Source organism: Eptesicus fuscus, chromosome 10, assembly GCF_027574615.1.
Source record: "Eptesicus fuscus isolate TK198812 chromosome 10, DD_ASM_mEF_20220401, whole genome shotgun sequence".
Taxonomy (NCBI): Eukaryota; Metazoa; Chordata; class Mammalia; order Chiroptera; family Vespertilionidae; genus Eptesicus; species Eptesicus fuscus.
In genome coordinates, this window is record NC_072482.1 from 75,829,636 (window position 1) to 75,901,724 (window position 72,089).

The 72,089-nt window shown below is 38.5% G+C and overlaps 1 long non-coding RNA gene across 1 annotated transcript; it reads left to right on the forward strand.

The window, feature by feature from the left end:
- The first annotated feature begins 13,043 nt into the window (after window positions 1-13,043).
- LOC114230446 (uncharacterized) lies at window positions 13,044-49,744 on the forward strand. Its single transcript, XR_003616337.2, has 4 exons — window positions 13,044-13,115; window positions 17,363-17,460; window positions 17,942-18,025; window positions 49,504-49,744. It is a non-coding gene; the product is annotated as an uncharacterized LOC114230446 (long non-coding RNA).
- Window positions 49,745-72,089: the final 22,345 nt, after the last annotated feature.

Consider the following 72,089-nt stretch of genomic DNA (forward strand, 5'->3'; position numbering starts at 1 on the left):
ATTAATTTGTTGCAAGAATTAATTGAGCAAATGCATTTAGAGCACTTAGCATAGTACCTGGAGCAGTAAAAATACTCAGTAAATGCCATCTATTTTTAATCTCTGTTCACTCTATAATTATTTAAACTTTGTATATTTATATAACTTCTGATTATTTTTAAAACTTTTATTCTAACAAACTGGTGATTGTATTTGTGGATGTGTGTGTGCATGCATGTGTGTGCATGTGTGCATTTAATAGATGTTGATAAATCCTTTTTTTTTTTTTAAAAAAAGCAATGCCTATTAAATACATTACATTTGTCAAGAGAGTGCTCATGGTCTATACACTTGCCTTTGCAATAACCTTGTGAAATCTCTTGTTTGGCAGCTAATTTGTTATCTACTTTTTGCATTATGTATTTCTTCTTGCTCCAGTGGGAATCCTATCTTCTATTTCTTTGGATCTTTAAGTGCCAAACACTATGTTTTGTGCTTCAGTAAATAACAGAACAACTATAGCCTTGCTCCCTTGACCTGGAAATATGAGAGAAACGGTTCAATTTCTTTAGTTGTGCTCAAAGAGCCATAGCCTCTGGAGGGAGAGAGAAAGAGGTCAAGGATGATCATTTCCCATCAGCACAGAAAGCTTTGAGAATTCTCTCGGCTATTTCCCTGAAGTTGAAGGAAGTTCTTTTTCCTTCCCAGTGCTCTCTGTGCAGCACCTAAAGTGGGTTCTTGAGGAACTAAGGGAATTGAAGCTGATCTACTATAACCTTTATGGCTACAGATTTTGAGATTAAGCATGTGGGTTCAGAAATCACAAAGCGCTTTAAAGAACCAAATGGTTAAAGGCACTTAGTTCTGTTCCCTATCCTACAAGCCACAGCTTCCTATGAGTACAAATTCTAAAAGGGCAAAGGATGTTCCTTTCCTCCCACTTCTTCCTTCCTTCCTTCCCTCCCTCCCTCCCTCCCTCCCTCCCTCCCTCCCTCCCTCCCTCCCTCCCTCCCTCTCTTCCTTCCTTCCTTCCTTCCTTCCTTCCTTCCTTCCTTCCTTCCTTCCTTCCTTCCTTCTTTCCTTTCCTTCCTTTTTTTCTTTTAAGAAATGTTTTTACTATTTTAAATAATTCATGCTTGTTACAAAAATTTTAAGTAGTGTACTAAAAGTATATTTCATTTCTTTTAGATTGCTTTCCTGAATTTCATTAAGATCATGCTTTCAGGACTAGACGTGATACCTTATGTTTAAGGTTCCTGCATGCAAAAGCAGTGATAGCACTTCCAACAGATGGTGGTTCGGGCTGGTTTTAGAGGCCTCTCCATGCCACAGGTTACCTGTGCAGGATCTTCAAGGTACCCTGTGGAGATCTTCATGGTAAGATTTTATCTCAAGATCTTTCCCTCCCTTTACTGAGAGAAATTCACCCCTATGTGAGATGATGGAACTGTGACATTTATTGACCCGTTGGTCTCATTCTTTTCCCCTCTCAGCTCCACGTGTGTCCCTGAGGCTGTGTGACAGTGAGACATCTTAGAAAAGCACAAGTCATCATTCCAGATTACACGCGTGGATGCAGTGTAAGAGCTCCTTCTAGGAAAACACAAAGAGTTTTATATACCTGCATAAATTGTTTCTCCCTTTCTTTCAAAATCTACATACATACCCTGATTTAAAGAAACAGCTCTCTTAAATGTAATTAAACAAGATACCCACGTGACCCTTAGAATTTGGATCTCAAAGTATTGTTTATCTTTTCTTAGTATGGATTATGTTGCCATGTTTGTTCACAAAAAGTATCATAGGAACCTCTTCTTTCAGCTAGCGGAGGAGACCTGTACTTTGTAGAGAAGTATTATTGGGCATGTGCAGTGTAGGATGACAGTTACTTGAGTTTTCAGGAAAAGGTCATGCTGCTCTAAAAGTACAGATATTATTGTAGAGGTTTGAATGTTCAGTGAATATTAATATTAATAAAATTATTACAGGATTAATTTAGGGGTATTAAGTTATTAAACTCTCAGATATTCATTTTATACATTTTATTGATACAGTCCCATTGTTATTAGGAAATCAAACTTATAATAAGCCTGTCACAGAACTTGGTTTATGGTATAAACTGGCTAATTTGATAAGTAAGTGATTGAATATATTGGAACCACCCATATCTCTTAAGATAATTTCAACTTATTACAAGATTTTATACATATTTTTCTGTGATTCCTTTAGTTTTAAAATTTAGATTAAAATGTGTGTGCTTCTGGAGAAAGTTATACTAACTATTACATTATTATTATTATTAGTAGTAGTAGTAGTAGTATTTTGCAGCATCTCATAAGCAATGGCATTAAAACCTATGAGACCCAAAGTCAAGCAAACATATTTTGAAAACTATCAACCACAAATACCAATATTTTAAGAGCTTTTTATTTTATGCTAAAAATGGCAAAATTTTAAAATAATTCACAGATTTAAAAACAAAAGAGGTTTGGAAACTTCCCTAGGTTTTGCATAGAAAATCAGTGGTAGGTGAAAGCTCGAAACTCAGGAATTTACTTCTTCATCCTGTGCTTCACCAATTGGAGACAGGCCGTCTGCAGACTGTATTTTCTTTTTTAATGGCTATAAAGTGAATGAACTCAAAGAACAGTCTGGGGTCCTGCTGAGATTGATATGAAAAAGGACAGGGGAAGAAAAGATTCCTCATTAATGGATTTATATTCTAGTGATAGGGCTAGGGGGTGGAAAGGTCATTTGGAAAGTAAAGTGAAATATAGAGCATGCAGAAAAATTATCTTGTTATCTGACTTAGAGACATGAGGCTGCACGTTATCCTCTGTTCGTTTATTTTTTTCTCCTAGTTTTCCTTTTATTTTTAGATAAATGTGAGTCAGACAGATGAGACAAGAGTAATTTTTAGAAGCTTTTTCTTTGCAAGCTTTTGGGAACAGGGTTTTTCTTTCTTTATGGTCTGATTGGAAGTGCCAGTTGATTGCAAAGGAAGAACATGTAGAAGCAGATATTAAATCAGAATTAGGGGAAACAACTAAAATTTCTTGTTAAAAGTTGAGTTTATTAGGCCATAATTATACGCAACTTAAAACTTAACTTGAAAAGTGAAGTTCTCTCCAGATAATCAAGAAAGAAAAGACATTGTAACTCTGAAAGGCTTTCCTACTTCAATAAGGCGAGTGGGATGAGAAGTAACTATTTTGGTGACTCTCCTCTTAGTGACAGGTCCCTTATATATAAACAACTTCATTCAATTTTCAACAATTACTTGTCCAGGAATGTTTTATTTAAAAAACATGTAGATGATTCTTTGTTCAAGTTTATTGATGGTGTTCTGAATAAAATCCACAGCCAGGGTGGAGATGAAAATGCAGATCGATGGCATATCTGCTTCTGCACCAGGAAGGACACAGTCTTGCTCAGGAAGCTGGTCAAAGTGTCTGTGAGGTTGTTGATCAGTACATTGTGGCTTCCCAACAAGGTGAGCGAGGTGTTGGCTGGGTCGCTGGTGCATTCTCCCTGGACCACCGTGGGAATGTCAGCCTGGCCATTGGTTTCAATTTTGACACAAGTCAGGAGGTCCAAGGAAGCCTTCAGGTTGACCACCTTGCCAACGAGAGGCAGGATCAGGGTGATGTTAGTGGTGACAGAAGCTTTAGGTTAAAGGCCTTTGCCATCAGAAGTCAGTTCAGCTTTGACATCCAGGATGTGGGAATTACTGATTTTCAACCTCAAAGCTTTGTCCTTAAGGGAAAGGATATTAGGAAGGATATTAGAAAGGGCATTTTTCCACTACTTGGACCTTCTGCTTGGCTAGTAGCCACACCTTGGATTCCTGAAGAGGGCAGATGAGGAGGATTGCTGTGATGCCTCCAGATGACTAATTCCCAGTTGCGTGACTATGTTTCCTTGTAGTATCTCCCTCAGGGGAGATGCTGCCACCATCCAATTGGAGTGAAAGCCTGAGACCAGCCAGGAGACCCCTCTCAGCTATTCCTTACCTGCACAGTTAATACAACAGTCTCTATGTTTGCCACCCACCACCCCAGCAACAAAGGCCACTTATATAATAATAAAAAATGTAGATGAGGATCTTTAGGCCCTGAGGATCTAAGAATACTGTCCAATCTCAGTTACAGAGTGGTAGATGTCAGGATTCAAATTGAGTTTTCTCTGGCTCCAGCCCTTTGCTCTTACCCTGACCCGATGAAAGATACCCGATGTGGTATTCTCTATCTTCAAGTACTGGGCACACAGATGAGTACAGCACCTTGTGTCTCAGAGACCTCACAACCAGAGACACACACAGATGGTGAGAGACAGCTTGTGACTCAGTTATATCGAGTATATATGAGGCACAGTCTCAGGACTGCTCATCGGTTCTGCTGGGGTTGAAGTGGAGCAGGTCAGTCAAGATTTTATAGAGAAGGAGAAAAAAGCCCATTGAGCTGGGTCTTCCATGTTGACAAGGCACAGGAAGTCATCTGAGATGGAGGGGAAATCTACACAAAATTTTATTTGAAACAGTGGCATAGAAGATGTGTTTTAGGATTGCAAAATGAAATACAGGACACATAATTTAATTAGAAGTTCAGATAAACAACAAAAATGTGTTAATATGAATATATCGTATGCAATATTTGGAATATATTTATACTAACACGTTCTTTGTTACTTATCTGAAAATCAAATTTGACCAGGCATTCTGTAAGTTTGCTGAATTTGGCTATGCTACGCTCTTGGACCTCATTGGAGTATAGTGTGCAAGGCTGGGGTCATCAGGAAAGGTGCTAAGAGAGTTAAGTTGAGGCTTAAAGGTGGTCTTCGCCATCCATGGAACAAACAGGATTAAAAACAGGATTCCCCTACTAATGAATATCTGTTTATCCTGTGACTGGGATGATTTATGCCACTTAGTTAAAAACAACAAACAACTGAACAAAGCATTATCTCTAGTAAAAGGATTTTTCTGTTCAAGGAGTTATATAATGAAGTGACTTCCAAAAAACTTTCAAGTAAACTACCAGTACCTGATTATTCTTTTCTGCAAAAAATTAAAAGAGAAAGTGAGGAAATATTTGGGTTAGAGAGGAGAGAATGAAATAAAACCACCAGGGTACATTTATATCACATATATGGTACATAGGGGTTTTCGGTTTAATTTTTAAGTGGGAAAAAAGACAGATGAAATTGTATTGTCCCCATGTAAATCTTATCTAAACCAAATCAAATATATTATTATCTGATTCAGTAACATGGAATTCTTCCCAGAGTCACACAAGAAGGTATATTCCCTGAAGACAATTGGGAATCACTCTGTAGAAGGCAGGTGGCATTTTACATTTATTTAAATTTTTAATGGTAATAGATAATTTAAAAAGCTATTTTGTTACTGTGTTTTTGTTGAACAATGTCTAGTGTATCTACGACATTGGATAACGTAGCATGTCTTCTACATTCATTGTGTTCACGGAAAGGAGGCATCTAGACATTTCGAAATAACATTTCGAAAATAAAATGGTTGCTGAGAGCAGTGACTGCATACCAATTTAGATTTTCCTCTCCCTCCTCATTAAATATGTGACTGTGTCTTTTATTTACGTTTCTCCTTGCTCTAGAAAGGATTTAAGGCAGCTCGTAAATATGTGCGAGACCTATCACTCCTACACATGTGGCTGCTCAAGCATTTCGGTGATTGTACATTTCAAAGTTAAATGCAAATACTTCTTTCTCTATGACTAGTGTGTGTGTGCTTCTGGGGAAAGTTATGCTAATCATTACATTTTACCAGCAATATTATTTTATTTTTATTATTTCATAGTGTCTATTGAACAATGGCATAAATCCCATGAGAACCGTAAACAAACATATTTTGAAAACTTTAAATATAAAGATTCTATTTGATATGGAGAATCTGTGTTGGTTTCACTTTTACTTAATAGAAATTCCACTGTCCTTGCTTAAGCCTGTCTTCACTTTAAGTGAGGTAAAGGAAAGACAGAAATCTAACTGTAGTAAATACGATATGAGTTTCATCATTAAACACTTTCATATAAAGACCAGGTAAATAACCAAAAGTAGATGTTGGTCATAATTAATTACTTTAATTCACTGTGTTTCCTGGATTATTTTTACTGTTAGGCATGATATTCTTACTTTAAAATAAAGTGTTGTTAGTTATCATGAATGTGAATTGATAAGAAGTTAGTCTGCTTTTAAATCTTGGTCTATTTGGGATCTTGCCTTACTTGAGAAAGGATTTAAACTTCATCTAGAATGGTTTAGGAGCAAGAGTTTACCATACTGGAATGGAATGTCTTCCTGATATTGTTTTCAATAGTTTGGTAGGCTTCTTGGCAAGTGAGCTGGGATTTTACTGAATATGATGGTGACAACACTGAGCTTCAAATGAACTTGACTAACTGGACAAATAGCTGAATCTCACAGAATAAAGTTTAATAAGAATAAACAATAAATACATAACTTTGTATCTGGGTTCAGAAAACCGACTGGAAAGCTAGTTCATATTAAAAATTTTGGGTAAAAGTGGCCTAGGGCTTTTAGGTAATAGTGAGTTCAAAATGCCAGCAGAGTGGAGAGGCTGCCATAAGTCTCACAGGACTTACGTAGGTCACTTCTAGAGAAACCTTTTTAGGCTATGGAATTTTATAGCTAATATACTTTACAAACTGTTTTGATAAACCCACTCAACATTCCACCATTGTCAAAACATTTTTTAAATCCCAAGTTTATATCTAGGAACCACATTTTAAGAGAGCATGCTTTTATTTATTTATTTTTAATTTCTAAATATATTTTTATTGATTTCAGAGAGGAAGGGAGAGGGATAGATAGAAACATCAATGATGAGAGAGAATCATTGATCAGGCTGCCTCCTGCACTCCCCACACTGGGGATTGAGCCCGCAACCCAGGCATGTTCCCTGACCAGGAATCGAACTGCAATCTCCTGGTTCATAGGCTGATGCTCAACCACTGAGCCACCCTGGCTGGGCTAAATTTCAATTATGTATTGGTTTCAAGCATACAGCTTAGTGGTTAGATAATCATATACTTTACATAGTACTCAATATTTCCAGTACCTTAACTGACACCATACATAATTATCACAGTATTATTGACTATATTTCTTGTGCTGTACTTTACATCCCCATGACTATTCTATAACTAGTAATTTGTACTTCTTAGTCCCTTCATCTCTTTCACTCAGCATCCCAATATACTCCTGCCCTCTGGCAAGAGAGAGAGCATGCTTTTAAAAACAAAAGATGTATTTGGTGAGAAGATAGATATAAACGTATGTCAAAAGAAGAAAAACTACAGGAACACAAGATATTTTATATAGAGGAAAAAGAGCTTTACTGTTAAAGAGGGAAAATTTTATTTTCCCTTTTGTCAAGTGTATACAAGGATCAATAAATAGAAGTTTCCATATAGAGATGGAATTACTTATAGTCCATCTTGTATAGATAGAATGTGCTGTCTTAGGAGGCCAGAACCTCTTACCTGATGGAGAAGCTGGGGAGAGATGAGTTATACATTGGATCTAGATCTAGACTTTCATAGTTAGTCCCTTTTTAATATGGTATTTTACAATTCTAAGGACGTTTTTCTGAGTATGACTATCTTCTACAACAATCAGCAATCAGGTATTTTAGGAAACTTAGTGACATTACCAAAACCCCCCCCAAAACTAAACTAGACTTTGTTATTTGTTATTGATTTTCTTTGAGAGAGAGAGAGAGAGAGAGAGAGAGAGAGAGAGAGAGAGAGAGAGAGAGAGGTTTGTTGTTCCACTTATGAAAGCATTCATTGGTTAATTCTTGTATGTGTCCTGACTGGGGATGCAACCTTAGTGTATGAGGATGATGCTCTAACCAACTGAGCTATCCGGCCAGGGCTAGACTTTGCTATTATGTAGACAAAGCAACTGGCTGATTGACCAGACAATTTAATTTTGATGCTCTAATTATCTAAAAGATATGACTTATTTTCCTGGTTATTAGGTCATTTTGCCTACATACATGACTTTCAATATAATTCTCAATATAAACAGGCAAAATGAACCACTACAAATACACATAAAACTCTGATCAAAACAGTTTGTAAAGTATATTAGCTATAAAATTCCATTACCATTAGAAATTTTGTGTTGGTTGCATTTATGTACCATTGTTCCTTTCTAGACTTTTAACATTCAGTGAAAAATCTCTAGATGACAAATGCTTGTATTGTTTGAGCCAATGGTTTACTTGCTTCCAAGAATATTTGATATAAAATACCCATATGACAAAATAACTCAGTTTAGAGTTTGTTTTAATAAGATTCATAAAATCAATTCTATGATCTTTTTCCCCCTTTCTATCAACAATCCCTCTAGTTTATATTTGTTAGCCACCAGCTGGCTTTTTTTCCCCACCACAAATGACTTAAAACTGCAAGATAATTCTACAAAAAGAGATTCTCTCCAAATGTTACACAGAGCCAACTATGTCAGCAATGGAAAGAACTAGTACATTTTGTTTTGAAAATAAAAAAATCTAGATCCGGCAATTGGCCTACTTAAATCCTAAATACTCTTGACTCCAGAATTCTAAGTGAAGAAGCTTACCTTTTCTTTTTTCATTTATTTCTAAAACTATGAGATAAAAATTATGGACATCTTTATAAAGCATGCCTTCCATTGATAAATTACATGAAAATGTAAAATATAGAATGCTAAATTATAGTACAACTAGAGGCCCGGTGCATGAAGATTCATGCACTGGAGGGGGGATCTCTCAGCCAGGCCTGCCCCCTCTCACAGTCTGGAGCCCTCAGGGGCAGAAGGTGACCTGGTGATCAGGGGAAGGTGATGCTCCCATCACATCTCTGCTGCTGCCACTGCCAGCAGTGCAAGCCTCAGCCGGCCCTGGTTACCTGAGCCTCAGGTGGCCCTGGGCGGCTGGGAGGCTGAGGGGACTGGGGGACTCCAGATACAGGTGCGCAGAGTGGCCGGACCTGCCTGGGGGCAGGCTCGGCCATGCCGCAAGCCTGCCGCCCTGGTGGGGCTGAGGGGACTGGGCACCACCATCTTGTGACTGTGGGCGCTGCCATCTTTGAGGGCATGGTAGTCAATTAGCATATTCCCTCCTTATTGGCTGTAGGCACTGCCACCTTTGTGAGGGCATGACAGTCAATTAGCATATTCCCTCTTTATTAGATAGGATAGTGTATATATTTGGTCACCTAAATTAAATGGTTAGATGATGTTGAACTTTTAGTAAGTAGGAGTCAAAATCATGACAAGAGTTTGGATGTATTCCTTAGTTAAAACCTCTTGGCTTTTAATTCCATTAATATCTTGCTTTTGTTCCTTTCTTGATATCTTAATATTATTACAAGGTACACTTAGTTCCAGAATTTAGAAATCAATTTACAAAACTCAATTTGTCCAGCCAGGCACTTTTAGGCAGAAAAGCAGGTGGCATATTGTCTTCACTGGCTTATTTTCTCTATAAATACAAGCCAGTTCAACCCACTGCCTTCCAAATAAAATACTGTGTAAGAGTTGAATGTATAGGATACTCTGCAGTAATCCTATGCCTTGAGATATGAACTCAGGGACTTGACAAATTTAAGAGGGTTGAAAAATCATGTTGAAAGAACTTTAGAGCTTTAGTTCTCCAGGAGACAAAAAGAGGCTGCCTGTTTTCCTGTGTTCTGACAAACTCCTACCATATTACGGGTGCACTTGAAAGCATCTCAGTGTGTACTGTGTTGGTTAATCAGAGAGCACATACGTACATTTGGAGCATGCAATTTTGCAAAAACAAATCACTGCTAAATATGAGGTCTCATGGTTACATATCATTTTAATAGAGCCACCACTGCTGAGCACCATAACTTTTAATTCATGACAAAGAGCTTAGATCCTGCATGTTGAATAGTTCCATCCTAATTACTTTGTCAGAAAAGCCAGTGGAAAATTAGATGCACCCCACCAGGCAATAAATATATCAAACCAAACAAAATTTAAACTAGAAAACAATCAACTCCTTTTCTTTGTTCCTTCAAAGGAGAAGCGGATTAGACCTTTTTTTTAAAAAAAGATCAAGAGCATTTTATGGGAAATCCAGAAAGAAAACTATTTGGACTAAACTCAAAATGTTATGAATAGTACTTTCTAAGTAATGACACATATCAGCAGTATTTGTAACCATAAGAACAATGTGATAAATTTTAATCACTTGGGACTCCAGCTCTGTGGGAAGTGCTTACTACACAGACATCATTTATAGGTTTCCAGTTATGACCTACGTCTAAAAGACATTTTAATGATAACTAGAGAGAGTAGATAGATTGTCTTCCTAGAGTGTTGAAGTTCCTGCTTGTTGTCATCCTCAGCTCTTTTAAAGAGCAGAGGCTTTCAAAGGTACTCTTCAGTCCAGCAATCAGGATGCAAGACCAAAGGGATGGAACTAGCTAAGATAAAATATGCCAGAAACACACACTCCTCAGGATTTCCTGTAGGAGTCTGACCAAAATAAAGCAATATTAATAAATATAAATTCTGGAAGACTTTTATCAACAGAAACAAGGTCCTGAAATGTACCTCTGAAATTCTTTTAGTTTCCTCAGGCAGGACAACTATTTCAATGAAACTGTGCAAAATATTAGACCCCCCTATGGGGACAATTGCTTTAAATTATACTAAATACTCAAAGACTATAATAGACATTCTAAGAAGGAGTTTAATTAGTTGTACTCTCTAAATCATGAGCTCACTCAAAGTCCTTTGACCCCTTGACCTTGAAAACATTTTGAGACAAAAAAAAGTGTAGTTTCTAAGCATTTCAACATCAAAAAATATGCAATTGGTCAATTCGGGTTTGGTTTTTAAAATCTTTTTCCCTGTCTTTACTGCTTTTTTTTTTTTTTTTTTTTGAAAGAAGAGACACTCAGGTGACGCAGATGGAATAAAAGAGTAAAGAAATCATCAAGGAGGTTAAGACTTGTGTTCCTGAACCATAAAGAATTGTCACTCTCAATCAGATTTCATCTCAATAATTTGAAAACCATCCCTTTGAATGTAGCTTAAAGTCAAGTAATATTTCCTGGCCCAAGTTTTCTCATGAGGTAAGACCTTTCAGAACTTGAGTCCTTGGCCTCTCAGGACTTCCATTCCATGCTGAGCATGTGAATCAACTCTCATAGCTAGGAAGACATGGCTTTCAGCTATTTCCCCCTCATAGCATTTGGCCATCAACAATGTGGGGGAATGAAATGACTGCTGGCTCTTTTCCTTCTTGTTGCATTCTGCTTTCAAAAAGTATTTTACTCTACAGAATATAATTTTCCTTAATAGAGTTATGGAAGACAGTAAATGTAATTACCCACTGAAACTAGCAATTTGACAATCAGTTGGCATAAAGTCTTGTTTTACAAGGTTATTTTCCCAGTAGAACCAATCACAAAGGTGCTTGTCTTCTCCAGCTTTTGGTGAAATCAGAGAATGTTAAGAATAGAAGGTGGGACAGTAATCTCTCCTCTTGCCTTAAAGAGTAAATAGATACAAGAGAACTGAAGAGACGTCTATTTTTTAGTTGTTAAAATTCTAAAGTATGTTGTTTCAAAAAAAACCCCACTCATTTGAAAGTATGAATAATTAAAGAGGTAGCATATCAAAGATCATCACCAAATGGAATCCCCAAACATGTCACTAGAGCCATATTTTAGACCTTCAAGGGCTCTCAATGTCACTGTTATATTAAAATGCAAGAACGGGTATTAAGTCAACAAAATAAATTACTCAGAATCCATGTTTGCTAGTGGACATGCCGAAGCACCAGGATTCATTGTATTTGTTATTTGTTACTTCTAAAGATGAGGCTAGAGTGCAGCTGTTTTAATTATAACATGCCCAGTTCTGGCTCAGTTCACTACACAACTGTTCTCTAGAAAACGTGGCCCTTCCTCAACCAGGCTGAGCTGTAAGGACAACCAATTACAACCTGGCCCCAAATGAAGGGGCTCAAGTTAACCTGAGATGTTTAAGTCATAGAATTTTCTAGTTTTCAGTGGCCTTAATAATCTAGACACCTTCCTACTTCTCTTATCCCACCAATGAATGGGTGGCTCAATGACTTGCCTAATCTACCGACCCAGGTCTCCAGATTCAATGGCTATATTTTTTTCTTTTGCTTTTAGAAGCCCACAACCATGGTTGATTTTTCTTGTTGTTATTGTTAGTTCTTTTTCTACTCTTTTTCTTTGCTTTTAAGTTTTTAAATGAAAAAACTCTTCAACCTAATGGAAAGTCATGTTGGCAGAAACCTTTTTCTAAATGCTTTTTATTTTCTCTCAGTCTACTCTTTCAAGAATGCTTATCTTATGAGAAAAGACCTTATCATGAACTGAGTGTCCGCAGAGCTGTTGAAAACACTGAATGATTATAATACAGCAGAAGAATGATATCCAACACCAACTTCTTGGTTGGGTTAACTGATTACACTTTCTGTGATTAATAAACTACCCTATAGATTAGCAGTGAGAACTAGTTATTTAACCATAACTATGGCTTAGCATACATGTGATAGGCTATCTACTCAAGAAGTCTTTTGAACTAGAGAATACTTTCAGTGTTTTCATTTCAAGTGAACACCATCATTGTAGCCCTTTCTGTTCCCTATTTATGGCTGTGGATAAAGTTTAGATAAGGGAGCTCTGAAATTATGTGTTTAATTCAAAACTTTGTGAGACAGGAAAATTCCAGTGCATGACAAATTGCGCTATTTCAGTTCACAAGACCTTTATTGCAGATCCTGGAGTTCAGGTTAACAAAGATATAATGATAATAATCAGCTATCATACATGATAAGAGGAAATGAGTCGAAGGAAGAAGGTATATTATAGTTGATGGATAAGTGCTATCTTATAAATGACAGAGGTTTGTATCCGACCCCAAGGACTAGCATATTTATTAATTGCTTTTGACTTTTTCATTCACAGGGATGTTTATTGTTGAACAGTCGATCTAAACCGCACTGTACTTTTGAACTTCCCATTCTAACGGGAAGACCTTGTCAGAGAGAAATCGGAATTTGCACAGATTTGAGAAGTGATGTAAGATACCACATACTGTGTTTTACAGTCTTTGAAGCTCAGACCCTCCCCACATATAACACACACATCATTCCAACACTCACAAAGCATAGCTGTGATGAAAAGCTCCACTGAGACTGAAATTATTCAACCAGTGTCCCAGACCTCGCTCATCTTCCCCCTCACCAAAAACTTCCTCCGTGAACAGGGAAGAGGTTTGGCCACACTGAGGGTCAGGAATCATTCTGATAGCCACATTATTATTGACTAGGAAGTGGGACTTGCAAGTCCTTCTAAGCTCATCAGGGCACAAAGATCAGTTTTTATAACATTTGCTCTCAATTAAGGGGCGTCCTTTTCTTCATTTCATATCCATATGAGAACATCATCTGACTTGGTTAGAGTTCTATGTATCATAGATTCTCACATGAAATAAAAATTTCTATTGTTAGAAAAACAGAAAGTATCCTTAAAATTTCTATCCCCAAACTCCTCTTCCTTCAATTTGTTTGATCTATCAAAACTGAAGCATGGCTTAACGGAGGGTCAATAGGATTCTGTTTTAGAAATACCATCTTCGCTTCTTTAGCACAAGGATATCTTACATTGTTGGCTGCTACCCTCAATTTGCATGAAGTAGTCTCTAATTGACCCCTGATGTTAGTTTTAAAATAACATATCAGAATGTGAAAGATCTTCCTTTCATCAGAGTGAAAAGAACCCTATAACAATGAACAGAATTTCATTTTCCATTAAGATAGTTTGAACTCTCTGTAATTAATGACTGGACTTAAAAACAACAACAACAACAGCAACAACAACAACAACAACAAACTACTCAGATATTTTTCCAAGACTCACAATCTGAATCCTTCTCATTTCGTCAAACCTCCCACTAGACAAGTAGGAAAGACAAACAAAGCAACAGACCCCTGGGTTGTCCACACTGACAAGATTGCAGACCCCGGGATTAGAATATTTCATCCCCATATCCAATGTCTCCCAGAAGGACATTTAGTAGGAGGAAAGAGGAAACATGAGGTTAGGAACTTAGAAAGATTGGGCAGATAGTCAAAGCCCTGCATAGATGAGGCAGCCTGTAATTCATTAGCAGAGCATCTCCCAGGGGCCCCTGCAAACATCCTACAGCAGCAAAGACCACAGAAAATCCTGACAGTCGAGGCTTGCATCATGCCTGCACCCACTGCCAGCCAGGGTGTTGCTCAAGGTGTGTTGGAGAGAGTCCAGGACATGCTGAAAGTGTAAAAGCCTTACATCAACATTTGCTGAACTGAATACATGGTGAAAAATACCATTGCCATGACTGTTTCACACAAGAGTCAGTGTGAGAAGGGGAAGGGGCAAGAAAATGTGTATTGTGACATTTCAAATGTCATTGAAAATTGATCAGATGAATAAGGGATTGCTTAGCAGGCGTAGGGTACCAGCGGCACGCTTCAGGACAGTAGAGGGAAAAACCCTTTGCTTTTAGTGAGAACTTACTGAAAAAGCCCAAGGATTTCGTGTTTATATTTACCCCAAAGGTAAATATCCTAAGGATGAATATAATTTTGTGGGTGAAAGATGAATTTGTTTTGACATTGCATTTTCAGTCTGTTAAGGAATAATTTACTAATCTCTGGCTGCATTTGTTAAAAAAAATACTACACTAAACTTCTGAGAGTTCACTGGATGCTTCTGAGCCTCAGACTCTCTGACATCAGCAGGATAACAGTAGGCGTGATCAGGAAGGGCCTTAGAGATCATCTCATCTAGTGGTGCTCAATCCCAGCAGACACAGTGCCCCTGGGAATTACATATTTTGTACCATCCTCTTTATTAGCTGAAATAAATTCACAGATAGTTTCCACCTGCACACATCATTTAAAAAATTTTAACAGACACCCTAATTATCATAAAAAGGGGAAATAAAAGAAATAGTAATTTATTATAAAACAACGTGCTTTTCAAAATGTGACAATTTAGGCACAACCACTTTAGAAGATACTATGAAGTAGTCTGAAGCTTGCTTCCACTTAGGATGAAAGAGCGTGGATGTAAATGAAGATAATATTCAAGTGTATATTGTCAATGCCTCCTCTCATATTGGCGTTTTAAAATATGAGCTAAACAATTATATTCTCATGAATATTTAGATTTATCATGAAGGTGATAATGTAAAATGTAGTTGTATTTTATTAGCAACTCAAACACCACAAGAACTTTACACTTTTGGGGAAAACAATTATATTAACGTTTGATTAACATAATTTATATTTTCATACAAAACAGAATTGGCTTCTAGACTTAGATGCTAACATATAGGGTTTTCCCCTACATGTGGAGACATTTCCCAGTGAGACAGTCCTATGTGTAACAGAACATCAGGCACCTGGGGCCAGGTCTGTTACATGCCAGACTCATGCTCTTATCTCAGATCTTTGTGGGAGTCATAATTGTTCCTTTAATTTTCTGAATATTTCTGTACCCAGGTTTTGAGAGCTATAATTTTAGTTTAGTCTTCTCAATCTACAGATTTATAATTGAGGCACCTGAGAGGTTAAATTCTTTGTTCAGTATCACACAATGAGTTTGTGCCAGAATCAGGACTACTTCTTATGCTCATGGATTGATTGGTCCTTAATCTAATCGATTTCAAAGTTTCTATGAAATTTATATAGTGGTTTGAACCCTTACATCTACTTTGTTTTCTTCTATCCCATAGTCTTTCCCTTGGGCCCACCCAGTAGCCATACTATCTCCCAAACACATTGTCAATTTGCCACTTTGGTATTGTTTTTCACATTTCCCATGATCAAAGTGTCTTCTCTGGTCATGTTTTTATTTTTCAAATATATTCTGTTCCATGAAGAATTCCCTCGCACCCAAACCTGAAGTGGTTAACTTTTATAAAATTCCTTGCTTGTCAAATCATTGACTTGCACTATTTTGTGAGTGTGATTACCGAGTCAACACATTGTCCAGGCCTCCTGCTTTGCCTGTGTTCTGCCCACCACTTATCACAATGAGCTAACACAGAGTAGGTACTTGGAATCAGTTCTCCGTTTTTATTGTGGAATCACTGCAGTGTACTTAGTCCTCACCCAAAGGAATGTGTATCATTGAAGTGAACTCGACGTGTTCATCCCTGAAGCACAATGTTAGGCAACATGGCTGTGCTGGGGAACATCTGGGAAGAAACAACAGAGACATCAATCTGGCTTGCAGTGGTCAGGAAATGAAGTGGTTCATTCCTAGCAACGGCCCATTTTGTATTTTGGAGGCAGAGATATAAACAATGGCAGGCTCTGTTAAAAGCAGCTGCCGTCACAAGTCTCCCAACAAGCTTCATATGTGCAAAGTACAGGAAGGAGTCCGGGTACCATATTGGGCTTCTCAGTCACACACGGGGAATGGAGCAATCACTGTCAGTAGTGTCATCTTTGAATACGATGCAGGACAACGCATTCATATCCCACTCGCCATGTGAGTGAAGGTGGAAGAGAAATGGGGTAGGGTCACTGACACCGGCTGGTCATTTGTTAGGCTGTTTATGAACCCTCAGCAAAATCTGAACTGAGATTTCATCCTTGAACAAAACAAAATTTTAAGTTCAAGTAGAAAGTAGCCCTCAAATGAAATTGTCACCAATTTTATATTATATCTAATTTCAGCCTTTATTTTTTTCCAAGTGTCTGCTGATTTGTTGTCAGGCTGTTTGGGTTATCCCCTTCTCATCTGAACGTTTTATTGTGAAAGTACAAAATATGAGATCTCAAATGATGTATTAGGCATATAAGTAATCAGGGGGAAATGTAGTTAAACCCATGTATTCTTTGGAAATATGCATAAATATTTACAAATTATAGAATTAAATCCAACTTTTTTTAAAAAAATGAATTATATCCCAATTTCTTGCAAATGAGAAATATCAAACTTTGGAAAGCAGTAAGACAGTAAAGCAAAAACACTAAGAAAATTGATTCACAACCCAGCAAAGCAATTTCACATAATTTTCACAATTTCTCTCTCTCTAACATCTTTATAGACTTACACATCTGAAATGCATTTTTCACACTTGTACATAATTTTGATATTGATTTTGACAAGTAGCTGTGCTTCTGGACAGAGGTGATGTCAAGTCAATGCTTTCTTAAATGTTAAAGACACCATTCATCATATTTCTGGCTTCTTGGGTTTGTGATTCATAGTTCATGATACTGAATTTCCAAAGTTTAATTTTTGACATATTTTTTTACTCTTCCTAGAATTTGCCTCAATATACATAAATAAAAGCAGAGCTTGTCTGTCATCAGCCTGGACAATGACTAACCCGGCAGAAGTGATCATCTCTGGACTAGTCAAGGTCATAACGCTTTCATTATTACTGCTTTGTGTGGTTTGTTTAAATAGAAAATTCTATTTGGAAGAGATACTTTTAATTTAGAAGATAAATATTTAAAATAATTATATTTGGCTGTTGCATAGCTTTAGTAGCATTTTGCATTAACTGAATAAACATCTAAAACACTAGAGAAAATGATACAGAGGATGGATAAACTTAGAATGGAGAGGGTGGGAAGAGGATACATTATTTCAGGAGTATGCATGGTGATCCCTAAACATAATAAAAAACTATTGTTTTGTGTTGTTTTTAATTAGAAGACAAAGGTTAAACATGATTGTCAGTGATGTTGTTTTCTATTCCATCAGTGAACATACAGTCATTATTTTTTGGGGGGGCTCATTCCCACTCTTAAGTGTCTATAGCTAAAGTGATGCACTCTAGCATTCCATGGAAGTTCTGTGAAGTAATAACAAACCACAGGCCCTGTCTTGTCACACAGAGCTGCCTGTGAAGGGGGACGCACACAGTGACTTCTCTTGATGAATTATTTCTCCTGATGAATAAAAATCCTCTTCAGAGGCAGGTACAAACTTGTTGAACAATTTTGATCGAATCGATTGACTCCATGAAAATGGGCAGACAGTGTATTTTTTTAAAGCAACATAAATTCCTTTTGACTCGAAACAACTGGTCATTTCAATCAATGTAGGTAAACCATGTGTATATTTAGACAAAGATTCATAGAACCAGGAGGTGGGTTCTGAAGGGAGCACACATAGAAATCAGCTGAGATGGATTCCCACAGATCTTAAGCTGCTAGATCTGTCTCAAGGTCCGGGCTTACTTTCAAGAGTGACAAGTACACATTCCAGAGAAAAGTAACTTACAAGAATATTATGTGGGCTGAAAAGAAAACAAAATGTCAATTCTCATTTACCAGTAATGTTAGCCAGGGCAAAGGAATTTGGTACTTCATACTCCTTTGACCTAACTTTTCAATATAGATTTTCAAAATGATTTCTATGGGCAGCCCTGGCCAGCTTGCTCAGTGGTTGGAACCTTGTCCCATACACCAAGAAGGTTGTGGATTCAATTTTGGTCAGGCTATGGGTTCCATCCCAGGTCTGGCGTTTATGGGAGGTAACTGATGGATGCTTCTCTCTCTCTCTCTCTCTCTCTCTCTCTCTCTCTCTCTCTCTCTCTCTCTGTAAATCAATTAAAAAATGATTTCTGTGAGCAGAAAGCATACTAAGAAGGATTAGTGACAATTCTTTTGTACTCATAAACGAATCACCTGGGTCAATCTCTGTGACCATCTAATGCATGGGACTGTACCAGGCTCAGAGTTCTTCACAATGCTCCAGGCACATGACCCATAACTGAGGTCAAAGACATTTCCCAGGCCTTGTTCTAGGTGATACAGTGATGTGCAAAGTATCCTTATTAATATAATAAGACTCCTCATTAGTCTAGAGAGGGCTACGTATTGCTTTTTTCCCCCCAACCTACCCTTCAGCTTCCTTCTAATATACAATTCCACATCTGTCCCTCCTCAAAATGAGCTTATTTCTTTCCCTACTCACCCTCTGTCATTTCTTGCCTGCCTAATTCTTTCACTCAAAATTCTACTTATCCTTTTAGACATCTCAAATGTCACCCTTATCAGGAAGGGTTCATCCAACCTTCCAACTAAATTTATCTCTTTAAATTGTTCTTTCAATATCTTTATGTTTGACACATTCAATTAGTGTGCAAACATTTCAGGGAAGGAGGAAGATAAAAATAAAGTTTTATCATGTATTCAAGATTTTTAACAGTACTTAATAACTTTTATTGCTTCTTATACTACTAATAAATATTATTAAAAATGAAAAGAATGGTATTTCTACTAATCAGGTATATATACTCCCATTATATTTATCTATGTGTGTGCATACATATTTAGATACATGACATTTTTTACACAAATGAGACCACATGATAAAACTGTTTTTAAACTGTTTATTTTTGGTATACTGATATACACTATACATAGTTCCATGTTTAAAAAAATATGTCTGTATTGATTTTTTTAGAGAGAGAGGAAGGGAGAGGGAGAGAGAGATGGAAACATGAATGTGAAAGGGAAGTATTGGTCAGCTGCCTCCTGCAGGCCCCACTGGGGATAGAGCCCACAACCTGGGTATGTACCCTGACCAGGAATCAAACCGGTGATCTTTGAGGTTACAGGATGATGCCCAACTGAGCCACACTGGCCAGGGCCCAATATCCTCTTCAAATTAGGTTATATACTTTTTTACACCTTTGCCATCAGTTGGGGAATACCATTATGCATTTATTTGTTTTACAATGTGACTATACATTTAAAAATGTGTTTGAGCATTTTATTTATTTTTTTCTTATTTTGAAAATTAACAGTTATTATTCTTTGTACATTTGAAATAGCAAGTGTTGGTCTCATTTTTATTGATTTGGAAAGCTTTTTTGAATATTAAACTGATTGACCATTTGTTTACCATTATACAATATTGCAAATATTTCCCTAAATGTTTTTTACCTTTTTTAAAACTCTACTTACAATTGGATTTTGTTGTTGTTTTTTAAACAGATAAGGCTGAACAATAATACCTTATATTCTATTTTATAATATTTGCAAATGTTTTTATTTTTATATGCAAACAATGTTAATCTGCTTAAGTTTTTAGCAATGAATTTTTATTTAATTAGCTGGCATGGAAAACTAATAAGCATTTGGTCTGCTTTTCTGGTAAAATTATATAATTGATGCCAACCTGTTTTTTTCTAGGAGTCTGGACCAATTAGTAGTTGTAATTAAAGACAAAGATAATGAGTTAGGAAAACTTGGATTTTCTAATCATTTGCATTTAATTTTCATGATTAAACTCATGTCATAAAGCAGGAATTATGAAACAGTGATGGAAAAGAAATATGGGTAAATGCTATACTTTACAACCCTGTGAACATAAATGAAATCTCGAACTAACATTCTCCCAGGCGAGTGAAGGACCTGGTGCCCTGGTCCTCCAGGGTCTTGGGAGCCAAGTTTTCATGCAGGAAGAGGTGAGGCTGACTTAGCCTCCTGAGTGTGAGAGGCAGAGAACTAATTTAGGGTATTTGGAGATTTAGCCATGTGTGTGTATTTGTGTGTGAGTGTGAGTGTGAGTGTGTGTGTGTGTGTGTGTGTGTGTGTGTGTGTGTGTGTGGTGTGAGTGTTGACAGTGGACAGGGGCTAGTCTCCAGTTAATTGCAAAATAATAGATCATATTACTTGTCTCTCCTTCCCTTTCCTTTTGCTCTTTCCATGTTACATGGCAGCCAGTGTAGGAGCAGCTTGGGTGGTAATTAGGCTGTCTCTGCCCACCTTAATAACTGCTGCGGGGGACCTAGCTATCATATAACCCTTGTTTAGATCTCCCCAGTGTGGGATTTGATGCTAAGCCTTCTAATGGACAAATAATAAACTCTCTTGGGAAGACTTCTTTTTCTTGCCATTACTACAGCATGAGAAGTGGTTTTTATTTTGCCTTCACAAAATGATTCTTACTCAAATGACCTCTGTATCTTCAGCCATAGCTCATTGGGCTAGGTCTTTTTTAAGAAAAAGCATGACAATTTTTTATCAAAGCACTTATTCTTATCTCCTAAATCCCCAACAAAGCCATTGATCTGTGCCAAGTCATAGTCAGTCTTTTCATTCTCATCCTCTCTCAGCCTCAGATGATTTGGAAAGGAGCAGGATCTGTTTTCTTTGCATTCAACTGGACGAAATGTCTTAAAAATAAATGTGTCAGAAAAATACTTGTAAGGTGATTAAATTCCCGTAAGTACTTTGCATTTGATTTGTGAAAAATATGGGTAGAATTTGTTTAAATAATACATTTAAAATTGGATTGGTTAATTGTCCAAGAAAATTCTCCTGCAGGTTTATTTTATATAAATTGTGAATGGCTATGTCCAAAGGTTTTTTGGAACTGCCCAAAAGTTTATTGGCAGGAGCCAGTCCAAATATTCATATGGCATATAATTAAATTCTTACAACACCAAAGTTAGAGTTATATTTCTTCACCTGTTTTTGTTTTTTGTTTTTCTCATCTCCAGGATTTTTACAGGAACCCTTGGCTTCTTGTTATCATAAAAGAAAAAAAAAAAAAAGGAAAAAATGGGGTGGAGAATGCTACTAGCCCATGGGAATGATGGAAAAATGTTGATGTTCGGATGTTAGGGAGAGTTCAGTCTGAGGCAGTTTAAGGCAAGGGGCTTTCTCAGGGCTCCTAAACCTCACCTTGGGGATTTCTGCCTGTATGTAGGGCCTGCTTTGAGTCCAGTAGTCTCTCCCATTTTCTGTGGTTTTGCTTTGCCTGGTTTGCTACCTGTGGTCAAAAGTGTCCTGAAAAATATTAAATGGAAAATTGCAGAAATAAACAATTTATGTTTTAAATTGTTTAACATTTTTAGTAACATGATGAAATCTCTCACCTTCACACGTCCTCCTGTCGGGACATGAATTATCCCTCTGTCCAATGTATCCACACTGTAGACATTCCACGTCTGTTAGTCACTTAGCCATCTTGCTTTTTAAATCAACAGTCACAGCCTTGCAGTGCTTGTGTTCACATAGCCCTTATTTTACTTAACAATGGCTCCAAAATGCAAGAGTAGTGATGATGGCCATGCCAAAGAGAAACCATACAGTGCTTCCTTTAAGTGAAAAGGTGAAAGTTCTTGACTTAAGAAAAGAAGAAAAATTGTATGCTGAGGTTGCTAAGATCTACAGTAAGAACAAATCTTCTATCCATGAAATTGCCTAATTTATAAGTTAAACTTTATCATAGGTCTGTATATATATATAGAACAGACATCTTACCTTATAATAGACAAATATGCAAATTGACCGCACCTTCGCTACGCCCAAGCCACACCCACCAGGAAACCGTTACAGGGACGCTGGGGCCGGTGGCTTTCCGGGCGCCTGCTCCGATCCCAGGGACCGGCTGGGGTGCGGTGCGGCGGAGCCCAAGGACCGGAAAGCCGCCGGGGGCTTTCCGGGCCTTGGTCGCCAGCTGCCAGCCGGGTGCGTGCTCCGATCGGAGCAGGGACCCGGCTGGGGTGCGGTGCGGCGGAGCCCAAGGACCGGAAAGCCGCCGGGGGCTTTCCGGGCCTTGGTCGCCAGCCGCCAGCCGGGTGCGTGCTCCGATCGGAGCAGGGACCCGGCTGGGGTGCGGTGCGGCGGAGCCCAAGGACCGGAAAGCCGCCGGGGGCTTTCCGGGCCTTGGTCGCCAGCCGCCAGCCGGGTGCGTGCTCCGATCGGAGCAGGGACCCGGCTGGGGTGCGGTGCGGTGGAGCCCAAGGACCGGAAAGCCGCCCGGGGCTTTCCGGGCCTTGGTCGCCAGCCGCCAGCCGGGTGCGTGCTCCGATCGGAGCAGGGACCCGGCTGGGGTGCGGTGCGGCCGAGCCCAAGGACCAGAAAGCCGCCCTGGGCTTTCCGGGCCTTGGGCGCCAGCCGCCAGCCGGGTGCGTGCTCCGATCGGAGCAGGGACCCGGCTGGGGTGCGGTGCGGCCGAGCCCAAGGACCGGAATGCCCCCTATCGCAGGGACCCGGCTGGGGTGCGGTGCGGCGGAGTCCATGGACTGGAAAGCCGCCTGGGGCTTTCCGGGCCTTGCGCGCCAGCCGGGTGCCTGCTCTGATGGCAGGAGCGAGCCGACCTGGGGTCTGCTTCTGCAATCGGGTTGCAGGGACGCTGGGTGCAGCTGAGCCCAAGGCCACCGCCCAGGGCCAAGCCCGGACCCTGAAAGAAGGTAGAGGGCAGTGGCCACAGCCAAGGCCTGGGTCCCCGGTGCCGGCAGAAAACTGGTGCAGGCAGCCAGGTGAATGAAGGTCTATTGCACGAATCTTCGTGCAAACGGGCTACTAGTCTATATATAAAAAAGCTAAGTGACCGGAATGACTGGACGACTGGTCACTATGATGTGCACTGTGGCCTGCCAACAGGCCTGATCAGGGGTGGGCAGCAGGCCAACCTCCCCAGGTCCCTCCTCCAGGTGTCCCTGTCCCCAATTGGCCCACCCACCTCTATCGGGGGGGCAAGGCTGGGGGCCAACCTCCTGCATCCATCCCCTATTCCCCCCGCCCCCCACCCCCTGCCCCCTGCCAGCCCAGCCCCAATTGGCCCCAATCAGGGCAGGCCAGCCAGACCTCACCCATGCACAGATTTGTGCACCAGACCTCTAGTATAGATACAGTATAAGGTTTGGTACTATCCAAGGTTTTAGTCACTCACTGGAGGTCTTCAACCATGGTTAAAGAGAGGGGGTCTACTGTATTGAAATAAGAAGTAAGAGATTGACATTTTCCCCATAACTATAGCACAAAATTCTCATTGAGTTTGACTTTTTATGTATTACAGAAGTCACTTTGCTGTTACTGTGTTTTGATTGTAATAGGCATACTTGACTCCGAAGCTGAGCATGGAAATCAGATCCTACGTGAAAAGCTCTGAGAACTGCTGGTAGACATGAGCTAGTGTGCACACACACCCACCCTCACACCTGCTCATGCTCACATATCTTCAATTCCTTAAGAAGCATCAGTCAAGAAAAATTTCAGTAACAACTTAAATAGTGACTTTGAAGGAAGGGAGTCATGGTAAACACCAACCTAAAAGCATGAAATATCAGATTTAAAAATTTTTATTTTAGTAAGTTTGACAGATGTCCTTAAACTGCATTTCCATAACAGAGAAGTAGAGTCCTTTTGAGAAGACAAAAATAAATACTTCATTTTCTTATAGAGCAAGAATATAAGTTAATCAGGCCTATTACCATAAATGGAAAACCTCAGTAGTTTTGCAAATGCTAGTGGGAAAGCATAGTTTCTTTGCATTTCTGCTTTCATTTCTATGCACTCTTCCTTCTTTAATTTATCATTTAGATATTTCATAAAACCTAACACAAACACCTAAACATTTTAGTATCTGTTGATTAAGTCATAACATACATATTCAGGCAAATTGAATAATAACTTCGTTTAATGAAAGTTCTATAGACTGAATAATTGGGGATCAGAACATATTTTCCCCTTAAGAATGCTCTCACAAATAAATTAGTTATTTTTAACATGAAATTGATGAATATTTTCACTAAAAATTGAAAAATTCTTAATCTTCATGTGGAGCCATTTTTATTAAAGGTAGAACTACCTGCAGTAGTGTTATACGTTTATGAAGCAGGGGTGGGCAGCAGGCCAACCTCCCCAGGTACCTCCTCCAGGTGTCCCTGTCCCCAGTTGGCCCACCCACCTCACCTCAGTGACATTTAGGCAGAGGCATAAATACCTACACAAGGTTAAGACATAAAAAAATTATAGAATATTGTTAGTTCAGTCACAGTAAAGCATAACAATGTCAACTTTCTTGGAAAGGAAGAATGCAAACATTAATAATTATCTAACATCTTCATGAGGAACAGAATCAAAAGAAAGTGTTCTGGACAAGGAGGAAAAGGGAGGAAGCCGAGTAGTGATATAGTGTAAGAAAAATAAGGGTAGCCAGATGCAGGGTGCATTCACATCCTAAGATTTGTGAAAGACAGTAAAGGGGGTAGGGGGAGGTGCAAAGGGTAAAGGGGGCCAAATATATGGTGATGAAAACACATAATATATATATTATATTCAATTTCTAAGGTAAATTTTCTATGTTATGGGCCTGATTAAAGAAATAAGAAAAAGTAAGCTTATTGTGGTTACCTAATCTCTGTTAGGCATCCATATGATCTGGTAACAAGCCTTCTATTACATGTGAGGATGGGCAACACTTAGTAAGGCTGTGAATAATCTGAATATATATGATTGCTTGTTAGCCAAGATCTTTACTATATTAAATTATTTTCTTAAATTCTAAGGATATAAACTGTAGTAAGAACAGAATTCCTTTTTGTAAATATATAGTACATACTTGTTTTTACCAATTTTTATATTTCTAGTTTTTCTAATCCTCTTCCTAAATAAGCAAATTAATGGAAACAAGAGTATCATTGTTCCTTTTACACAGTACGTTAGGCTCTACATCACCTAGGTATCTGCTCTTGTGCCCCACAGTTGCTTAAATTATTTTTCAGTCACTTGGAATTAACTATAGCTTTTTATTTTGCAAATGTCATTAATTTGATTGAATTGTGCTTTCTAATGGACACACTTTTCTGTGGCTTATTTTTTCCTTCTCGTTTACCACCTTGCCTCCTCTGCTAACTCCACCCGCTTTCATCACCATATATTTGACCCCCTTTACCATTTCTACCTCCTCTCACCCTCTTCCCCCTGGTAACCAACATGAGTTGTTGTTTGCTTGTTTGCTCATTTGTTGCTTTGTTTTATACCCCACATGTGAGTGGAATATGGTTCTTGACTTTTTTCATCTGACTGATTTCTCTTAGCTATGTTAAAGAATGCTTTGTTCAAAAAGGCAGTGGCTATCAGGCCAGCACATACATTATTGCCTAATTCTTTCTCAAATCTCCTGCAGGTTTTTCTTACTGATCCTCTCCTCTATTTTCAGAATTGATCTCAGGAGATACCAGAACATGTATTTGCTAAGGGATGAAAATCTAGTTCTCTTAATACTTTCAAATACTGATGGTTTCCTCAACCTCTTTGAGACCTCATCTTTCTCCACCATGTTGCCATATATTTACTCCCAACTTAGCCTTTTTTCAAGTTATTTGTGAAAGAGGAGAAGATGAAGTGGGGGTTTCTGCTTCTCATACATTGTCTCCAGACTAATTTCACTTGCCTTCCCACTTTCAAAGCATTTGCATAAGAACGACAGATTACACATCACTATATATTAGTATTTTTATAATTCAGAATTATTATTTGACTACTAAACCAGGAGGCTGAGTTTTTTTTAATTTGTGAGGTTAGTTGAGGATTTAGTCACTTGCCCTGACTATTACATCTTTGTGCCACTTTATAATAATAAACTGCCTCAGCCCGTGTGAGGGTCCTAGACTCATGTTTAGATTTGTAAGGTAATAAGTTCAAGGAAACCTTATCTGAGGTCTTTATACTCAAACCACTCTGCCTCAGTGTTTATACTTTATACTAAACACGTCTAGAATATTATACATTTTATACTTCTACATTTTTACAACGTTTTAATGACAAGGAATGCCACATCTGCACATCTGAAGATGGCACTTACTTCCTCTCATACTTTTTATGACATCTTCATATGTTTAATTAGTTTTGGCACATCAAAATTCATCCTTCTTAATAGAACATGTCAATATTTCAAGACTGTGGGTCAAGTAGTGATTGTAATTCTGATATTTTTGTAATAAAAACCTTTCCAACAATAATAAGGAGATATCAGCTTCAGTTTATAAGCCAGGTAAATATTAACTGCTAGAGGTCTGTAATGTTTCAAAGCATTATTATTCTGCTTAAAACTGAAGATAAGTAGAAAACATAAAACTATCGGGGGCGGGGGGGAGGATGATACACTTTACACAGGAGAACAATGATTCAATTATCAGAAACTATGGAGGATGATTCAGAAGACAGTGGAGAAACATCTTTAAAGTGATGAAAGAGAAATGGACAACCTCAGAATACCATATCCAGTAAACTATCCTCTATAAATGAAAGCAAAATAAAGATGATTCCAGATGGTAAAGTTAACTAAGGTTAATCCCCCCCCCCCCCAGCAGACTTGCAGTAAATGAAATACTTGTACTTACACAGTGTAAGTAAGATGATGCTGTGACTTGTACTGAAACTACCAAATGTTAATGATAGTGGAAGGAAATTAAAACTAAAATAATTTACACTATTTCAAAGTCCCAGACTTGTACCAGGGCAAGGGTTGACTAAATATGGCCTGTGGGCCAAATCTGGCCCATAGCTTGCTTTTGTAAATAAAGTTTTATTGTAACAAAGCCATGCCTATTTATTTACATACTAGAGGCCCAGTGCATGAATTTGTGCACTGGTGGGGTCCAGTCAGCCTGCCCCCGATGGTGGCCGTGGGCGGGGCTGGCTCGGGGGAGGGGGCGTGGGAGGTTTTGATCAGGGTGAGGGCACCTGCTCAGGGGCGTGGCCAGTCAGGGGGAGGGGACACAGGCATTCTGGTCATTCCAACATTCGGTCAGTTTGTATATTACCAATTTATTATATACGATTGTCTATGTAATGGCAAAGTTGATTAGTTAAGATAGAGACCATACTGCCATCAACACAAAATATTTACTTTTTAGTTCTTTGCAGAAAATTTTTCTAACCTTTGTTCTAGAGTCCTTGACCCAACTGACTTCCCAATCTGTCTTCACACCAGTGTGAGCCAGAGTATCATCATAACTCTGGGCCAAATGACACTAGACCCAGAGAAGAGTTTTATTCTCACTTTAATATATTTTTATTGATTTCAAGGAGGAAGGGAAAGGGAGAGAGAGATAGAAACATCAATGATGAGAGAGAATCATTGACTAGCTGCCTCCTGCATGCCCCCTACTGGGGATTGAGCCCACAACGTGGGCATGTGCCCTGACTGGGAATCCAGGGAATCCAACTGTGACCGCCTGGTTCATAGGTTGATGCTCAACCACTGAGCCACGCTGGCTGGGCTTATTCTCACTTTAAACTGAAGTCCACCTGCCACCTACTTATCTCATATTCCTGTATTGACCTATTCTTAGGTTGATGTAAACAAGAATTTCCTTTCCCTTGAGGGGAATCTCATCTCTCCACTTGGAACGTGCATGGGCCTGATGGAGTAGTCACCTAAGTCAGGTGCATTTGAGCTTGAAAACACTACACTGGTTTATCAACTTTCAGCCACAATGAGGCTGTTCGATCTTCAGCCTCGTCCCTTTTCAGTCTCTCCTCTTCAAAGATTCAAAAATTCTTGGAGTCCACAGTCTTGTTATACATAGAAAAATATACGTTTTTCACACTCACAAAGTCATACTGTGTATCTTCACTGTGCAGCACACTCATTTTAACAAACTTGTTCACATTCAAAGTTACATAAGTTATTTAGCTACACCTACCATGGGGTGACTCTCCAATAGGCTCAGCACATTGTTAATGCCTTGGCAAAACTGTTGGGCCTCTCAGGGCAAAGAAGTTATTTTTCCATATAAAGCTAGGGCTGCAATCTCTGTTGCTCTGATTATATTTGTCATTTTACAATATTGAACTTTTCTCTGAGGACAGTCCAGTGGCCATTTTCACTGCCCAGCCCAGGCTGCCGCACACAGGGATTGTGGTCTTTATACTACATGTTTCTCCTTTGTCATATACCTGGTCTGGACACATAGGTCTGTTACAGTCGCATGGTATATCTCAGCCCCAGGATAATTGTGTGTATTTTTAAGTAGAAGAAAAATATTGTTTTCACACATTCCTTGAATTCCTTTCCCATGAGGGAGACTCCTCATCTTCTTAAATCTACTCCAACTTAGCAGAGCCACCTTCACCCATTCATCTTTGTATCCTTGGAAAACAGCAAAAGTACATTCATTAGAAACACTTAATTTTTTTTCTTTTGGTTCTCAGGGAGTATATAATTGCATTAAATATTTCTCAGTTCATGGCAGACTCTCATCCTATGGGTTTCTATGTTATTTTATTTTTCCTTTTTCTACAGACCAGTATTTTATGTATAAAAAATATATTTGGATATATATGTATATTCTTATAAAATACATATTATTTTTATATGGGTGGCTTTTATTTTATAATGTCATTGTGTTATAGAACTTTGTTTTTTCAGAATAGTTTTAACGTAATGCTTTTGAAGATATATCCATATTTGATGTATGCATTTAGTAATATTTCTAAATACTGCATAAATCAAACAGTATATAAGCATGTACCATATTTACTTCCAATTTTATTTTTATGAACACTTGGGATGCCCCTGAACAACACCTGATAAATACTTTTGTTCAATTCTTTTATGTGTATACCCCAGAGTGGAATTCTTGGATCATGAAAGCAACAGAAATTGTTCTCAGGTGGGGTCTTATTAGAAAGCAGTTAATAAAATTTCCTGTTTCCAAATTGATATATGTTATAATGTGTTGTCATAAAGTGGTATCTTATTGTTATTTTAATTTATTTTTCTCTGATATCTAGTGAGGCTAAAAATCTCTATATATTGAGTGTTTATGCTTTACCTTCTGTGAATTGTCAATTTATATCCTTTCTTGATTTTTGCATTTCTTGTTTTTCCTATTCCAATGTCATAAAGATTTTCCACTTATGTTATCTTCTAAAGTTTTACAGTTTTGATTTTTAAATAAAAGTCTATGATTCATTTTAAGTTAATTTTTTAAAGGGTGTTTAGTAAGAATATAGGTTTATTTATTTTCCTCACAACTATCTAGTTTATAGTTTTATTTTAATGTATAGTATGGTTTTGATATCAGAGTATTAATGGCCTCATAAAATGAGTTTGAAATTATGCTCTCCTTTATTTTTTGAAAAGGTTTGTATTATTTCTTTCTTAACTATTTGAAAAAATTAGTGAATGAAGCCATTTGTGTCCAGCATTTGCTTTATGGGAAGTTTTTTTGTTTTTTTTATGAAATCAATTTATTTAACACTAGAGAAATAATCAGATAATTTATATCTTTCAAGAAATTTGTCTTATTGAAGTTGACAAATTTATGGGCATAAATTTGCTTGTAAAAATATCTCATTATTGTTTTAATATCTTTAGGATAAAATACTTTATTATTGTTTTAGTATCTTTAGGGTAAAAATCTTTCTTTCATTCCACATATTGTGTTTTTATTTTATTTTTCTAGGTTAGCTAGAGATTTTACAATTTAATGATTTTCATCAGAGAGCCAGGCTTGATTTCACTGAATCGCTCTATTCTTGTTTGTTTTCTTGATTACTGATCTTATCTTTAACATTTCCTTTCTACTACTCACTTTGAGTATAATTTTCTTATCATTTTTATTTGTTCTTTGAGGTGGAAATGTATATTATTGCTTTTTACACCTTTCTTTTAATCTAATTTAATAAGCATACTTATTTTTGTAATTATGTAATATAAAGAACCACTTTAGCTATTATCCCATTATTTTTGGTATGTTGTGTTTTTATCTTTATTCAGTTAAATAAAATTTCAAATGTACCTTATGATATTTTTTCATCTCTGGATGATTTAGCATCTTTTAATTTTCTATTTGGAGATTTTTCACAATATTTTTCTCTCATGATGTTTTGTTTAATTCCCTTGTATAATTTGTATAATCTCAGATATTTTATGTAATCTCAATTAAATTTATTGAGACTAGTTTTATGGGCCAGAATGTGGCCTATCCAGATGAATGTTCCATGTGTGCTTAAAAAATGTTTCTTCTACTTGCAATCGGCTGAATAAATGGCCTAAATAGTCATAATCCTTGATACCTGTACATGTTATCTTATTTGGCTAAGGGTTTTGTAGATGTGATAGAATTAAGGATTTTTGAGGTGGGGAGATTACCCTGGATTATCCTGGTAGACCTAATATAATCACAAGGGTCCTTATAAAGGAAAGATAGAAGGCAAGAGGCTCAGAGAAGGAGATCTGACTACAGAAGCAGAGTTTGGAGGAATGTAATTGTTGGCTTTTAAATTAAAGATTAAAGAGGGCTATGAGTAGAGAAATGCAGGCAGCCTCTGGAAGCTAGAAAAGGCAAGGAACTGATTCGTCCCTAGAGCCTCCAGAAGGAATGAAGGCCTGTCAACAGCTTAATGTTGGTCCAGTGAGAATCATGACCTCCAGAAATGTCAGATGATAATCTATCTCATAGGGTAGTTATGAGAATTAAGGGAAATTATAAATGGAACAAAAACACAGCCCAATTTCTGCTACACGTAAGTGTTCTGAAAATACAGGTTTCCTTTGCTCTCCTCACATGTTGAAACACAGCATCATCATGGGGTTCTAATCAGGGTGAAGATATAATTGAACAATACTTTGCAATGATAAACCTTACACCAGCCACAGAGGCTGAGTAACCAGGGGCTGCTGTAATGATCTGGGTATGAGATCCTGGACTAACGGGTAACAATGGGACTAGAAAGGAAAGACAAGCCCAAGAGATATTTCAGAGAAGCTGGTGAAATATTGTTTGTGGAGTACAAAGGAGTGGCAAGAGCCAAAGATAACTCCTAGCAAATATGTCCCTGCTGAGATTAAATTTAAAAACACTCATTAAGTCTTTAGGATCTAGGAAGAAGATTATCACTAGATAAACCCATTGTCACCTCTAATTCTGAGCAAATGTGTGAAGTCTCTATTGCTAGTGCTCTGGAATACCATTCTCTCAAGAGTTTTTCTCTGATAAACTCTTGGCTTATATGTCAACGAATATTAGATATGTTCTAGGACAGCATTTTCCAAACTGTAGTCCATGACCTATTAGGTGTCATGAAATAAACTTGGTAGTATGAACATGTCATTTTTTTAAATGTAATAGAACAGGATAGAAGAATAGAGAAAATATGTGTATGTGACATGTAGTGGTAGATTATTTTCTTTTTAGTGTGTGTGTGTGTGTGTGTGTGTGTGTGTGTGTGTGTGTTGGATTGCAATTCAAAATGACTTCCTTGTGGGTCACTGTCAAACATGTTTGAAAAACCTAATGTTAGAGGCATCCATCTATTCATACTCTTTTCAAGTCAGAGAGGTCAGACTCCAGGGCAATTGTCATCACAAGTTTCTTTCATTCTTCACTGCCAGAGTTTGATCTCAGGCTAGAAGAAGAGTAATAACCATTTTAATTTGCTATTAATTGACTTTTATAAGGCAAATCCACTAAGATATGGGTTTATGAGTATGCCTTCAGATAACCTGCTAATCACTTTATAAATAACCATTTATTTAATATTCACTTGAGAGATGCGTTCTACTATGGATAATTTGGTTATTTCATCATTATAGTGTTCCAAGGCTTTCTTTGTAGATCTTTAAGTCACCATAATTCCAAAATTAACCAATTCTACCAGTATCCAAACTTCAGACATGGTTTTGTGATAGGCAGGCTAGACTTTATTTATGATGAACTTTGGTGAAATTTCAGTAGCCAATATTTCACAAATTTTGGTAAGGCTTGTAATTCATCAAAGGGTAGACACTTTCTTTAGGTCATTAAAAGTTAAGCCCCAAAGTTAGCATTTGGAGGTATAAAATAGTTATAAAGAAATCTAAACTTCAGAGTGCCTAATATCTTTTTATAGATCATGATTCACTTTATGGAAAGATAGAAAGTTATTTGAAATAAAAAATAACTTGGATACTAGTTGCAATCACTTGAGAAATTAATGATAGCTTAAAGACTTCTTTATAATATAAAATTAAAATGAGTAGTTGATAAAATGCTATTTGAATAAAGATTGGAGCACTTTAGGAACTCTCACAAACAAAATGATTGATGTAGTGTTAAGTTTCATTTCTAAAGCAGCAAGGTAAGTTTTAATAAGATAAAACAAAATCTCAAATTTAAAATGAGTCACTACTTATTCAAACTAACTACAAGCAATCTTTAAAAAAATTATTTTTTATTGATTTCAGAGAGAAAGGGAGAGGACGAGATACAAACACCAATGATGGGAGAGAATCATGGATTGGCTGCCTCCTGAATGCCCCCTACTGGGGACTGAGCCCACAACCTGGGCAAATGCCCTGAATGGGAATCAAACCATGATTTCCTGGTTCATAGGTTGGCACTCAACCACTGAGCACACTGCCCAGGCTACACACAATCCTGATAGTAAAACAGTGCTAGATGATTTCCTCATTAATTTTTATTTATTTTATATTCATATTCCTAAATATAATACAGGATACAATTTGTTACTTTATAAATTATCTCTCCCTTGTACCTGGGGAGAATTTTCCTATGGAAGACCGTGGATGAATTCTTGGTCATATATGATGTGAGATTTTTCTCATTTCGTGGGACTTAGTGTTTTGAGTCTTCAACTTTTCCATTTTGAACAAATTTCAAAACAAATCAATAGACACATTGGGACATTGGTTATTTTGGGCTAATGTTGGGTAAATGAATATTCCAGGAGATTCTGACATTGTGCCAACTGTCTTTAAGTCTAAGTTATAGTTATAGAGTCATGTTTTTAATGAAACTTTCAGATTTGCCAAGAGAACCTTTTTTTTAAAAAAAAATATTGTTACACATTACTATAATCAAAGGACTTGTCTACAGAGAGGTTGATAGAGGGCAGTCAAGTCTTTTGCACTGCATAAATTATATCATTAGGTGTCTTAATATGGATTGACTTGTTCTCAAGACCTAAAAACTAAACACAGCAGAGAGCTTAATCCCATGACAAATGAAAGTTCTGTGCAAAGATCACAGACAGCATATAGCAAATGGAATTTCTGGAAACCACACTGTCCTCTAATATAGACCTGATAAATGGTCATCTAAAGCTGTAATTTGCACAAAAAAAAAAAGAAAGAAAAAGAATTTAATGTTGCTTCTTCAGGATAACAAGAATCAAAGAAAAAAATGTAACATGTACATTAGAAGCAGAAAAGATTAATGCATTCAATTTAATGTTCAATGCAGACATTTTGGGGGAGGGGAATAAATGATGAAACCAGATTTAACTTAATGCTTTTGGCTATTCTTCCTGAGATTCTTGTTGAAAAAAAAAAAACTTCTGTATTACATGAGATAGCTATTCAATGCTGCATTTAAGGTAAGACCAAATCGCTGTGGCTTAAATATGGAGAGGTCCAACTGTAGTGCTCCTTCAGTTTTTCTTCCCCAAAAAACAATTCTTGCAATTGTATTTTTAAAATAACATTACTATTATAAACAATAATATATTTTGTTGAATAATAATAATTGGTAGTATGCAAATAATAGGAGTAAGATTTTTAATTTTTAGTGGTAATTTAAATCAGCCATACTGGTCAAATGTTAAAGAATTATCATTATGACTAATTGCTGAAAAGATTTATATCAAATCAATTACCCAGCTGAACTGGTTCATTAGTCCGCAGTCTATTTGACTACTGGGGAGTGTAAAAGGAATCTCCATTTTTCTCTCTTTTCTCTTTGGCCCTGCCCCCAGTACAGTCCCAGGTGTGGAAGTATATAGTAATAGCCACAGGTATGTGAATCCCCAACAGAAAATTCTTCTCTAGATAAAGAAGCTGAGGAAAGAGTCCCCTGTTGTGATTCAAAAATTGGAAAAGGAAAGAAACTAGAATACCCAAAACAATTTTGAAGCAGAAGGAAAAAAAAATGAGATAACTCAGAATTCCCAATTTTAAAATTTAATGTTAAGCAACAATAAATGAGAGAGCGTGGTATATATGGAAGGATATATACATCACTCAGTGGAGCAAAATAAACAGTCTAGCAATAACCCACATATGTATTTTTACTCTATGTAAATTAAAAATAAATTATAAAATCAAAAGTTACAAAATGTCTATAGCATCAGTTTTATATCACTGTATTGGAAGAATGAGGGGAGGAAAAATGTCTGTGTGGTGAGAGGTGAAGTTAAAGAGATAAATCTTGATCTTCTGTTATAGGTAGTTAATAGATAATTTCCAATATGAAAGAATTAAAAATCATCATTTTAAAGCATGTTATTTAGAAATGTGGATATATATATATATATATATATATATATATATTATATATTATTATATATATAAATATATATATCATATATAATAAAGAGCTAACATGCAAATGGTCATCATACCATCACGCCGTCACACAGTAATAGCTCAGACACTCAACAATGGGGAGAGAGGAATGGGGACCAGCCAGGCTGCGGCCTGGGAGAGGGACAAGACACCCGCCCTGCGGTCCTGGGTGCCAGTGGCTGCGTCTGCACCTGTGGCCCGGGAGAGGGACAAGCCCAACAGCTGCGCCTGCGCCTTCGGCCCAGGAGAGGAACAAGCCACCCACCCAACAGCTGCATCTGTTGGGCTTGTCCCTTGTCCCGGGCACCAGCAGCTGTGGCCCGGGTGAAGCCACCCACCCACAATCTCCTGTGGCTGTGGCCGGCCCGGGCGAAGCCAGCCCGGGTCCTAGGTGCCTGTGGCCAGCCAGGGGGAGGGAAGCCTGGGTCCTAGGTGCCTGCGACTGGCCAGAGGAGGGAATCCTGGGTCCTGGGTGCAAGGCAAGGCAGAGGCAGTTAGGGGCAATCAGGCCAGTAGGGGAGCAGTTAGGGGCAATCAGGCAGGCAAGCAGAGGTAGTTAGGGGCGAAGAGGCAGGCAGGCAGGCAAGCAGTTAGGAGCCAGTGGCCCTGGATTGTGAGAGGCAGTTGGACATCCCCCAAGGGGTCCTGGATTGGAGAGGGTGCAGGCTGGGCTGAGGGACCTCCTCCCCTGCACGAATTTCGTGCACCAGGCCGCTTATATATATATATATAAATATATTTATATATATATATATAAAACAGGAAAAAAATGGTTAAGAGTTAAAGTGGTTGTTTCTGTGCAGTGGTATTCTGGGGTAGGGGGACAAGCAAGAATTGTTGTTTGATGCTGTATGGCATGTATGAGTTAGGGTATAGTTATGTGTAATTGTTATCTAATACATAATATAAAATAAGTGGGATTTTAGAGGGTGGGGAACAGTTTTGGCTATGAAAACAGGAAGAACAAAGACCGGCTCTATCTAATTAGAGTTCTTAACTTGGTGGTAATGATGGGTCTGGTAGGTCCAGGGGACAATGAAGGAAATGAGCTGTCTAGAAGGGACCTATGGTCTAGGAACAGTAGAACAAGTGATTGGGTTAATCTTGAATGCCAGGGTGTTTTGGATTTAAAAGTCTGGAGGTATTGAACTCAGGTGAAAAGTAACTGACTCCACCTATGTGACCTGAGATAGATCATTTATCCTCCTGGACCTCAATTTCATAACTATAAAAGCAATTATCTTCATCTTCTGATTCTATGATAAAATTAGAGTTCCAGGATGATTATTCTGTAGCAGTGGGATCGGGAGAGATACAAGCAGGCAGTCTAATTTAGAGTCATTATAATTATCTGTTTTAGAGGCCTAATGTAAAATACTAGGTATTTATTTTGAGGAAGAGATGAAAGATAGCAATAATAAGGAGAAGATTCTCAAACTCACTGGTCTCAAGATTCCTTTAAAACACTTGTTTTTAATTATTTAAAATCCCCAAGAGCTTTTTAAAATTGGGGTTATATTGATCAATGCTTACTGTATTAGAATAAAGCACAAATGTGCACAATCCCACACAATTTTGCATTCCATGTCATAGGGCCCTTGGGCACCTCTTGTGGCTTACCCATAGATTACATGTTGAGAACCTCTAAAATTTGAGGTTAGAATAAATGTGCAAGGCAAATCTGACTTTGCCAAATTAATTTGGATTGGTTCTGAAAAAATGAACTACACACTTTGGTTTGATGTTGTCAAACCAAGAAAAGTTTTTGTTTAAATGATGTCACTGCACTAGATGACCTTTAAAATCCCTTCAAACCCAAGGTCATATTATTCTATGATTCATCCTTATTGGCTAGTTAGACTGTCCTGATTTCATTTCTATGTTGCACCACCCTTACTTCACTAGAATTATGTCCAATTGGCCTCATGTTTATTCCCCAGAAACTAGTCATAAATTTATCTTCCAATTTTCTTTGGTTAATTTGGAAAATGTCTAGTGAATTAAAAAGTCAATTTCCAGGGAATAAAAAGCAATGGCAAATAGCTTATTTATTATACACATACATACTTCTATGAAGAGGAACAAGAGCGGAAGTATGTTTTGGCTAAAGTACTGCATTTTTACAATTCAAAATCTTTGTTAGCTAGTAAATTCCATTATTTTTTCTGATATCACTTTTCTAATAGAAAAAGATTTCCATTTAAACAAATCTTTATCCAAGTGTACATACCAATTGAGCAAGGTCTTCTCTGCTTGGGAAAGGCTACCGTGCCATGAATCAGCATGCGCACATGATTGCAGGAATACCAAGAACGAATTGTGACCTTGAATACATCATGCATTCTCCAGGACTTTAGAAAAAATTTGGAGGCAGATAACTCACCAAACTTCAAATTAGTGTTTATGTAACACAAAACATCCAGCTGATCATTAGGAAATGCAGTACTAAGTGTGGATTTTCCAAATATAGAAATGTTTGAAATTGGAAAAGAAAAAGTTCAGACCTTATTTTTAAATTTCAGGGTTTATTATTGAGACAGAACCCACATCTCTGAGAATAGTAAAATGTAGAATTTGTAGGTTTGCTGGGAAGAAAATGAAATTTATATAAGTGAATAACAAGCCTGATTCTCTGCCTAAACTTTCTCAAAATGAAATTTAGTTTAACTCCAAACTGAAGTCAGCTAATTGTCGTGCTATTATCTTTTGAATTGTCTTCTGCTTTATCCTCCTTTCTACCTAGCTTAAAATTCTCACTATGTAAAATTCCTGGTGAAATACTCCTTTGTACCCTAGACTGGAATGCTAGCCCTTTCTCATTAATGAGGATAGATCAGGGCTTTAGTGAATCAAAGTCTTGTTTCTGAGGGTAACACACATACTTAAATGTTGTTAAGAGGAGAGAGAGCCTACCTCTATCCTCCAATCTCCCCTTACATCCCCCCCCCCCCCCCCGCCACACACACACACCTCCTTTCCCCAAAAAGCAAGCCTGAGTGCTTCAAGTGGCAGGAATACACTTAGGAGTATCTGGCACAAGCCTACCATCAATACCTGAGCAGTGGCGATGTCTAGGACAGACATTACCTACCCGATGTCTTTTCTACCATCAGTCTAAAGGTGAGGGTTACTGTCTGTCTTTTACAGATAGGGAACCTTAGTTTGGTACATGAGAAAAGTAGGCCTGTGTTCTCTTTGACCAAGTCACTTGTACTTTCTTCACTGAAGGGTGATGCTGACCCCATTCCTAAGTAATGGTTGAATTGACAGATATGAATAAAGCATATTAAAAGACACAGGAGCGATTGCACTCACAAGTGGGAGCCTGATAGCTTGAGCATCTTTCTCAACCTGATTGGCATTAATTAGCTCATCCTCTCAAATTACAGAAGATTCCTCTCTCACAAAAGAAGTCTTCTGAGAAATCAAATAGACCAAATGTTGAGAGAATGGGGATCAATGGAAACTCATAGATTGTTATAAAGGAGAAGAATGGCTTTGGAAAAATAATTTGGTGCTGTCATGTGAGGTGAAGCATGCAAACAGCCAGTAATGCTATTCTAAGGCAGTTGTATGCGACGAAGTGCAGCAACGATGCTCCAGAAGCCACAGGGGAGGCTGTGCAGAGAAGCTCCATTTAGACTTCTAGAAAGCCAGAAGCAACACAATGTCAACAGGAATACAAATAAAGGCACTCTGGTCTGGTCATACAAAGACCTGGTATACAGCAGGAAAAATCAGTGATCTGTACTCCACAGAACAGCATGGATAAATCTTAGAACTATAATGTTAAAAATAGAGAAATACAATTCTAAAAATAGAAATATAATGTCAAGTTCCAAAAACCTGTATGTAGTATGATATTATTTTTATAAAACTCAGCAACTGCACACTATGTTGTTTAAGCATATAGATATATATGATGGAATCATTTTAAAAAGCAAGGGAATGTTAAACATAAAATTCTGGATACTGGTTAACTTGGGGCATGGTGGAGGAGGCAGACAGAGGTGGAGGCCTGGAAAGAGCCCACATAGAGGCCAATTATTGGTAATATTGCAATTCTTGGTTTCCAGGGGCTTCATAAATTGCAAAGAGGTAAAGGAGAAAGAAGGAATATAAGGGATATTTTCTTTCATTTTTTTTTTCTACCTCTAACCTAGGATAAATAAATAAATAACCGAGAGGCCCAGAGCAATTCTGATTGTCAGAAGAACTGTGGTTGTGTTGCTCTTGAACCTCTTGCTTTCCTCAATACAATGCTTCCCTCACGAAACGTGTCCACGGTCAAGCTCACTATCAACTCCAAACATGAAGCCTGCATCCAAGCCCACCATGAGCTGCCTCTAGAGAATCCACTCATTCTGTGTGCTTGTCGACTGTGTCATAGCTCAGCTTGAGTCTCAGCAAGATAAGCTCTTCAAGGCAGAACATTTCCAGCTGTTGTGGTCAGACAGCAGCAGGTTCTTATCTGAGGACAGCAGGGCCATGTGGCATACCGCAGCCTGGGCCGGGTGGGGAGGGGGGGAAGCATGTGGTCTCTGTACACAGTAGCCAGGTCCAATAGACAGCAATTAGCACCAGAAGAATGAAGAAGAATGGGACATATACATAACCTTCATAAAAATGTCACAGGGAAAAAGACTAACAAACCATATGGATCCACACCAGGGCTCTCCCAGGGATGGCCTTTTATGTTACAGTAGGCCAAGTGATAGCTTTTTAAAAAAGATGTCTGTTCACTGCTGTGTATTTCCAGAAAGCCCTACCAAGGGAAGTAAAGAAATAGGCTGATCTCCTGGCTGATATGGCTCAGTGGTTGAGTGACGACCCAGGAACCAAGAGGTTACCAATTTGATTCCAGGTCAGGGCACATGCCAGGTTTTGGGCTCGATCCCCAGTAGGGGCATACAGGAGGCAACCAATCATGAAGTTACTCTTTCATCAATGTTTCTATGTCTCTATCCCTCTCCCTTCTTTTCTCTAAAAAATCAATAGAAACATACACACACACACACACACACACACACACACACACACACACACACACATACACTAGAGGCCTGATGCACAAAATTGTTGCAAGAATAGGCCTTCCGTCCCCCTGCTGCCAGCACCGGCTTCCCTCTGGCACCCTGGGACCCGGGCTTCCCTTGCAGCCCCAGCTTTGTCTGGAAGGACATCCAGTCTAATTAGCATATTACGCTTTTATTATTATAAATATATATATTATAAAGAAACATGTTATGTTGGATGAAACATGACAAACACTTCAGTCTCGATATTTTGTGGCATTTTCTGCTCCAAGTTTTTGGGTAAGTTGTCTCAGCTGTACACGTTCACAATTAATTAAGTGGACCACCTTCTCTTGTAATATTTTCTCTTTTACATTTAGTGATGGTGTTCTAACCTAAGGGTATTTCAGAAATTTTCTCATCCATTTTTAAAAGACCAATTTCAGGTGTTTTTTATTTCTTCATTCTTAGCAAAGAAACAAACTCTCTCTTGCTGATTTAAGTAGAAAAATAATTATTCAAAAAGATTTTGTGTCACCAACAAGATCAGCAGTGGCTGCAGAATGAGTTCCAAGAAACAGGCAGGCACTAAGGAAAAGATTGAGCAAAACCATAGCCAAACTCCAGCCACAGCAGTGGTACAGAGGTCAATGCTGACACGGATGGTGACCACAAGATCACAGGGTGGAGGACACACTGGCTTTACTGCTGCCCTGCCTGCCTCCTCCCAGAAAGCTGAGGATGGGCCACCACCACCACAGCCAGAAAGAAAAATTGTTTTACTCCACTTTGAGACATCAACTTCTGATTCAAGCTCTGAAGATCATTACTCAGTTAATATATACTGAGCACCTAAAATGTGCCTGCTGCCACTCTAGGTGTCTGGGATATAGTACAGAAAGAACAAACAAATGCCTCCATCCTCTTAGAACTTATGTTCTATCGGTGTTGGGGGAGAGTGTGGCACCAAGAGACAGATCATAAACTATGGCGGGCTCTCTCTTTTCCACATCCAGCATGGAAAGAGAGATGATCCAGTTCTTTGAGTAGAGGGGCTGGGGATTGAGAAATAAAAGAAAGAGACAAGACACAGAGATAGAAGGAAAAAGCTGGGGACCAGGTGGGACTGCTGTCCTCTTCTGAGGGAGAGACAGTGACCCAGAGCCCATACAGTGTGTTTATTTTATACCCCCAAATACCAGGAAGCTTTCACCAAAAACTTAAGATAAAGGAGCTTGGGTGGGCCTGGGTCATATTATTCCCTCATTCCCGTATTCATTCCCTCATTCCCGTGTGCTAGACTGGATTTACATATCAAAACCCACTTCCCTACACCTGGGCAAAGATAAGAGTCAATGCTGAGAACACATCTGCCTTTTTGGTAAGATGTGTAACCAAGATGCGGCTTTGCCTGTCGCCTTGGGTTCAGCTAACAATTTAAAGAAATGCCCACGTGCCTTTCCAGGGGGCCCTCTACAATAAACAATATGTAAAGTAAAGGAGTAAATTGTGTAAAATCATGGTAGCTGATAAATGCTTTAGGTAAAAAGAAGAGCTGAGTAAGGGGGAGAGGGAGGGTGGGGCAGAAGGGTGGCTTGTGGGTAGCATTTTTTAAACGGAGTAGTTTGGGAAAGAGTAACATTCCAGCAAAGATGGTAGAAACGTAAGAATGGGAGATGTTGTGGCCATTGTAGAGCATACAATCAGGCATATGGACCATGAATTTCAGAGGGCACAAGCACAATAAAATGGTTTCCAAGATTGGAGAGGGTGAGAGAGGGGCACAGTATGGAGGTGTGCTGAGACTTATGGGGAATAAAAGCAGGAGATAAGGGGTTAGCTAGGGGCCCAAGGGCATTTTGTGGTGATTGATATAAACAGGAATACAGCGCTAAATGAAAGTATTTCCTGGTGAATTCAAGGAAGAGTGTGCATTATGGGATTGGGTGGGTGGGGGTGGGGGTAACTTGCAGCTCCTTATCAGCAGAGGCAGGGAAATTTGGGGTAGTTGGTCTAAGTCTCAGGTTGTAGGTCCTTGAATCTGGTGGTAGAAGGCCTGGAGGGAGAGGTGGTTATGGACCCCCTAATTGGAGGAAATGGAAGGTTATACTAGATGTTTGGGCTCTGCCTTGATACTTGTTAATGGGGTTGTTATCAACTGAATGTTTGTGTTCCCTTTCCCCAATATACATGTGTTAAATCCTAGTGCCCAATGCCACAGTATTTGGAGGTGAGGCCTTTGGGAAGTGACTAGGTTTTGAGGGTGGAGGTCTCATGAATGGGATTAGTTCCCTTATAAAAGAGACCCCAGAGAGATGGCTGTCTTTGGACCAAGAAGTGAGCTCTCATCAGACACTGACTCTATAGGTGCCTTGATCTTGGACTTCACAACTTCCAGAACCGTGAGAAATAAAACTTTGTTGTTTGTAAGCCACCAAGTTTATAGTACATATTTTGTTATAGCACCCTGTACTAACTAAGAGAGGAACTGAGATTTCTGGAGAAGCTGGTGGTTACTTCCAGTGTGTGAATTTTGTTTTGACTTGTGATGAGGGGGAAGAAAGTCTAGATGACCTTGTAAAGTCATCTGACCAGCTACACCTAGGTCAGGGGCCTAACCCTATTCACAAACAGGGCTGGTAAGCAGAATATGTGACCCATATCATGGGTCATTTGTCCTATGGTTCCGAACAGTTGGATTTTCCTCCCTGCTCACTCTGGGTGCTGTTTAACACGTGTCTCTGCCCTCCGCATTTCCTGGGGGTGTTTTCATCAGTAAGCACATGATGTCTGGTTATCTCTTTTAGGAGATATTGGCTGTTATTGTTGCTCATTGCCTAGCTCAGTTAATTCATTTGTTTTGAAAAATGATGATTTTTAAAATTCCAAAATCCATTTCTATATATTAATTTTAGCTTAGTTTTTAGTAAACTTTATGTTTTAGAATAGTTCTAGGTTTACAGAAAAATTGGACATCACAAAGTGTTCACATATCCCCTCTCTCCCAGTTTCCCTTCTAATTATGTTACACTTCTAATTATGTAATTGTACATTTACAATTAGTATGTATGGTACATTAATATGATTAATGAACTAATATGGATACATTATTATTACAGTCCATATGTTATTCAGATTTTCTGAGTTTATACCTAACTAGAGGCCTGGTGCATGAAATTCGTGCACTCAGGGAGTCCCTCTGCCCGGCCTGTGCCCTCTTGCAGTCTGGGAGCCCTCGGGGGATGTCAACTGCTGGCTTAGGCCCGCTCCCCAGACATCCTTAGTGCAGTTGGACATCCTTAGCACTGCTGAGGAGGCGGGAGAGGCTCCCACCACCGCCACTGTGCTTGCTAGCTGTGAGACCGGCTTCTGGCTGAGTGGCACTCCCCCTGTGGGAGTGCACTGACCACCAGGGGGAAGCTCCTGCATTGAAAGTCTGCCCCCTGGGGGTCAGTGTGCGTCAGAGCAACCGGTCATTCTGCCATTTGGTTGATTTGCATATTAGCCTACATTATATAGGATGTCCTGTTCTAGGATCCTATCTAGGATACTATATTACATGGAATCTTTTTTTAAAAAATATTTTTATGTTAAAAGTATTACAGATTTCCCCCTCTTTCCTCCATTGATCCCTTCTAGGCTCCCCCGACCCCCTCCCCACCCCGCACCCTGCCCCAGGCCTTCACCACACTATTTATTGTCTGTGTCCATGGTACATTCAGTTTTCATGTCTCCTTAAACTCCTCTTGGCTGTGACAATTTCTCATTCTCCTTATTTTTGGTGACCTTGACAGTTTTGAGGAGCACTGGTCAGGTATTTTGTAGAATGCCTCTGAATAAGGTTGGGTCAAAGTATTTGTCATGATGAGACAGGTTATATGTTTTGGGGAGGAGATCAATTTTTCTCTCTGCCTGCCAGAGTCTGGGGGAGGAGGAGTCTTTCTCACATCTTCATCATTAGAACATAGTAGGGTTTCTGAAGGTAAGATCCATGAGAGTGTGGGGTCTTCATAAGATTGTGGCTCCCAAGAGTTTATCAGTCTCAAGCTAGTCCACACTCAGCCTCCAGTGCTCTGTCAAAATTACCATTTAAAAATTTGTTCCACCTAGCCAGTGTGGTTCAGTGGTTGAGCATCAATGTATGCACCAGGAGGTCACGTTTCAATTCCCGGTCAGGGCATATGCCCAGGTTGTGGGCTCGATCCCTAGTGTGAGGCATGCAGAAGGCAGCCAATCAATCATTCTCTCCCATCATTCATGTTTCTATTTCTCTCTCCCTCTCCTTTCCTCTCTGAAATCAATAAAAACATATTTTTAAAAAATGTGTTCCTACCTTTTTGTAGCTCCAGTGACTTCTGCTTCAGGTGAGCATACCTTGATTAATGCTCTGGATACAATAGCCATGTCTTGGTTATTGTAAATAATGCTTCAATGAATATAGAAGTGCACATATCTTTTTGAATTAGTATTTTTGTTTCCTTTGGCTAAATACCCAGAAGTGGAATTGCTATATCATATGTAGTTATGTTTTAAAATTTTTGAGAAACCTCCATACTGCTTTCCATAGTGGCTGCATCACTTTTAATTCCTACCAAAAATACACAAGGGCTCCTTTTCCTTCATATCCTCACCAACGCTTATTTCTTCTTCTTCTTCTTCTTCTTCTTCTTCTTCTTCTTCTTCTTCTTCTTCTTCTTCTTCTTCTTCTTCTTCTTCTTCTTCTCCTCCTCCTCCTCCTCCTCCTCCTCCTCCTCCTCCTCCTCCTCCTCCTCCTCCTCCTCCTCCTCCTCCTCCTCCTCCTCCTCCTCCTCCTCCTCCTCCTCCTCCTCCTCCTCCTCCTCCTAGGTTTTACAATAGCTATTCTGACAGGTTTGAGGTAAAATTTCATTTCTTGTGCAAACCCATAGGTATGAAGCTAGAGAAATTTAGCTGCTTGAAGGAGACGGGCTCATTATTACCCTCCAGATTACTGAGAATGCAGTGAGTTTCTAGTGGTCTATCTCAACTCAGTCCACTCCTCAGAGAACCCTCAAGACATTGTTTCTGTAGTTACATTACACAAAAAACTGTATCTGTAGCCAAACTAAATTCTATGCTCACCTTATCAACATTATAAAACAGTTTCTCCTGTATTAGACAAGCATAATAGCAATAAATCAATTTTAGTGTTTTAACATTAAAACCTTGTCTCTTTTTTTTTTGTTGGCTCTAAAAGTGATAGCACATCATTTATAATGCACCCTGAACCAAGAATGCCCTCTTATAAAAGTCCTCAGTTTGTTTTTCCTCTGTAGAACAATATCCCTATAAACTGCAGATAATCCATTGGTAAAACATGGAAACTGTCTTTGATGGTTTTAACTATACTAAGTAAAAAAGTAATTTTGGTCCAAATGTATGAGAAAACTTTATACTCTCCTTTTATTTCTGTATGTCTAATTAAAGTAGGGTCTAAGTATTAATTTAGGAAATCATCAACTTTAAATGATAAAGGAGATGAGTGCTTAGGTACCAATAATTCCCAAATCTATCTTGGATATGTCAGCATTTGATAAGAAGGAAAATGAAGCCATTAATAATTCTGCTTTACTGTTTAAAATTTGTTTTAAACCAAGGCAGTATGTCTGGATTTAATTTAAATCAGTCTGAGAGAAAGATAGTGCGGTAAGAGTAATTAGGAAACCCACTTGACTCTGTAATCTCCTACACCACTTGGGCCAGCCCTTCAAAGCAAAATTACAAAGGCATTTCTCTGGTTCCCTTTCCATCCACCCCAGGTCCACCTGGAAAATATTTGAAGATCTATGCAAGGCCTCAGATTTAGCATACCAACTCAATTCCAAGGAATTTTTCCACTTAAAAATTCAACCTAGTCTAATGTGATGAGGTCTGTTGTTATTTTCTTTCAGTCACAAAAGTGTTAATCAGATTTTTCACTTGGAGATGCAACTGATAATTTAAAATGGTAGATCAACTAGAATTAGTATGAAACATTTTAGATGCAAGAAAAACATTTGATATTTTCTCTGTATCTCTGTATTACTGAATCTTTGATGTTAATAGTTTTACTGTGATGTGTATCTATGTGGATTTATTTTATATTTATCTCTTTTGTGGTTCATATAACTGCTTGAGTGTGTGGCTTGATATTTACTACAAATTTATAAAATTTCTTAATCGTATTTCTTCAAATATTGTTTCTGTCCCACTTTGAACCTTATCTCCTTTCACACATACTAGACCTTTTTACATGCTAGATCTTTTTTTAAAAATATATTTTTATAATTTCAGAAAGAGGAAGGGAGAGAGAGATTGAAACATCAATGATGAGAGAGGATCATTGATTGACTGCCTCCTGCACGCCCCCTATTGGGGATGGAGCCTGAAACCCAGGCATGTGCCCTTGATTGGAATCAAACCCTTCAGTCTGCAGGCCGATGCTCTATCCAGTTAGGGCCATGCTAGATCTTTTCATTATGTTCAATATGTTTCTTGTAATATATTCTGTACTTTCCCTTTTTTCTTATTGTGCTTCACTCAAGCTATTTTTATGCCAACCTGTCTTTCAGTTCTCTAATTCTCTCATTAGTAATGTCTAGCCTTCCATTAAACCATTGAGTTCCTAATTTTGGTAATTATATTTTTCCAAACTAGAATTTTACTTGATTCTTTCCTCTTAACTCTAGTTCTTCACTAAAGACCTCCCATATTGTGTATTTTTCTTGAACATATTAACCACTATTCTTTTAAAATCAGTGTCTGATAATTCTACTATTTGGCTCTCCTTTGGATATGTTTCTACTTTTTCCATTTTTGTTTTTATTTTAAGTGTTTGATTCTGTTTCTGGTATAACTGGTCATTTCTAATGGACATCAGTCATTGTATATGAAAAAGTTTAAGGATAATTTGAGGCTCATGGTAATGTTAATTTTCTACAGAGAAGACTAACTTTGCTTCTAACAGACAGACCATTAGAATAGAAATAGGTCATCTTAATATACGATGGGTTGAACTAAACCAGGTATTTTTCAGTAATAGTGAGAGGCAGTCTATTTTGATACTTTCCTGGGGTCTCAACTAAACATCTGGGGCATTTTTTCAGGATCTTCCATGATGAAGCCTGATCTCTAGTTTTGTTTCCTCAGCCCTTGCAACTGTTGGAAACTTTGAAGATCCAAATTCCTTAGTTACCTGTTTTTGTTTGGCTTTTAGCCTCTTGGCTAAAAATTACAGATTGGCAAGTATTTCAACAAAGTAGGCAACAGTGAATGTTGACTTTATGTCTCTGTTTTCTTTTTCTTTGGAATCTTGGCTCCACAAGTCCTAGCTATTTTGATTGTTTCCTGAAGTCTTAAAACAGATTTTTAATTTTTCAGATTTTTTGTTTTATATTAAATGACTTAGTCTTTTTCAATGTAGTCAGGTGTAGCCAGATGCACACATTCTCTGACCATTTTAATTTGTAAACCCATTTATTGTAGTGAGGTTAAGGATACTTTTACATATTTCTGATCATTGTATTTTCTTTTCTGTGAATTCTTTGCCCACTTTTTATTGGGTTGTCTTTTGGTTTATAACACATGAAGAATTCCAGATACTATTTGGGGGAAAGGAGGTTTTAATATGTCTGCAAATATCTCCCTCTAGTCTGTGACTTGTCTTACTTTTTTTATGTTACCGTTTGGCACACAGAAATTTTAAATTTTAATAGATATATTTTAAACATTTTTTCTTTATAGTTTGTGGGTTTTGTGTTCGGTTTAATAAATTCTTTTGTATCCTGATGTTATAGAGATATTCTCTCAGGTTGTCTCCCCAAAATTTGCAGTTTTTATTTTCATATTGTGGACTTTAACTTACCAGGCATTTACTTTTTTGTGTGTGTTGTGTTATATAGAAATAGCCCAATGTTTTAGTATCATTTATCAGAATGTCAGTTATTTTGCAACCATTTGGTGATTCCACCATCAATATTTTCTTTTTAAAATTAATTTTAGTATATTTTATGTATTCATATTATTTATGTCTGTCCACATAACCTTTTAATGACAGTGGTCATGCTCCTAAGTTGTCAATTTTCAAATAAAAATTATACACAAGAAAATACTTGTTTGTAAATATATTGATCTAGATTGACTGCTGCTATATATTGACAAACAATATACCACTTTCTATTTGGCACAAAATTTACACTCATGATTTTTGTTTTGTCTCATGAAAAAATTCCAAAACATGTGAAAAAGTGTTCATTTTTGGGGACTTTAAATCAAAGTTCTAGAAAAATAATATTAGTGGTAGATAATATTTACTGAGTACTGGTTATGTGCTTAGCAATGTTCTAAGAACTTATATGTGTTAACTTATTTATAAGAAACTATGAGTCAGGTTACTACCATTATAAACATTTTTCATATGAGAAAAGTGAGGTACATTATAGTGAATTTTTACTGATGTTTATAAAGATAAGCAACTGAGAACAACTTTATTTTAACTTGTAAAATAAATAAAGTATTGCTACTACATAACTTTCAGGTGAGTATTGAGTTATAAATTTATACCTATATAAATCTATAATCTTTACTGTGATCTATGTCCACATTTATATTTCAAATTATGAATATGAATGCCATTATCATAGTCATCAATAATAATTTAATAGAAGTTTACCAGATTTGTGGCACTATATAAGGTGTTAAAATGAACTATAATTTGCTTGAACATTTGGTATGTTTGACTTTCACTATTATTTCCTTGATAATAGCTGCATTTCAAGGGATAATGCATTTTATGTGCTGCTCTGGTGGTTAAAAACACATTTCACATAAATGGAGTAAAGGGCATTTAATGAACTAAGCTCTATGCATGTGAAAGCCAATGGCAATATTAGAAATAGTGTTTATTTTATAGCCTAGAAACTGAATTTTAAATGCTAGTATATGTTTATATGACAGTTCTATTAAATATAAAAGAGTCTCATTGCAAGGGAAGTCCTTTACATAGGCTTTTTATACATTCTAAATGGCATACCCAGCCCTGCAACTCCTCATGTGAGACATTTTTAGAACCTTATTTATATTAAATCCATAACAAGCTAGCAACTAGAAAACTATAATGGGCACAAACGGCTAATAAAAAAAGAGATTGTTGAAAATACTTCTTAATAGCAACTTAGAAAGAATCCTAATGAAACGAAGTCCAGGTTCGGTGTCTCTGGAAGTCTGCCACCCCAGTAATCACAGACCACAGGTACTCCCCCTTCTCCATCCTTTGTTGCTTTCGTGGCTCAAAACTAAACAGCAATGTCCTTTATGATTGGTATTTGCCCTATTTTTTATTCTAGTGCCTACTGAACTAGAGGTGCTCTGGAAAAATCCTAGGATTATTTACTGGGTGACTCTTCTGAAGAAGGAGGACAGATGCTCTGAAACTGGTCAAAGAGGGGAGAATTCCAGCATCTGTGTGTACACAAGTCTGCATGTGTGTGAGAACATGTGCATGTGTGTTACATATGTTAAGGTCTGGACACTTGAAATCTGGATCACTTCTCAGCTAAACTTCTATGTTTAGACAAGCTGGCTAAAACGAACAGGTCAAACGCTTTATTTATAGAGTAAAAACTATTTGATCTGGGGTAGATAGCAGCTCTACAGTCAAACATGTGGGCCAAAGTCACTTTTATTGCTGCATCTTGCCGGATTCTGAAAAGGTTCATGTGGCCATCGATGTGAGCAAAGGAAAAATTCCCACAGAAGAATGGGCCAGTTGAGTGTGAAATGCTGCTTGAATAACCAAAAAAATCCGGTATGTGTTTATATAAGTGAGAGTGTAAAACAATGGCGGAAGAAATACTTTAATTTCTGAACTGGTAGGAATCTAATAAATTTTGCTCAACCCAGGCTTTGGTTACACTCCTAGGGCAGTAGCCAAGGCAGAGACCAAAACAATGCTACCTCTTTTTAAACGTAGGGATGCTAGAACCCTGTGGACTAGAGCTTGAAAACTACACCCTTACTGTAGTTATTGATGTCATATGATGAATGGTTCAAACCTCATCAATGTTTGGAGTTGGATGCCACACTTGAAGTCAGTGACATTTGCCTGTTACCGAGTGTAGAAATTCACTCCCCAACACTCCTGATGAAGGGCTTCCAGTCTATTTCTGAACTCAGTGTTGGGAAGCTCATGACCTTAAAATTTGTCTAGCTTTACTGGTAAGGAAATTCTATATAAGATAGTTCCCTTCCCATGTATACTTAATTTATGTAAGCATGTCACTTAAATGCAAATGGCCACCATAAACAGCTTGCTCATTTTATAAGTTCCCACTGTCGTTCTTGGAATTTCTCTTGGTGACAGAGAAGAATTATATATGCACATATATAAATTGTATTTTCAGCCTGTGTCATCTTGCTCAGTGCCTGAGCCTTTGTTGTGCTGAGTGAAGGGGAGCGCCTTAAAGATAACATCTCTGAGTTATTCCTGAATAGAGTATGTTTGGACTTGGAAAATAAAGTTAAAGAAATTAAAGTTTTCCCTTATTTTCTTATTTGCCATCTCAAGCTTTCATTCCTTCTTATGCAAGTTGGTTGTTTCAGTTGGAAGACTGTTCTCCTTGATAGGATTCTTCTAATGAATACAGTTTCTGGATATGGGATAGCAAGACACTAATGTACGGATAACATCCATTTGAATGCTTCTTAGTTCTTTCTAACCTTGATTGTTGATTAAGGATGCTAGCATTATAATTTAATAATTATGTTATGTTAGGTTTTGACTTTTGTAGGTTTTAAGATCTCTGAGTCTACTAGGATATTTAAAACAATGTTGAAAACAAAAAGGAAAGTTAGAGGACTAAAATTATAAAGCTGTAGAAATTAAGACAATGTGATATTGCTACTAAGTTGGAAAAATATAAAAATGGAACAAAATAGTTTAGAAAGTGACCCAAATTTAATGGACAACTTATTTTTAATAAGGTGCAAAGTGAATTCAGTGCTGAAAGGACAGTCTTTTCAAAAAGTGCTTAAACAATTGGATAACCATATGCAAAATAATGAATAAATAAACAAAACTTGATCCATACTACACACTTTATGCAAAAATTAACTCAAAATCGCTTATATACCTAAATGCAAAACCTAAAACTATGCAACATCTCAAAGAAAATGAGAGAAATCATAATCTTGGATTAGGCAAAGATTTTTTTTTAGATATAATACTAAAAGCACAATTCATAAAAAATTAAAAAATTGGACTTCATAATAATTAAAATTGTTGCTCTTTGAAAAATGAAAGGACAAGCTAAAGGAGAAAAATCTTTCCAAGTATATATAAATATCTGATAAAAGATTAATATCTAGAACATATAAAGAACTCTCATAGTAATATAAAACAAAGAATCCATTTTTAAAAGGGGCAAGAGTTTTGAACAGACACTTCACCTAAAAAGATATGTGAATGGCAAATAAACATAAAAAAAGATGTTCAATATTATTAGAGAAATGCAAATTAAATCTCTGATGCAATAGGGTAAAGGTTCTTTGCCAAGAATTGCTGTAGCTTTCTGCTTCAACAATTTTTCTATGAAACCAACTCTCCCCAATCCCAAACCCCACCCCAGCTTGCCAGTCCTCAGACACTTCCTCATGGACCCCTCAGGCCATCTCTGGGTGCCTGCTGTCTGCTATGATGACTAGCACCTCATGCAGGTATACAGATCTACCACAAGGACTCAGAGTTCACCATCAAACGTCAGATCAATTTGGAGACGGTGATGAATATGTCCATTATCTTATAGGAGTTGTTCAAATTCTATACTTTAAATATAGGGCACCCCCCCAAATGTATATACACACTTTGAATAGTTATAAAGGCAGTGTTTTTTAAAATACGTTTTATTTTCAAAATTGAGCTATCAGCTGTTAAAGTGTGTATACTTTTTTTAGGACACCCTGCATGTGAAGTTTAGGTATGTCAACTATCCTATATAATAATTCTATATAATAAAGAAGTAATATGCAAATTGACCATCACTCCAACACACAAGATGTGGACACAAGATGGCCATCAGGGGAGGGCAGTTGTGGGAGATTAGGCCAGCAGGAGAGGGCAGTTGGGAGGGACCAGGCCTAAAAGGGAGGGCAGTTGGGGGTGATCAGGCCTGCAGGGGAGGGCAGTTAGGGGCAATCGGGTTGGCAGGGGAGCAGTTAGGCATCGATCAGGCTGGCAGGGGAGTGGTTAGGGGGTGATCAGGCTGGCAGGCAGAAGCAGTTAGGAGCAATCAGGCAGTCAGACAGGCGAGTGGTTGGGAGCCAGCAGTCCTGGATTCTGAGAGGGGTCCCAGATTGGAGAGGGTGCAGGCTGGGCTGAGGGACACCCCCCATCCCCCATACATGAATTTCGTGCACCGGGCCTCTAGTACTTCAATAACTCTATAAAAAATTTCTGACTAGCATAAACTTAGTACAGGTTTATCTTTAAATACATCTTTTCAATGAGGCTTTAAAGTGTTAGTCCTAGCACAGGGGTAGGAACACTGGAAGCAGCAGTGACTGCTACCCCCATTTGCCCATTCTATCCAGTTTCCCTTTGGGCGTCTTGCTGCTCTTTCTAGGTTGTTCAGGGTTGCTACTGCTATTGGCTGGCTCTTTTACTGCTCATCTTGTCTGCCTGAGATATTGTTCTCAAAGCTTAGATTCTCAAGGAGATCCTTTAAGAAAAGATATGTGCAAAACTAGTAAACACTCTTCTATTTCTTCCTTAAAAAAACACATACCATAGAGAAAAGAAACACAATCACACACACACACACACACACACACACACACACACACACACACACACACCAGTTCTTAAAGTAAATAACATTGTTTTTTATTTTGTTTTTGGATTGTTTTTTGGGGGGAATGTCAAACAAAGTATTAACTTTAGCTTTGTTTCATATTTTACAAGTGAGAGAATAAGTTAGCATTCTTTCTAATGCAACTTGGTATAAGTAGATAGACTTTATTACTTTGGCCAAGACAATTAGAAGGTGGGAGGGCTAGCTGATGGATCCCGATTCTTAACTAAAGTTCAGTCCTCAGTCAAGAAGCCCCAAGTGACAAGGCTGGCTGCTTTTTCTGTGTGAAGCATTCACTAGTTTCACCGGCTACAAGGACCAAAAATTCAAAGACCACAGATGAAGGTCCTTCTCTGTAAAAATCTGCCCTGCTTCTGTTTCTGTGTTAATGGCTGCATGTCTCTTCCTTCGTGGGGCCCCTTTCTTTATCTCTTTCTGTGTGACTGTGTGTGGTCTCCTTGCATGTCTGTTAATATCTCCTCCCTCTTCTTTAACTCTTGTAACTATATCATGAAGTTATAAGTTGTTTTTTTATTATTCTATTTATTGAATGAGATGTTTGAATTGCCTTCCTTAAAAGCAGATGGATGACATATTTTACTCCTTTCAAAAACCACTCCAATCACAATGAAACAAAATCTAGTTGCTTTATGCTTTTTACTTATATGGCCTACAATTAGCTTTTTCCTGGGCTAGTGACCCTGCTTTCCCTTTCCCCATTCTTGCCAGCTATAATGCTATTATAAAGTAACAATTTAGTGAATTATTATTGTTCAAAGGCTTGTTTGTAGGTGGTGTCAAAAAGTCCATTACCATAGAGTTGACAGTGTATGATAGTATTTTATATTTTTCTCTTGAAGATTTTTTTTTGCCTATTTTGATTGCTAATAAAATATTATGAAAATAAAACAAAATATGTGCATTTAAAAAATGTTATATTTAACAATTTTAGTAATCTTCCAAAAATGCCTTGGCAAAACTCATTTTGATTATGAAATTAGTAACAATTAATGAGAAACATCAGTTTTCTTATATTGTCTTTGGCTACTTTTCTCATTTTTTGATTAGAGGTCAATGTGACTACACCATTTGCACTGAGAGAAAATCAAAGACATTATCTGTATATACTCAGTTTCACACAATAGAAGCCCCCCGAACTAAGAAAGTTTACTTCATAAACTATCACTAATCATCTATGAGTCTGGTGTTCTACCAAATAAAACATGAAGTCATGAATTAATGGACTATATTAACAATTAAAATGCAATATGAAATAATTATAGAGCAAGGCAAACAAAGGAAAGATTATAAAAGAACCTTGGAAACTTAAACCAAAAAGATTCTAAATTGATTCAATCAATTCTGCAAGCAGTTTAGGAAAAAACCACTCTTTGGAATCCTGTGGCTCTGATTCCATATTACATTTTATTATTTTAATCGCAGAAAATAAACAGTACAAGACAGGGGAAGTTCATCTGAAATACAAGTTGGAGAGAACTTCTTTTGCAGTTCCTTTATTGTATCATCATCTCTTTCCAACTCTGCTCTTACTCTGTGACTTCCTGATAAAGAACAGTTATAAAATTTCCAGAATTACACCCACCTGCAGCAGCAAGATTTAAAGATGGGAGTATTTCCAGAAGGAGAGTTCAGCCACATTCCCACTGACCTCTGTGGATATAAAACAGCCTCTTGGTGACAATGAGAGGCAAGGCTCTTTAACAATAGTCCACCATTTACATGGAGATCTCACCTGCATTTCCACTCTAACCCATGGACTTTCCTGTCCACATGAGAAAACAATGATATTTAAGCAATTAGCACTTCTCTACCAACAGGCCAAGTGGCTGATAAAATGTTACAGCAAGTTTGGAATAAGACCTAGCCACCAGTGGGACAAGGAAAAATCACAAGAGCAGCTCAAGTTAGAACAGATGTTGGCATTGGTGGTTTCCATAATGTAGCAAACACACACTCTGCTTAGAAAGGAACAACCAGCAGGCATAGCAGGCTTCATCTTCAGTACTTGCTGGATAACCAAATGAGACTAATTCCACACACCTGTCTGGGAAGGGGACCTAGAGCTGCAGCCTGCCATGGTATTCTTTTTTAAAAATCCTACCTAATAATAGACAAATATGCAAATTGACCATACCTCTGACACACCCACAAGCCACACCCACCATTCAATCAGAGCGAGTATGCAAATTAACCCAAACCAAGATGGCTACAGCCACGGAGTGCAAGGTTTCCTAGGTAACAGAGGAAGCCAAGCTTTCCGCCTGTCCTTGCCAGGCCTAAGCCTCCACTCAAGCTACAAAGTTTCAATTATAGAAGGTAAACAAATTCAAACAAATGGTGGCAGAATGGAGCTTGAGAGAGCAGGCCAGGGTTGCCGCCAGCAACAGGGGAAGCAAAGCTTTCTACACACCCTGGCCGGGCCCACCCGCTTAAGACGACAAAGTTTCAATTATAACCCCAACACAAATGGCTGCAGGCCTTGGAGGGAGCCCCAGGCTTGGCTCTGCTCCAGGCTACAAAGTTTCAATTGTAGAAGGAAAATAAATTCCAGATACCAGGGCCTCCGCTTTGGTTGCCAGGGGGCGTGACTGGCCTGCAAACCACCACAGGCCCTTCGCTCAGGCTGCCCCACATCCCAAGGGAACCGCCACCTGATCTGGGACACCCTTCAGGGCAAACCAGCTGGCCCCCACCCCTGTACCAGGCCTCTATCCTATCTAATAAAAGAGTAATATGCAGATTGATCATCACTGCAACACACAATATAGCTGCCCCCATGTTGTCAAAGATCCTGCCCCCATGTGGACACAGGATCGCCACCACAAGATGGCCAGCAGGAGAGGGCAGTTGGGAGGCACCCGGCCTGCAAAGGAGGGCAGTTGAGAAGGACCAGGCCTGCAAGGGAGGGCAGTTGGAGGTGATCAACCCTGCAGGAGAGGGCAGTTAGGGGTGACCAGGCCGGCAGAGGAGGGAAGTTGGGGGCAAACAGGCTGGCAGCAGAGTGGTTAGGGGTGATCAGGCTGGCAGACAGAAGAGGTTAGGGGCAATCAGGAAGGCAGGCAGGCAAGCAGTTGGGAGCCAGCAGTCCTGGATTGTGAGAGGGATGTCTGACTGCCCGTTTAGGCCCAATCCCGGTGGGTCCCAGATTGGAGAGGCTACAGGCTGGGCTGAGGGACAACCCCCCTCCGTGCACAAATTTCATGCACCGGGTCTCTAGTTATTAAATATTTATTGTTGAAAGTATTAGATATGTTCCCTTTTTCTCCCATTGACCCCTTATAGTCCTCCCTCCTGCCCCCGCCCAGGCCTCTATCACCCTATTGTCTGTGTCCATGGGTTATACAGACATGCACACAATTCCTTTGGTTGGTCTCTTCCCACCCACCCATGCCCACCTCCTCTTTGATATCAACAGTCTGTTTCATGCTTCTATATCTCACCATGGGATTCTTAAAAGACAACCCCTGGCAACAAGGGTCAATGTGCTTCACCTCTGTTGCTGCCTAGAGTTAGGACTAGCCTAAGGAGGCAGGGACATCGGCATCTAGGCCTTGGACTCTTCAGTTGAGCCTCAGCCACAGTATTCTCTACCATGTAGTCAGTCTAGTTTGCCTTTATAGAGTCATGGAAGCAACTCCCACTCCTGCTACTTACATCCGTGCTGCCCTAAACCTCAATACGGGTGAACTGCAAGCTGGCAATATCCTTGCCAACCCCATTTCCTGGGAATGCTCTGAGCTCAAAGACATTTGCTATGTCAAATGGGCACCAATATAGGAAGAGACAGGGTTCAGATTACCTAGAAGGAGGAACTGGTATTAAGAGTAAGTATTGCTTTATTACCAGGTGGATCAAGCTTAGGATGAAGATGGCTGGAGATGAGACAATCATGGTATCACTGGATGATAAGAATTCATTAGATCCTGTTTAGGCTTTAAGAATAATCCAGAATTAAGGAAAGAAAGAAGACTTAAGGCTAGGGACCTCTAATGTTGTATTAGTAATACTTATCAGTTGAAGGCTTTCTATGTTTTATACTAGGTAAATATGCATTCATTCTCAATAAATATTGAGAACCATGCTAGGTATATATGCATTCATACTCAATAACTATTAGTAAAGAACCTACTATGTGCTGGATTAAATGCTTAATTATGAGTATAGAGCTAAGAATAAATCAGAAATAATCCTTGCCCCTTTTGGAGACTTCATTTGATCCCAACATTTTCTTTATATTATAGGTGATAAAAGCAGGGCTCAGACATTTTAAGTAACATACCCCAAAACATGCAGCTTATAAACAGTAGATCTGGAGGGATTCAAACTCAGGCCCTGTAACTCAAATCTCTTTCTATACAGTACTAACAATTTTAAACTTTTTTCCTGTTATACACATCATATTTGGGATCCAGTATATAATATTCTCTCAAAGATTAAACAGAATATCACTGATTAAACAGATTTTAGTTTTTCTCTCGTTCAACCTTAGGAAAATGCCCCTAGGAGAAAGTGAATGTTGTAGGAACAACCAAGAACCTCCTCTAATTTCTTTTATTTCAGATAAATCTTTCAAAAACATCATTGGTTTAATTATCACTATTGCAAGTTTCACATTTTTGTTAGACACCAGTTATTTCCCAGTTGCTAAGCCATTTGCTAAACCATAGGTCTATACTATGCTCTGCCTAGTGGGTCAGGCATGGGATACAGAGCAAAGGGCATGCCTGGCACCAGACAAGGGCTCTTCATCCCCAAATTACAGAGCTATTTGGCAGTCTGGTAACCTCCTTCTCTCTATCTCTGGCAGCTTAAGGGGCCAGGTTGGCTAGAACCCATTTGGCTTGTCTCTCATTGCAGAGCCCTGGAGAAACTCCCATTCTCTGTGGAGAAACTTCAGTATGGAGGGTCCAGTTGGGACCTGTTTATGTCAGTTTCTATCTGAGCCATAAAGGCCTCCTCCAAGGGACAGGGCAGTCCTGGGGGCAGAGTCACAGGTGTAGGATCACAGGATTCTTATCTCAGATGATAGAACTGGATATTTTGGTTTTGGTTGTATTTGCTTAGAAAAATCTTGATTTTGAAGCCATAATAATTCTCATACACTGTAACAGGATTTTTAAAGAAAATTTTGTGGTCTCCAGCTCCCCCAAGAAACAGGCTCTGAGGCAGAACTTTTCCTGAGGGCAATTAATTGATGAGTGCTTTGAGAGAAACACCTATGAGGGCTGAGGGCTGCACAATTGGGCAGGGGTGGGAGCTGAATTGTCCTGTGTTAAGGGAAAGAGGTTGACCCATTGCATACCTGCTTTGACCTTGCTGGATGTGGGCTGCGTGCACCTAGGGAACAGGAGTCACCTTGGGCAAGGCCTCCCCCTTCTACAAAGGGCAGTATCAAGAGAGGAAATCATATGCGCACTGTCAGCAACCAACACCCCAGCACAATGAGTGGAAGAATGAGTGCCTTTGCTCTTAAGGGGAATCTGGCTGGCAAACCGCAGCATCCAACAGACCTCCACAGCCACCACATTGAAGACTCCCCGAGAGAGATCGAATTTCCAGCCCCACCTAGTTTAAGAAAAACATTATTTGCTTGGGCATATTGATGTATTCTATATCAAATTACAGTATGTTGTCTTGTTGGGTTTTAAATTCTGAAAAAAATTCTGGTATGCACGGGATATAGTAGTTCTTTTATGTCAGAAGATAGTTTCAGTTTGTTTTATACTATTTCACATATATTCTTTAGAAATGTATCTTTTTAAAAATATATATATTTTATTGATTTTTACAGGGAGGAAGGGAGAGGGATAGAGAGCTAGAAACGTCGATGAGAGAGAAACATCGACCAGCTGCCTCCTGCACACCCCCTACTGGGGATGTGCCCCCAACCAAGGTATATGCCCTTGACCAGAATCGAACCTGGGACCTTTCAGTCTGCAGGCCGACGCTCTATCCACTGAGCCAAACCGGTTTCGGCTGGAAATGTATCTTTGATTCTGTGTTTTATGAATTCTAACTACTGCAAATGTTCTCTTATTACTCTAGCATAGAATATGGGTAGCCTATTTTCTAGGCAACTTTAGATAGCTTTTGTGAGAAAAGGTTTCATTTTTAATCTGATGTGCCATGAATTTATTTAAAAAATGATTCTTAAATCTTTGAGAAACAGCCTCATTTTACTTGTACTATTAATCCAATACTTCTGAGCCTTCAATGAACAAGTTTCTACTTTTATGAAATTAAAGTACAATACTGGATGACTAGTTAAAAGAAAGAATATACAATTTCTAGTTATATTTGCATTAAGATAACATATATTAGAAGCCAAATAGTATTTAAGCAGTGTAAACAAGAAGGCCAACATGAAACAGAGGCATAAGTTGATTTTGTGGACTAGCAAACAGAAATCATGACGCACAGTCACTAAAGGAACTTACCTCCGTGTGGTAATATATGTGGCATAAATAAAGTGAAGAAATAAAAAGGCAAAGATATATATATATATATATATATATATATATATATATACATACAAATAAGGAGAACACTTCAGGTAAAGACATTAGCAGCTGAGCCTGGGAAATAGAATCAGTGTAGAAAAGTCAGTTATGATAGATAAATAAAAAATGAGGATTAATATATGACCCACCAAAAGAATAATGACTATTTTCTAGAGAGTATTCAGATACTAATGCTTTCTGGTATAGACCTTGCTTCTTTAGTCAACTTTATTTTCTTAAAATATATATTTTCTCCAGAGAGACTGCTATTGCTGATCTTTGAAAAGCTCATGGGAAGTGGTTTTCTCCTTTCTTCAGGTTGCATTTAAATCATTCTGAGATTTTTCTAATCGGACAAGCATTTGGCTGCTGAACAAAGAACAGGCTCACTAGTCACGTAATTACCTGAGGCTGTAACAATGATTCACTTGCACTAGAGGAATAAGGAATGTTTATGTTTTAGCTGAAAGTCAAGAACCCAATGTTGAACATCAATGATTTTTTCATGAATCTGGAAGATATTTGACCCCAAATTTCTCCCATCAACATGTTTAAAACACACACACCAAAAAACCAAGAACACGGAAATTGCCTTGCAAAAATCAGCTTTGGGAGTCAGAATAATATTATATCAGTTGTATTAGTATGTATCATAGATTTTTATTGACTAACATGACCCAGTGAGACTCATTGCATAAAATCAAAATACACCAGAAAGGTGACAATGAATACACAGCATTAACACTAAGAAGCCTACCATCCAAACGCTACCCACGATTTCTTCAGGCTGAGCAGTTGGACCAGTTGACTGATATGCTCAGTATTTCCCAGCATACCATGGCCCTCTGGTTTCCCACATCAGCATCCGCATGGCCTACCTCTGCTTTTAGCCACAGCTGAGCTACACAGTTCCAGGTGACCTCAGGCTCACCTCAGCTGATCGTGTCCTACCTCCAGGCACATGCTCTCTGCTTATGGCCTTCCTGTACTCAAGCAATGACCACACTTGTGGAGGAGTTTTAATGCCCGGAGGCAATGCTCAACCAAGGAGGGACAGAAACTGGTGGGTAAATGCCCTAACTTCCTCCCATCTTTCAGATGTCCCAATTCTACAAGTCATTCTGCATATTTCTCAGGTAATCCCAGAGAAAATGAACCCTTGGGCTAAAGCAGCAACTTTAGTGGGGTACCTGTAGGTGGATTTTCCTCCTTTCTGGCCTTTATTTTCCCTCCAGGGACTAACTCTCAAATAAGAGTTTTTATCAGCAGCCAAGTTCTTGTCTCGAGGCTTTCTTTTGGGGGGAACCCTAATTAATACCCTTAACGTGGCCAAGGCTGGACTCTGTTTTATTCTACCGGTAAATGTATATATTGTTTGGAATGTGTTGGCATTATAATATTTTAAAATATGTTTTCCTATAAATTTTCCTGTTTTTCAAAATATTTGTGGCCCCTTTCAGTGATTTAGTTTTAATACAAATTTTAAATTAGTTTTATCTAATTCTAAAATAAAACATAGATGCAGCAAATGATTTCTGGAATTGCGTCAAATTCACAAATTAATTGGGGAAGAATTGCATTTTAAATATTATGTTTTACTTGAAGATATTTTCCCAAGTGTCTTGTCTTTTCTGGCTGCTGTAACAAAATACTATTAACTGAGCACTTTATTAACAACAGGCTGGGAAGTCCAAGATCAAGGTGGCAGCAGGTTTTGTGTCTGGTGAGGACGCACTGTCTGGCTCACAGGTGGTGGACTTCCTTATGTAACCTCACCTAGTAGAAGAGTCCAGGAACCTCTGGGATCTTTTGTACAAGGGCACTGAGTTGCTGAGGAAGCTGAGAGCTGAAGATGACAGTGATGAGCATGGTCACAGGTAGTAATGTCAGTTGACAACTTTAAGTCAATGCCATTAATGACCTTGGCTAAGGGGGTAGGGAGGATGGAACACTTTGGGGTTACTGGGCGATTAGAATGAGAATCCAAGGGGCTAATAAAGGCAGAGGTGTGTAGGAGAGTGTCGCTAAATAAGAGAGTGTTCAGGAGGACACTGCAGATGGGAGAGGCAAGGGAGGATAAGAAAAAATGGGAAGCAGACAATCACAAGTTATGCTGTACAGCTGAAACTAATACAAAGTAATACTGAATGTAAACTGTAATTGAAAAATAAAATCTAAAAAAAGTTAGTTTAGAGTCACATGTTATTTATAGCTGAGAGTTTGTGAGTATGCTATACCTTATCAGCTGAGGACTGTGGAGGACATCCATCCAGCCCCAAAGACTCAATTAGAGCTTCCTGGGTGGCTTTCCACAACCTTATTTTAGCAGAAGGCATAGTGGGTTAAAAGATTCTTTTACTTATCGTGTGTGTGTGTGTGTGTGTGTGTGTGTGTGTGTGTGTGTCTAGGTGTGTTGGGGTTGCCAGATTTATAAAATAAATTACAGACCACCCAGCTAAATTTAAGTTTCAGAAAACAAAGATTAATTGTTTTTAGTATAAATACATCCCATGCAATTGAGCTCATTTCACAGGACATCCTTATATGAACTTTGTTTTGTTATTTTTCTGACATTCAAATTTAACTGGTGTGTGCATATGTGAGCAGGTGTCAGGGATATGAGCTGATGAGATATTCCTTCATACTTAATTTTTTAAAAGAGTAGCTCAGAGTAAGCCATGGGAAATCTTATCACTGTATGTTTTCCTAATCATTATCATTATAAAAGGAAATGGAATTTATACATATGGAGATGACTTCATATTTTTAATGAAGGTTTCCAAGTTTTAATCTGAAGTAGAAGAATTTGTTCCTTAATAGCAGCTTATATAATTAATGTTTTCATGTACTTCTTCACTTATTTTAAGCTAAAGAATCATTTGCTTAGATCATATTTTTAAAAAGATTGAAAAAGTCAAAAGTTATGAGTTCAGACACAACAGAAGCCTTGACTTTGCTTTGTGGCAGTGGTTCTGGTCCCTTCACAGGACACTCTCCGTCTTTGCTCAGAGAATGTGGCTGTCACGGGCATAGTGGACCAGTATATTTTCTGGGGCTAGTTTTTAGCACTCTTATCATGTGGGTAGTGGAAGCTAAATCCAGTAGTCCTTTGGACTGTGTTTTATGTGTTTACAAAGACATTCCCAGTGGCGCTCATCTTCCTCGCACTGGATGGATCAGCCTATTGAGTTGGCATCTCTATGACTTCAGATCTAATCATCTTTATTAGAGGTTTTCTCTGTTACAGGGTCCTACCTGGTCTCTGTAGCCCCCTCTTCTTCACAGATGAGTCACATAGTAACTATATGCACCACCACCTCTACTCCTCTACGCTCCCCTTTCCCTATGGGGCCCAAGAGCTCTGCCCTGACTCTAGACCAGTGATGGGCAACCTTTTGAGCTTGGTGTGTCAAACTTCGCCAAAAAACTGAGCATAACTTGGGTAGTGTGTCACTTGGAGGAAAAAACATTATTTCGCAAACGTTTCATCCTCAGGAGCAGCAAATGTTTCATCCTCGGCATGCAGCCGCCTCAGTGGCCGCGTGTCATCAGAAATGGCTACGCGTGTCAGTGCTGACACGCGTGTCATAGGTTTGCCATCACTGCTCTGGACTGTAAGTACGGAAATTACAGGCACTCAAGCTCAGTACTAAGTGCCCTGCAGCTAATTTATCTTCAACACCCACTGTGTGAGCGACAGTTCTTTATGGCTTCACATCCATTATAACATGACACAAAACCTCACAAGGTAGAGTATATTATTTACAGATTACAGGTAAGGAGACTGAAAATCAGAAAGGAGAAGACAAAGAAACTAACATTTACTGAGCATTTGCTTTGTGCCTAGCACTGAGTCAAGCATTTACAAACCTTGTCTCATTTAATCCTCACCAGATACCCAAGAATTAGATATTAAAAGATGTGCGAGTTATAAACACACATTTGCAGATCAAGACACCAGCTCAGAAAAGTTAAGAAACTTGTCCAAGAACAAATAGCTAATGTGTGGTGAGGAAGAATTCAAATGAGGCCTTATAGCTCCGAAGCCCACGTGTGTTCCATTTCACAGTGGTTCTCCATGGAGGTTGGTTAGCTTGTCTGAGTTTACCCAGTTAGGAAATAGGGGGATAGATCGGATACAAACTTAGGTAGGTCTGACTCCATAGCCCATGAAAATTAACAGTCAATGGGGCTGATCAAACCATTCAAAAACTTTCATGTCTGTGGTACATCCAAAAAGCATCACAGCTCTTATCATAAATAAATCCAGGTAATTTGTGTGGTCTGGGAAATACACTTAGCAAGATGTCTTTAAAAAGATGCTAAGAGGTCTTGAAGTATGGTCTTCCACTAGCTCGCTCCTTCCCCAAGCCTTAGTGCTGAAAGTCCTCCTATCTTTTGCCTCCTTGCCTCTAGGACCCAGCGACAGCATGTGTCTTGCCTGCGTTTAGTGTCTCCCCCAAATCTGCTCTTTCACAGGCAACTTTCCATCTATAGATGTTCCTAATGGGCCCTCCTTGCTTCTTATGCTCCCTCCAAACCCATCTGTTCTGGGCTTCATCCTGGGTCTCACACAGAGGTAGTATGCACAGTGGTTTCAGACCTGGGGTAAGACTATCTGGGTTTTTATTTTGGCCTGATCATCTCTTAGCTCTGTGACACTGAGAAGATTATTTCACATTTATGAGCTCCAGTTTTCTTATCTGTAATATAGGGGAGATGATGGTGCTTATCTCATTAGCATGTTGTATGCATTAAATGCATTAACGTAGAAAAGTTTAGCACAGTGCTTGGCATAGAGTAAATGGACAATATATATATTATATAAAAGACAGGATTGGGTGACTGATATAACCCATTAATGAGTACTAATGTACTCATAGATGGATATGACTAATACCTTTTACCTACCCCTGACCACAAATGTGCATTTTCTTATTTTTGTATGTTAGTGAAATGAATGGCATCATGGGAATTCCTAACACTATGGCTTACTACTGAGGCAGATGTTTTGGGTAAGTGCCCTTTCAGCAGTCCTCAAATCACACCCCATAAGCTCCCTCTGAATCATGGAGCTGGCTTTCTGAGTGTTCAGTTGACAGTACTGGGCAGAAGGCTGCCCATGCTTGCCAGCACTCCTGACAAGAGTGATCGAGTATTACTGCAAGATCCACCAGAGCCACATTTCTTATCGCTCTCTTTAAATGGTGTTGGAGTGGCAACTAGATGTTTTCACTCACACACACACACACACACACACACACACACACACACACACACACACACACACACACACACTACTAGAGTCCTTACTAGGCTGCTGTCCGAAGAACTATGAAAGCATCAGAGGGCAACTATAATGCAAGTATTTCCCTCTTCAGTATTTATCTGTTGGATACTACACTGTACTTTATGTTTCTATTAACTTGCTATGGAGGATAAAAGATCATAGATTGCTTTCAAATAATATACTATATTTCAGAAGTTTATTATATAATTATTCAATGGAATTGCTACCAAAGGATGGGAAGAAAACCTGGATTTCTTTTTCAACTGCTACACATTTCATTTTTTTATGAAATTTCAGGAATTTGTTTTTCTGGTTAGGATGAGAAAATCATAGTGAATGCAAACTAACAAAGGGACTAAACAGAAAAACAAATAAAAAGAAATAAATCCTTTACCAATGTCATGCTGTGCTTTTTCCCTGTGCCTCCTGAACTTGTGTGACTTTTTCCTTTACCAGGTTAGGGACATTTTCTGCCATTATTTCTTTAAACATGTTCTCTATCCCTTTCTGCCTCTTCTGTCACACATGCTATTCGAATAGTTACATTTTACATTGTCCCACAGCTCCCTTAAGCTGTCCTCCTGTTTTTTTAATTGTTTTTTTTTTTTTGATTCTCTGATTGAGGGATTTTTTTTAAACCCTGTCTTCCCCTAATCTGCTGTGTATTCCTTCCAATGTGTCCTTTATTTGTGCTATGTCATTCGTATTTCTGTTTTCAGAGTTACTATATCTTTTCTCATGCTGTTGAGCATCTTTACTATCATCATTCTGAACTCTATTTCAGATAAATTTATTATCTCTATTTCATTTATCTCTTCTTCTGGAGAATTTTCTTGTTATTTCATTTGGGGGGTGTTTCTTTGTCTCCTCATTTTGGCTGCCTGTTTGGGTTTGTGACTATGTATTAGGTAGATCTGCTATGCCTCTCAGTCTCCCTGCTTTGCTTTATTAATTGAGTTTGACATTCTGAAATTTGTAAAAAGTTTGCCATTATGTGTATGAGAATATTTCAACATGATACAGGCATTTCCTACCACATCCACTTGGCATTACTACCCAGTGAGTGCCAAGTGTTGGTGTGATTAGGTAAACTCAGGCTTCTGAATAACCAACAGGGCTTTTTATTATAAAACCCAGACTGCTGAGGGATTGGTTTCAAAACCAATGCACTTTGTTGATTAGGATTTTTTAAATAAAAAGGTTCTGGTAAATATTTTGGAAATCAAAATAGGTGGACATATGAAACATTTCTGTCTGGACCAGAATAAGATTCAGAACCAAGAGCAGAGCTTAAAAAGCCAAATATCCAATTGAAATGACCAAAAACAGTTGTGATGTGTAGTGGATTTGGACTAATAGTGAGAGCTATCTGGCATTGCTTTTTCCTTATAAGATTGGTATTTTTGAATTATACTTTTACCAAAGGCAAAGGGTCCAGGCTAATAAAGATTGTTTTGAGAATTGAGTGAATGACTAGAATAACTCTATGAATCTCTGGTGGGCTACTGACCATGCACATGGCCACATCTCTTCTACTATAGCAAAAGTCTTCTCATGCTATTTACACGTATCTCTCCATTCTATTTTCTTTGACATTTTTTAGTATCCTTTACTTAGAATAATCATCTCTTTCATTCAAGGAACATTTAAACAACTTCAGGGACAAAAAGCACAAGGTAAGATATCTGTATTTGAAAAAAAGACATTAAAACATCAACTTCAAAAAGCATGAGAGAGAAAACAGCATGTTTTCATTTCTTTTCCAAAACAAAGGAAGTAGGAAATTCTTTCATGGTTTTTATTTGCTTTCAAATCACATTGTCCTCAACTTTTGAAATAATGATCTTCCTTGACAGTCATTTAATAATTGTGAGTGATCTATGACTTTATAATAAAGTTCTCATCTAATGATCTATTTCCTTTACCCCAGAGGCCAAGTACAAAGCTAGGGAATTATCTTGGTGATACTTTTAATAACTTCCTGTGGGATTGCAAACCCCAACCGAAGCTGATTCTGCAAAGGAGTTAATCATGTAATTTCACAGATTAGACACCGCAGGGTTACTAATGAAAAACTTCAGTTTAGTGATAAACTTTTTTTTTTCCAGGAATATTTTGAGAGGCCTGTAACCTTTGGCTGACACCCAGCAAGGCTATTAGTTTAACCATGGGATGCACTACCAAATGCACGAGAGTCAGCAGAACCTCTTTTCTGGAAAGCAGATTGTAAGAATAGTTTTGTAAAAGAGACTTTAAGAAACAGATGGAATAGGCGAAGGGGGGAAAAAAGACAAGCATTAAAAAACCTTATCAACTTCTGTTAGTTGGCATAACTTTAGCTTCTCGTGTCTTTTCAACCATATGCTCAAGATGGAAACCGCAGTTCACATTTAAATGTCATGCTGCCCTCTGTTCCATAAACATGTATCATCCATCACTAAATATTTAGATCTGAATTGTTGGAACTGAGTTCTGTGCCAGGGGTAGGGGGATTAATTCCTTTCAAGGTCCTCACATGATGGATTTCCCACTGAAGTAAACATCCGAGAAGAGCTCACACTACAGCCTTAAAATATATAAATAAAGTTTAAAGTTTAATTAAGTCAACATTATTTAAAGTGGTTGTCATATTTTATGGCAAACTTTTCATGTTTATTTTGTATGACTCCTAATAAATAGCCCCTCCTGCCCAGACCAAAAAAACACAGCCAGGTTAAAGTCAAGGGCTCTACACTTAGGACCGGAGGAATATTTCTGAGGTGGGGGTAATGCAACCTTTCCAATTTTGCTTTTGTTTAAAAAACGAGCCAGTTAGCTAGACACTGAGTCGATATCCTGTAGAGACAACTTTGAAAATCCTTTAAGGTTGTATCAATTGGACTGCAGGAAGATGACATACTTGCATAGGAGCATAAAGTAGGAAACAAAGGAGACTAATGCATATAATAAAACATCTTTCATTTTATTTTTTAGTTCTTATAATAATAATAATAAGCACAATAAAGAAAGTAAATGGTTCAAATTCAGTTTATGTTGGCTTGTTAGCTTCTTGAATAATTTTTCTTAAAAGGTAAAACATTTAAATAAACATAACTCCTCCCTCCCCCATAGGTCAGTGCTCTAGGACACCTGATTTTTCTCCCCTAATATTAAATAGGGAACTTGCTAATCATCCATTCTTTCATGTTTGATAGGAATAGTATTTAAGGAGAATGAGCAAGTGAAGGGAAAGAGAGACTGCTTAGCGAATTCCTTACTGCAAAGAGTCAAAGCACAGTTGTTGCTCAGATTTTCTTTTTAAAGCTAAAGCTCCGTCAATAGTGACAGTAAGAGCTCTATTTCTGCCTACACACACACAATCTCTGTTCAAAGAACTATTTGAGCCTGTAAGAAAACGTTTAGTATTGTAATCAACCTTTAGCATTCTTCTCCAACCCTAATGTTTTGTGAGAAGAAAACCAAAGGTGAGAGAAGTTAATCATCCCAGTTCACATAGCTAACTAGAACACACATCATTCAGTGTTCAGTGTTTGAGATGAAGATTTAGTAACACCTTCTTTTTAAAAAAATATATTTTATTGATTTTTTACAGAGAGGAAGAGAGAGGGATAGAGAGTTAGAAACATCCGATGAGAGAGAAACATCGATCAGCTGCCTCTTGCACACCCTCTACTGGGGATGTGCCTGCAACCAAGGTACATGCCCTTGACCAGAATCGAACCTGGGACCCTTGAGTTCGCAGGCCGACGCTCTATCCACTGAGCCAAACCGGTTTCAGCAAGTAACACCTTCAATGGTTCTTGGGTTATATATTTCAGAAATGAGGTGATTTGATACTAATCACCGAGCTTTTATTTCATCATGTGTAAAATGCAGCTACTGCCCTGGCTGGTGTTCTCAATGGTTAGAGCATTGGCCTGCACACCGAAGGGTCTTGGATTTGATTCCCTATCCAGGGCATGTACCAGGGTTGCAGGTTCAATCCTGGTCCAGATTGGGGCACGTGTGGGAGGCATCCAATCAATGTGTCTTTCTCACATTAATGTCCCTCCCTCCCTCCCTCTTTCCCTCCCTCCCTCCCTCCCTTCCTCCCTCCCTTCTCTGTCCCTCTCTTGCATTCTCTCTAACAATCAATGGAAAAAATATCTTCAGGTTGTGGATTAACAAAAAGGGCAGCTACTGTGAGGATTAGAGATACTATTTGTCAAGTGCAACCTGCATATACACAGTAAATGCTCCATCAATGGTATCAGTTATCATTGGTTTCACATCCACATTTTAGAAGCGACATATTAAGGGCAAAGTGTCTTTCCAAATAATCAATTCCTGATATGGCTGAGAATGATGTCACTTTTTTCTCTTGGGACTCACATTTATCACATTTATTTTTGGACAAACCCAAATCATATATATATATATATAACCCTAATATGCAAATAGACCAAACGGCAGAACAACCAGTCGCTATGATGTGTGCTGACCACCAGGGGGCGCACGTGGAACATGGCAGGCATTGGCAGCAGGTGGCAGAGTGTGGAACGTGGCGGGCATTGGCCACAGCGTGATGGTGAAGCAGGTGAGCGGGGAGCACCAGACCAAGGCAGGGCGCAGGTCGCTGTCATTGGGGCGAGCCTCTGGTGATTACTGAAAATTCTTTGCTCCCATGCACTGCAGTCCTGCCCAGCACTCACACTTGCCCCAGGCACCTGCCCAGCTCACACCTGCTGCCAGTGCCAGAGCCGTGGCTTGCACCTGCTGCCGGCGCCCGGCACCAGCCGGGATCGCTCAGGGCCATCAGCAGGGGCCAGCGGCGGCTGCCAGTCCTGATCGCCCCTCAGGGCTTCTCCACCTCCCCCTGCTCCTGAGGGGCAATTGGGATCGGCAGCCACCTCTTGCAACCGCTGCCAGCACCGGCCCTGCTCCCACCCACAGCTAGTGCCGGAGCTGCCACTCGCACCGCTGCTGGTGCCAGCCAAGCTTGCACCCACGGCTGGCACCAGAGCCACTGCTCTCATCCACTGCTGGCACCCAGCGACAGTCCCAATTGCTCAGCACCATCAGCAGGTGCGAACGCCAGCTGCCAGCCCTGATCACCCCTGAGGGCTTCTCCACCTCCCCCTGCTTCTGAGGGATGATCAGGGCAGCAGTCGTCACTTGCACCTGCTGAGGGCATCGGCCCCACTCGCACCCACTGCTGGTGCCGGCCCCAATCACTCTGCACCATCAGCGGATGCAAGTGGGGCTGCCAGCAGATGGGACTGGGGGCCACAGCAAGGGTGGCTGGGTGGAGGCACGGAAGATGGGCCGAGATCCGGCCTTGTGCCCACTGCAGCCTCATGGCTCACAGTTCCTTTCAAGGTGCACGAGTTTGTGCACTGGGCCCCTAGTTTATAGATTAAAAAAAAATCTAAATATACTTTTTCCTGGAATAAAAATACTTATTAAATGAAAAAAATACATGCTATCAAAATAGTTTATTATCAGTTGGACTAGAGTTTGAAGTTATAATGAACTGAAAAAATTTTTAAACATGACTAAAATTTGACAAGCAAATCAAAATTCATTTTATTTTTTTTCTTCTGAAAAATAGTCTCTTTACATCATCATAATAGCATATTTAAATGTGATGATTAGTCATACAGTGATTGAATTAAGAAATAAACAAACATTCAGTTATATATGTATATTTTAATCAATTGCTCAAAGAAGATTAAAGGAAAAAAAAACATGATAACAATGCAAAACTAAGGTCATTTCAAGGACCTAAATTACTGCCTACAAAATCTCCACCCTTTTAATTTTCAGTTTTTCTCACGTCCATACATCATTCTTATGTAGATTTGCGGATACAGGTAATTTTCTCTCTATATTTCTACATAGACCTCTGTCACGATGAAATGATTTTATTTTCCACCTGAATATATCATATTTTTCTAGATCTCACCTCTGGAAATTATATGTTTCATGAAATAAACATGTGATTAAAGGGAAAAGGAATGAAAATGAAATTATACTTTTACACTGAAACAGAACTTCTGATTAGTTGTGCCAAATGCAGTCAATTTTGTGAAAACTTGCATGCAAACAATAACCGTAGTGGAATTGATCAGCTTCAATATCTATGGTTCTATAAAAACATCTACTTAAAATTCAAAAATGGTAAAGCATAACTCCTACTGACCTGATCATGATATGGTGTTTAGCTCATATAAAAAAAATTATTTCACTGATTTTTCCTAATGATTAAGAGTTCTTTATTAGCTTGCACATTCTACAATTATTTTAAATTTTCTGCTGACTTTGAGTAATATACATGTAAAAACAAATTTACATATATTTAGGTTGAGGAAATTGTTACTATTTATTACTTCCTTAGAGGTGTGTGAAAGAAATCAACTCAGGTAAGGTAAATTTGCATATATTTAGTATTTTCAATACATAGATGATCAAATTATATATATATATATATATATATATATATATATATATATTAAATGCCATCCACAAAATTCTGCATTTTTTCAAGTGTGCTGCTTGCTAAGAAAACCTTTTCGTAAACCACACCTACCTTCATCCAACTAGCCTTCAGGAGTGCAATTTCTGATGCTCGTAAAATGGCGATGCAGAAGGCACACTGTGGTGTAAGTTAATTTCATCAATGCCCTCTCAGGGTAAGCACACGTGCAGCTAGTATTTCCAAACCATTTATTTTGTCTAAACATTTCCCTTCCCTGAATTACTATACACTGTGCAGTAGAACTGGAGTGCTAAAGGTAGGGCCAGATGAGACCCGCTAGACGTAGCTCACTGCTAGTAAATCTTGGGCTGTTTTCAAGGGAACTCTTCAGCAAGCAGAATGCCCATGTGAAAGGAAAGGCTTTTAGAACAAAACAAGTTAGATAGTGAAGACATAGGCTCTTCAGCTTTAGTTATTTGTTTTTCAGAACATTTATTAATACATGAATTTGTTGAGTACCTTTTCTATGTTGTTGACTACTTTTAGTGCAGACAATGAGATGCAATGAAAAGTAGGTGTTCTCTAATGGTAAGATATGTACACATATAATACCTTAATAAAAAAAAAAAAAGAAATGAAAAGTAGGTGTTCTCTACCTTCAACCTGGAATGAAAAATTCCTTTGGATTCCTTGTGGTGCTTGTGATTATAAGTGCATACACACATATATTTTTTTAAATGTATGTGTGTGTGCGTTTAAATATACAGGGTGTCCCCCAAAAATGTATATACACTTTCACAGCTAAAAGCTCAATTTT